Source organism: Podarcis pityusensis (genome assembly GCF_964106645.2).
Source record: "Podarcis pityusensis genome assembly, chromosome: 6".
NCBI lineage: Eukaryota > Metazoa > Chordata > Lepidosauria > Squamata > Lacertidae > Podarcis > Podarcis pityusensis.
The window spans coordinates 49,092,087-49,153,034 of record NC_138030.1 but is presented as its reverse complement, the minus strand read 5'-3'; the positions used below and the strand labels follow the sequence as shown (position 1 = coordinate 49,153,034).

At 43.2% G+C, this 60,948-nt stretch overlaps 2 protein-coding genes across 9 annotated transcripts in view; both read left to right on the top strand.

The window, feature by feature from the left end:
* The first annotated feature begins 471 nt into the window (after window positions 1-471).
* On the top strand, window positions 472-25,446 carry LOC308479593 (potassium voltage-gated channel subfamily A member 3-like). Of its 6 annotated transcripts, none has more exons than XM_081010320.1 (6): window positions 472-2,947; window positions 3,419-4,483; window positions 7,479-7,562; window positions 7,942-8,007; window positions 8,258-8,417; window positions 8,504-8,622. In XM_081010320.1, exon 1 carries the CDS (start codon window positions 958-960, stop codon window positions 2,797-2,799), a length of 1,842 nt encoding a protein of 613 aa, XP_080866446.1. In that variant the 5' UTR covers window positions 472-957; the 3' UTR covers window positions 2,800-2,947; window positions 3,419-4,483; window positions 7,479-7,562; window positions 7,942-8,007; window positions 8,258-8,417; window positions 8,504-8,622. The 6 variants fall into 6 exon arrangements, with proteins under 6 accessions (XP_080866446.1, XP_080866444.1, XP_080866445.1 ...); XM_081010318.1 differs by having other exon boundaries at window positions 7,937-8,007; XM_081010319.1 differs by lacking the exon at window positions 8,258-8,417.
* Window positions 25,447-51,574: 26,128 nt separating this feature from the next.
* Window positions 51,575-60,948, top strand: part of LOC308480720 (potassium voltage-gated channel subfamily A member 2) — a 10,156-nt gene continuing 782 nt past the window's right edge. Inside the window, exons 1-2 of one of the 3 annotated variants that reach the window (XM_081012437.1) lie at window positions 51,575-51,712; window positions 53,604-60,948. The exon at window positions 53,604-60,948 is cut by the window's right edge and continues 782 nt beyond it. In XM_081012437.1, the coding sequence (XP_080868563.1) occupies window positions 53,749-55,248 (1,500 nt within the window). In that variant the 5' untranslated portion in view covers window positions 51,575-51,712; window positions 53,604-53,748 and the 3' untranslated portion in view covers window positions 55,249-60,948. Of the gene's footprint in view, window positions 52,319-52,810; window positions 53,000-53,603 lie in introns of those variants that run through there. The other 2 variants (XM_081012436.1, XM_081012438.1) reach the window with 2 other exon arrangements.

Sequence of the window (60,948 nt, the reverse complement as noted above, 5' to 3'; positions counted from 1 at the left end):
TGCAAGGGGTGGAATGCCACCCCCAGATTCGTTTGGGGGAAGCCATGTACTTTAAATGCATGGTGTGGATGTGAGCCCAGCGTGCTTTGAGCAAGGGGTCCAGAGAGCGCGGCTCCTTGTGGCCCTGGAAGTGAGCCCGTCGCATCACTGCAGAAGACGCGCCCTACACCAGGAGGAGCCGCATCTCTCACCAAGCTTGCACAGTGGCCAGCGGGATCCTGAGCAGCGCAGGGTTGCTCGCTGCAACACCAACCCCGGGGCAGCAAACTGGCTGGCGTCAACAACACAGCCAAACGAACGCCCGAGCCCCTGCTCCTCACGTTACGAGAAAGCCATTATTCCCTATGTTCCAGCACTAAACCTTGACGTTATTTCAGAGCCCAGGCGTATGTGCGCGCGTTTTTTGGGGGAAATGCTCCTGAGGAGGCCGATGCGCGGGAACCTGCCTCTTGAAAGTAAGCCTCGTAGCGCTGACGGGGACTTACTCCAAGGTTAAGCGCGCGACGCAGCGGCTTTGCAGCCGCGGGGAGGGCGAGGCGCTCTTGCAAACTTCCCCCCGCGCGTAACGTGTTGCTCGCTGGCAGCGTCCAGCAGCCGAGTGCGCGCTGTCTCGCTCTCGCCGTTGTTGTTGCTGCAGCAGCAGCAGCTCTGGGCTCTCACAGGTGGGGGAAGCGGGGAGACCCCTCCCTCGTTCCAGAAGCGTCCGCTCCCCTCGCCCTCCTTCTCGGCGCTCTGGCGGGAGGGCGACGGCGTGGGCGGCGACGGCGCGGAGCGAGTGACTGAGGAGGGCGAGAGGCGGCGTCCGGGCTGGGGGCGGATTTTTTGAGCCGCGTCGGGCGGGTACCTCAGAGCGACGGCGGCGGCGGGTGCAGCCAGGAGGGTCACTCTGGCGCTCTGCCTGAGGTGTCGCTTGGTCGGCCGGGGAGGCAGCCTCCCCTCGGCTCTGCCGCCACCTCCATGGACGAGCACCTGAGCCTGCTGCGCTCGCCGGCCGCCCTGTCCTCCGGCAGGCACCCGAGGGGCGGCAACAGCGGCGGCGGCGGCGCTGGCGTCGTCGTCGCGGGCGTCGTCGCCGTGGGCAGCAGCCACCACAACTTGGGCTACAGTGAGCAGTTCTTCCCCGAAGGCGCGCTCTCGGGGCCCGGGGAAGGGCAGGAAGACGACGAGGAGGGCGTCGAGGAGGACGTGGGCGACGGGGAGCTGGAGGGGGGCATGACCGTGGTGGGGGGAGAGGACCCGCTGCTCGAGGAGACCCAGCACGCCCATGCCCTGCTGGGAGGGGAGCGCTACGACCACCCCTCGATGGCCCACACCCTGCCTCCCCCTGGCCATCACCAGGTGGGCAGTGGGGGGGACGCCGGGGAGCACGAGTGTTGTGAGCGGGTGGTGATCAACATCTCTGGTCTGCGCTTCGAGACCCAGCTCAAGACGCTCGCCCAGTTCCCCGAGACCCTGCTGGGGGACCCCCGCAAGAGGATGCGCTACTTTGACCCCCTCCGCAACGAGTATTTCTTTGACCGCAACCGACCCAGCTTCGATGCCATCCTATACTACTACCAGTCTGGAGGCCGCATCCGGCGCCCTGTCAACGTCCCCATTGACATCTTCTCGGAAGAAATCCGTTTCTACCAGTTGGGCGAGGAAGCCATGGAGAAATTCCGAGAAGATGAAGGTTTCATCCGTGAAGAGCAGAGACCTCTGCCCGAGAAGGAGTTCCAGCGCCAGGTGTGGCTCCTCTTTGAGTACCCGGAGAGCTCTGGACCAGCTCGGGGCATTGCGATTGTCTCAGTCTTAGTTATCCTCATCTCCATTGTCATTTTCTGCCTGGAAACCTTGCCTGAGTTCAGAGATGACCGTGACTATGACAGCACCACAGGGACATTTGGGACCAGTGGTGGACCTTTCGTGGCAGATATCTTCCCAAATTCCTCTTCTCCAGCAACCTCCATGGTGTCCTCTTTCACTGATCCTTTTTTTGTGGTGGAGACTCTGTGCATTATCTGGTTCTCCTTTGAGCTGCTTGTCCGTTTCTTTGCTTGTCCCAGCAAACCCACCTTCTCCAAGAACATTATGAACATAATTGACATTGTGGCTATTATTCCTTATTTCATCACCTTGGGCACTGAGCTGGCCGAGAGGCAGGGCAATGGTCAACAAGCGATGTCTCTGGCCATTCTCAGGGTCATCCGGTTAGTCAGAGTCTTCCGTATATTCAAGCTCTCTCGGCACTCCAAGGGGTTGCAGATCTTGGGGCAGACCCTCAAGGCCAGCATGAGGGAGCTGGGCTTGCTCATTTTCTTCCTCTTCATTGGAGTTATCCTCTTTTCCAGTGCTGTCTACTTTGCAGAAGCTGATGATCCCACGTCCAGCTTCAGCAGTATCCCTGATGCCTTTTGGTGGGCTGTAGTGACCATGACTACAGTGGGTTATGGTGACATGCACCCAGTCACTATTGGGGGCAAAATAGTAGGGTCTCTCTGTGCCATAGCTGGGGTGCTGACCATTGCCTTGCCTGTGCCCGTGATAGTCTCCAACTTTAACTACTTTTATCACCGAGAAACGGAAGGTGAAGAACAAGCCCAGTATATGCATGTAGGAAGCTGCCAGCATCTCTCCTCCACTGAGGAGCTGAGGAAAGCTCGGAGCAATTCCACTCTCAGCAAGTCAGAGTACATGGTGATAGAAGAGGGAGGCATCAGCAACAGTGCATTCAAACAGGCTGCCTTCAAAACAGGCAACTGTACAGCCACAAACAATCCAAACTGTGTGAATATTAAAAAGATCTTTACGGATGTTTAAAAGACACCTTTCAAGGATATATAAAAATATTACAGAAGGTCTCCGTAATCAGTATTGTGAGGAACATGCACCATCGTCATTCTTTGTGCTCTTGTTTAATACATGTACTTTTCTGATCCTTCTTTCTGAAGATGGGCATTTTTAGAAGGTAAAAAACCAAACAACTAAGCAGATGTTAAGAAAGCAGATAGATAAGAGGATACAAAGAAGTCTGGGCTGTTTCTTCTAAAAACAGGTTTTTGTTCTGTGCTGTTTGTTGCAGGGCTTTGGGGTTTTGCTGGGAAATTTAGCAAAGAGCAGCTCTTTTGTTGATTTTCCTTTCTTTGAATGTGTGCACTTGTTGGAATGAAAGTTATGAAGTGAAAGAAACGCGGATGCAAGTGTGTTGCAGTGAGTAGAAAATATAGGCACTGAAATTTCAGAAAGCATCTCTGCCATCACGCTGCAAAATGATGCGCACATCATCTAATGTGTGTCATACGAGGGTACAGTTTTGCTTTTGTTAATGCCAGGTTAAAGCCTGTGTGCAGTCTGAATCTGCCCTAGGCATATGTAAAATAGTTTTTGATATAGCGAGGGGAAAGTCTTCACTGTAAGTCTGGATTTCTTTGATCCACAGAACAACAGAATTGCTTCCTTGAATTCAAAATTCTACCTGCACAGTATAGTGGAAAATACTTCTTCCTACATCACAAGGTTGAACAATTGTCTAACTGGATCATATCCTGAGTGTTTGGCTTTCTGCATATCATGAAGTTTTAGGCTTCTGGTAAGTCACTGATGGGCTTTTCACAGTGACTGTAGCCTCAGTTGAAACCCACCCAAACCTTAGAAACAAAGGGGGCATTTCCATCTATTGCCAATGCATTTAAGATAAGCGGTTGCATCTATCACAAGAAGATTAAAGTGGCAAACACGCCTGGCAGCGGAAGTTACTAATTTGGACCTGAGTGATGCAGTTTCCATAGCAACTTTGGTTTCCTGGGAAACTCCCAAAGGTTGTCATGGCATCCATTCCCTCCCTCCCCCAGTCCTTTGCTGTTTCCATAGTAACCCTTCCAGATGGTTCGAACTTCTGTGGTTCCGCAGAAAAGCCGCTGCTCTGATCACACACACACACACCATTAATCCCAGAGAGATTTAGGTGTGGAAACTAGGCATTATTCTATATGCACCATTTTTAGATGTGCAGAATTCTAAAAGTTCTGGAACCTATAGAAGAAAGGAAAAAAGGATGATATGGAATAGTTTTTGTTGTTCTGCACAGCCTAAAAGAATCATAACATCTGCTCCATATAAAAGCAAGCTTCAAACCCTCCCTTACAATTTGGTGCCTGATAATTGAAAATGGAAATTAAGTCTATATATGCTACCTACAAAGCTGCATAGAAGATTTATAAAGATGACACCATCTCTGCTTCTTTGGATGAAATGATACATTAAATCATGGCGCATGACCTAGTTTTATGCAAAACACCCCTCCTGACACAAATGGCAGCTCCACTTTCAAAGCACGTATGGCACTGAAGAACAAGACCAAAAGCATTTATTACAGAAGGATGAAAATCTGGGGAAATAGATGCAGATGAACCCCAAAGTGTTGGGCTGAGAAATATTCAAATCCTCTGGGGAATGTTTACTCGTATACACACAACTGGGGCTGTGGAATATCAGACAGACACAGGTGAGCTGTTTGCTGCTGCAAGAAGTGTTATTCTTGCTTATGGTGTATAAAATATACCATCTTTGAATAATCAGACATTTCTAACCCCTTAGTTTTAAGATAAAGTCTCATTTTACTTCCTATTATTTTATTTTTAAAATCTTAAATTCTGAAAGAGTTTTGTTTCCTGCATTTTTAGAATTGCAGTAAAGCTACCTGCTCCAAAGCATTTCTATTGATTTCAATCCAAGTGACTTCCAGAGTAAATATCAGGATATATCTATATAGCTATTGAAATTCAGTATGTGTTGCAATATTAGCCACTAGTGCATTGCTTTTTGTAACTTGATTCCACTTCTCAAAATGAATCTATAGAGCTGCAAGTTAGTTAATCATGCCAGCTGTGAGGTCCTGATTCAGTGACTTTCAAGCCACCTTAAACCTTGGTAAAGCAAAATGTGTGGTAGATAATGCCTACAGACACCAGACATTCAGCCAATTAAATTTTTTAAAAATTGTTTTCAGCAAATATAGTAGCAATTGAATGGGGATACTTCTATTTGTGGTATGTGTGTACATTTCATGAGATTCAGAGCTCTACTAGCATACAATTTTATGCTTTTTGTATGGAGCTATGATCTGTGTGTGGCGATCTTACTTGATCCCATTCAACATTCCCGTCTACTATTATTTTCAGTCACTAAATTCAGCACACTATAATAAATTTATTGGCCAAGCCCACAGTTATTTGTGGCACTATATGGAGCTGCAATTGAGCCTTGTAATTTCCACCAGCTGAGAACTGGGCTAATTAGCGTCGGGTGTAGAGCTGTGCCAGCGAAATCGGTCATAATAGTGTTGTCTGTGTGAATTTCAGTTTGCAAGTTTGTCTGGAGAGAAAGGATAAGAGGGAAGGGGGAGCACTATAGGAATATTGCTTTCTTCTGTTGCTTATTGGTTGAAATGGTTAAATCCTAATTTTGATGTGTGTGGAATATTATCACAAAGCAAGAACTCTTTGGCCAGGATCCAGAGAGTCACTTTGGGTGCATCCTAGGGCTTAGGCATGCCTAATGGGACTGTGAGATTTTCTCTGAGCAGCAGTCTCTCTCTCTCTCCCCGCCCCATATCGTTCCCTCTATTTCAGATGTTTAGGTGTGAGTGCCGTTGCTTTATGTAGCCAAAATGGCACCATCCATGAAAACGCAGGAGCTATTATGGCACTTAGGGGAACCCAAAGGTTTACAAAGTACAGTGGGTGGTATCCAGTCAAATCATTCCATTAGTGCAATGATTTGTGCTTGTGCAACAGAGCTTCCCACCCCTCCCAGATCTCTGGGGCAGGGTTGAGGGAACCTCTAGAACACATCTGGGGATGGAGATGAGGGAATGTTTTGTTGCAGGAGCAGAAATCCTATGTTGGATACAACCCAAATTTTGTTTTTGAGAAAAAGCTGCAAAGGTGGTGGTGATGGTGGGGAGAATATCCAAAACCTTCCAAGGACTAAAAGTGTGCAGTGTCCATAGATTGTTGACTGTCAGTAGGCATAGGCAAACTCAGCCCTTCAGATGTTTTGGGACGACAACTCCCATTATCCCTAGCTAACAGGATCAGTGGTCAGGGATGATGGGAATTGTGGTCCCAAATCATGTGGAGAACCGAGTTTGCCTGTGCCTGGTCAGTAGGGATGAGGTGAGGGAGAAATGGAAAATCATGGAGGAAGGTAGGGCTGGAACAGCGAACAGGAGCTCTCCATGGTGCAACATTTCGTTGCAAGTCCCATGCGGCCCAAACTACTTTGGAAATTTCTCCTTGGTTCCAAAAGAGGCCACTCAGCATGGGGAGATATGATTGGGAGAACTAATTGCATTGTTCTTTGGATCTAGGCCATTAAGATGAATAGGAACTCCCAGCTCTAGGAATAAGTGATGTGCATTATTCTCATTTTATGTTCAGGATTTTTACTTCACCCACAAGGTGAGAATGAGGACTTTGAGAAGATGACATTGCTTCAGTTTTTTTTACTTGTACCCAGAACATATGAATCCATGTATTCCAAAGGAAAGATCTATTACACAGAAGCCATACATATTGTAAGCATAGAGAAGGCTCTTACTTCAAAAGGAGATCCTTTGCATGTTTGTGTTGTTTTTTTTTAAACTGTTCGTGATTATCAGGGTGAGAAATTCCAAGCTATTGTTTCTGGTGGACATCAAAAAGTCAGCCCAATGGTGACAGAGTATCACTGTCAATGATGGCCCTATTCCCAAATGAAAGGAGGGATCTTTTTAAAATAGTGCCACCTAAGTGGCTGTTTCTTCCTCTTTAGTAGCATACCTGCAAAGTACTGTATTACAAAGACCAATATTTTCAAGCCAGTTGGTCTGTTATTTTCCTGTTTGTTTAATGTTGATTTTACTATTAAATATATACCCTGCATTCTCAGCACAGAGGGTATCACAGTAGTGGCAAAGGCAAAAAGATACTGAAACTGGTGCCCCATTTTTATAGCCATAACCTCCTTTCCTAGGTTCCTGTTTCCCTGGGAAGAGGGCCAGGGGGCAATTTTGATTAGGAAAAGAGTATGGGGGAAATAGTTTAATATTCCATCCTTCCCTATGTTCCTGCAAAGAAATTTGCAGCTCCCCACTCTACATGGCTGCATTTCAGTAAGAACAAAAATCAGATCGAATCATGGTCCTCCCACATAATGCACAGTTTGGCCTTTTGCCCCAGCCACTGAACACAGATCTCATGTATCAAAACTATAGCATGGATCTCCATCACTGTCTAGCAAACTAGGGACCAACAGGTGGGGACATATCACTGTGTCTTAATAGTTTTTGTTGTAAGTCAATCCAGGGGTTCCTTTGGGGGCCAAAAAGCAGTAAATAAATGATCTAATGAATGAAATGAATGGCACGAAATGAGCACTGTTCACAAACAACGCACACCCCAAAGTCAAGGATAACAAAGAAGATATGAAGGACTGATGAGCAACACTTGTCTTCTCAGAATTCCTCTGCCTTGGGACTCCAGATGCAAACTTCAACTCTAAGCCTGCAACCAGAGCTGCAAGGAAAAAGCACCCCACAAGAGGTAGGCAAGGTCAGGTGGTTGTTGGGGGTCACCAGGGAGGGGGGCATTATGTCTCATCATATGATGCCTACACTTCTTCTCCAACCCTCCCAATAAAAGTGATGGCCACCCATGGCCTCAAGAGTGTCTCCCATCAATCCCTGGGAAACTTTTAACTTTACAAGCTTCCCTTCACAGCAGACAGCTGTGGGACACAGGATAAATATACACAGTGTAGAAAGGGGACTTCTGTTTATTCCAGATGTTGGTGAGCTTCCACAAAGCACCAATGAGTGCAGTGAATAACAGCCACCTTTGCTACTGAACGCTAGGCACTTATCTCTGTCTATTGCTACAGCTGGCAAACCACTCATGATGTATTTCCTCCACTCCAGTACAGCCAGAGCATACGGAACAAAAGAAGCTGCAAACTGCAGACAAATCTTCCAGTCCCTACAATGGACAGGTGAGTGTTCTTGCAATGACTGCATTGTCTTCCCCTCCAGGAGAAGCTTCCAAACATAGAGTGGGAGAGTGGCCTGCCAGTGGGAGAGTGGGAAGCTGAGGTGAGGCATGCAGGGTGAAATAGCACCTAGTGATAGCATCCTTTGTTGCTTCTGCTCACTCACCTACCCATAATGTCACTTAGTCACTGGATGTATCAGTTGCTGCTGATCCCCGTTATTCATTACCATCCCATACTTGTCTCCCTGTAGGCAACAAGGCAGCCATTCCATATTCTGAGAGGCAAGGATGATTCCCATCCCTGGTATCATGCAGACCACAAACGGCACCTGCAGCAAGCAGCAATAACCAGTTGAAGGCAGATATGCCTTTGTTGGGCTGCTGTCTTGGTGCCTACAGCTTTTCCATCAGGTGTGATAGCCCATAATGTAAACAGGGGTAGCCAGCATGAATAGTGATAAGGAAACCTGCATCTATTACTCTTCTTTCTCTTGCAGTTTTCAAGCATACAGAAATCCCGCAAGAATGCAAAGACAACAGCCTTGATTCTTCTGTGTTGCTGTCAGAACTTATACCTGCCACTGATATGGTTTAATAAAAGCTGGGATGTTGTGAAGCTGTGTTTCAGCTTTGTCTGTTTTCTCATGACGGTTGGCAGGTAGGAAACTATCACCCTCCAATTTTTGCTCTGCTCAGTTGTCTCCCAAGAGAGGCACACAAACTAGGCAAGGGAACAGTGAGTTCCTTGCTACAACAATACAGTAGGACTGTGGATCAGCATCTTGCCTATAGCTTTGAAATAGAAGTACTAGTAATGACGAATGGGTTGCCTCCTCTACCTGACTTTCTCTGTGATGAAAAACCTACCAACTGGGCTGCACGGAGAGAGGGAATGCAGGGTTGGCTGTGGGTCAAACTGATCACAAGGTCACATGGAACACTAACCGACACATGCAGCAGTTGTCAAAATGAGTATATTTCTGAATGGGATGAAGTAGGCCTGGCAAAATGAGAAGTGTTCTGGAGTATGAATGAAACTGAGAGAGAAATGATTGGTCTGTGCAAATGACATTAACTGGATATCTCATTGCTCTGTCTTGGTTTGTCTGTGGTTCTTCCCAACCATTTCTCCTGGGATTCTGTAGCTAGTAGTGACTCTGAAGGCTTTGGCATGCTGCATCTGTGCTTTTCCATTGGGTTATGGATGCACATAGTGCTCCTTTGGTCCACATGACTAGGAGCCTTCGTGTGCATTGGGGTGCTTGAGAGGAGTAAGTGGCATGTCATAGGAGACTACAAAGGGCCCTTCATAAGTTATTCTGTGCACACCTTTGGCTTGGTGGTCAAAGTGTAGCTTTGGGTTCTGGTCTTGTTGTTTCCCCCTGTCTGCTGGCTAGACACATAAAATGTAGGCTGTGCCTGGTAAAGATCATATTCACATCTCTCTGGATTTTGGTTTGAGATCTCATTTTGTTTCCCCCTCTGTTTTGCTCCTTCCCAATGACCTGCTAAGCAGCTCACAATACTTTCTGCCATGGGTCTACTGTTGTAGCATTCATTTTCCTATGTCCATGTGCCTCTCCCCACTTTCCCCTGAAAAATGCTGTCTCTCCTCACATTCACAGCAATGCAAACACACTTTGTCTTGAATGGAGGCATTGATCCTCTCCATTGAGACTGAAACCTTCCTCCTGAGATCTCCTCTGGCTTCTTCATGCAGGTCTCCTATGCAGAGTGCCATGACAGCTTACGCAGGAGGAGTCACTGTGGTCTGCTTTTTATGTCTGATATTGAGCAGTGCAAAAGCTGTGTGCATACTGGCTTAGGTGACATAATGAGGTCATTTGCTCATTTAGTCATTTATTGTAGATACATGCTGCCCTTCAGTTTACGAAACCTGGCCTAATTTCAGGAGGCACTTAAAGGACTCTGAAGATGATAATGACAGCTAGGCTTCTCTCTCTTTGTTCCCTCCAAATGTTGTACCTCCACAACCCTTGTGACCCCTGACCATTAGGCATGCTGGCTGGGACTGATGGAAGTTGTTAGGTATCAAGGATATGTGGAAGGTACCATGTTGGGGAAGGCTACACTGTTGTCCTTGCTGATGCTTTCTATCTATGCAAGGAACTATGCAACTTTCCATTAGCTCAGATTAAGGGTTCTGACAGAACTTTCAAAAGATGCTCATGTGTTATAGTCCCCAGATGGATGGAGTCTCTAGATTTGGTGTATGTGTCTGATGGAGTGCATATATGGTGCTACCAAGAGGCAATTGATATTGGAAACTGGTGAAGAAAAGGAATGGGTGGTGGTTCTTAGGGTGTGTTTGGTCCAGCCTGTTTAGAATTTTTTTATAGAAAACTTGCAATTTGAGTAGTACCTGAAAAACAATAGAAAGCCATTGTAGGTGCTGAGACATTGACACAACCCAATGTTGCATTTTAGTATATCCTGCTCTAGCTGAATTTTTCATAATCATAAGGGGCAGCCCATTATAGATAATGTTACAGAGCCTTTGTTTGAGGTTACAGAAGCATGGCTAATTGTTGATGAGTGCCAAGTCAACATCTCATAGAAAGGTTCACAACCTTCTTGCCAGGTGAAATTGCTGGAAAGCTTGATGCATTTGATTGATGCAATGCTGTCTTAACAACCTTGCAAACAAATCAGAATGATTGATCAGTAAATAGATGATGCCATTTAAACTTTGTGCAAACAAATCAGGATGAATGTTTAGGGTCATCTGGAAGCAACCCAAGTCTTCACATGATGGTGCCAAGTGGCTTTACATATGTGTATGAGCAGGAAGGGTCAAGATCAATCTTGTGTCGCCAGAGGGAAGTGATAAGGGAAATCCCCATAATCACCTGCTGGGACCTTGTTGAGAAGAACAAGTAGAACCAGTCAAGGATGGTCTCACTATATCAGGTGTGGGATGTCTGTGTCCCTCCACATATTGTTAGACTACCACAACCATCATTCCTGATATTGGCTATGCTGGCTGGTGCTGATGGGAGTTGGAGTCCAACAACATCAGGAGGGCCACAGATTCCCCACCCCTGCACCAGATATTGTAGTTGTCCAGTATCCTGTGTTGAATAATATGAATATATCAGGAAAATATCACAGGATGAATAGAGTTCTACTGTTACCTGTATCAAACAATAGATAAAGATTGCTTGCTAAGCAAGGCTGCAAATGCCCTAGTCCAAGCTAAACAATCGAGAAATCTGATAGTACAGTGGTACCTCAGGTTAAGTACTTAATTCATTCTGGAGGTTTGTACTTAACCTGAAACTGTTCTTAACCTGAAGCACCACTTTAGCTAAAGGGGTCTCCCGCTGCCGCCGCTCTGCCGGAGCACGATTTCTGTTCTCAACCTGAAGCAAAGTTCTTAACCTAAAGCACTGTTTCTGGGTTAGCGGAGTCTGTAACCTGAAGCGTATGTAACCTGAAGTGTATGTAACCCGAGGTACCACTGTATCCAGAAAAAGATGAAGTTGAAAACTAATTGTTCACTTGACATTATTCTACAAAAGGGGAAGGTTAAAAATGAGGCAGTAACTGGCTGGGGAAATTTGCATTTCGGTTTCGTTTATTGAGTAGGAGCCAGACAACTACAGGCCACCTGGCGTCCTTCCCTCCCTGAAAGATGTATTAATATCCCCAGGCAGTTTCTACTAGGCAGGATGGGCATAGACCCAGGTCACAGGTGGTAACCTACATACCGTACTTTTAGATTCCCTGCACATCTCTGGGTGAAGCCAACTGATACCAATCAAAATCCAATGGACTAGGGTGAGCTTTGGATACATAATATGTAAATTCCATTCAGAATTACCTACCCTGAATATGCCTACCTATACCATTAAGGCTATCAAGTTGGTCACTCCCCACCTTTGCCAGTGTTCAGACTCTGTAGTTAAATTTACATATATTCATAGTAAAGGCTTCATAGATTGGGAGCCAATGCACTCAGACGTGGCTAGGTTATTACATATGAAAAGAGATAACGAAGTGTAGCATAACTCGTTTCTCTCTGTCTCTAGTTGTAAGATTTCTGCTAATGACTCCTTTGGGGATCAGTATGAGGCCCTCTTTAGACATCTTCACATTCTTTCTCTTGCTCTTTTGACCTTTGGTATTTTTCTCTCTGCAGATATTTAATAAAAAATGGTAGATCTGCAAGGTCTGTATGACTAGATAATCAAATAAATTGTGACCTCCTTGTTTTCATTGAGATCATATGAGGACAATGTCAGTGCAGATTCATCCCTTGAGTCATCTTGCTCACCTTTCGCCATACATCCTGCTGGCAGCTTCACACATCTCCAGCTTGTTGCTAGTGCTGTTAAATTGAAAGTGCAAAAAAGAGGTTAAAACAGGTACCTTAAGCATGGCTCCTGTTTGGCAGGCTGCACACGGTGGTGAAAATACGTTTAGATTTCAGAATTGGATGAGAACTGAATGCAAATCAGTCCCTCTTCCAAAGCGTTGTGCTGCCAGCAACCCTAAAACATTTCCATTTGGTGCTCCACCTTTTCTTTCATGGTGCAATGAAGTGGCGGTCTTGAGAGATGAATATGCATCCTGATTTTGCCTCAGGCAAAAGTTAAAACATTTCCATTTCAAGTATAAACCCCCAGCTGGCTAATACTGTTGCTTTTCTCTGTCTGTAATCCTGTGCACATGTATTTGGGAGTTGGCCCCTGCGACTTCAGTGGGTCTTACTTCTGAGTAAATGTGCACAGACTTGGTCTGCACAAAGTGTTATACTGATAGCAAAAGGGGAAACTGTGCAATGGATTGTGGCTCTTTAAAAAACCACCCCTTATTTCTTATGTGACTATTTGGTTAGACTTCTGTGAGCTTAATGCTGCTTTGCCACTAATTTTACCAGTCCTACTGTGATGGATATTTATGCACAGTCCTTGGATTTTGGGTTCCAGTAAGCCCTGTAGTAACACACTGCCAAACATTCATGCATGAAAATACCCCTCTAGTCTTTGTCATTTCATCTTTGTTTTATGAATCGAGATACATTCTCAAGTAAATGTAAGTTGTCTTGTAACAGACTGAACTGTGGAAAGCTTTTGTGTTCAGCTTGCCAGTCGATATAACTATGCTTCTCACCCATAAGAGCAAAATGCATAAAGTCCTACAAGATCTGCCCCCTGCTTTGCTGACCTGTTTCTACCTGCCCTGGGTGGGATCCTGACTGAACCCTGCTGTAAAAGGAGGTCAAGAGATAGAGATAGGAGATCTGGATCCTTGTGGGACACTGAAGGGGCCAGAGACTAACTTAACCATGAGTCCCACAGGGCTCCAGATCTCCTATCTCTTGACCTCCTTTTTGAATTTGTATTTATTAAGGACCACATTGCTTACAGGGCAGTGGAGGATGCAGCAAAACACAATGTTACAACCAGTGTGAACTGACTTAGAGACCTAAATTTGCACTATACATTTGTTTATGCGAATTTCATACAGATACATACATTTACATGTCCTGACTCTTAACTATCTAGCAAAACTCATGTCTAAACTATCTTGAAATTAAAACACACTCAGTATTGACATATCTCTCTGAGGGTTCCTCCATATTACCTATTTATTGAGCATTCATCCTGATTTACTTTCACAAAGCTTGTGTGAAGGTTAGATTATCTGGTCATTCTGTTTGTTTGCATGGTAGTTATATGACAATGAGCATTCATCCTGATTTGTTTAAGGGGTGTTTATATGTCTTCCCGTTGACCATTCATTCCACATTTTTCAGTGTATTTCCAATCCTAACTCTGAAAAGTTTGTTTCTTTGTTAAAGTGGATTTTCTGTGCTAGGTGCATCTGTAAACTTGTGATTACTTGTGAGTGCATTCAGTAACATGTCGGTCCCATGTAGCTAGGGAGGACCATTTCCAGACTATCAATGTTTTTGGGTGGGATTCAGTCATATCCCAGCCTGCACTATTAAAGTAGATTTGGAGCTCTTGTGAAACAAACCTGCTTCCACAAAATATAGGATTTTTTTTTGCAGTAAGGAAAGTGATGGGAAAATGCACAGAAAGTGTAGAACAATGCTTGCTTGATGGAGCTTCATGTAATATCCCCACAAACAAATCAGAACAAATGCTCATTAGACAAGTTGTTTGGAAGTGACCTGATGCAATAATAGTGCATTAGTGGTGCATTTATACTGTAGTGTCTGGACATCATTCCACTTTAATAGTTGTTCTGTGATACTTCCCCAATGCTGTTGCATTATTGCTGTCTGGAGGGGCACTCTTGCAAGAAAAGTGGAACACCCGTCTATTTGTGGTATAAACAGTTACAGGATTTCAACAGGAAGTTATGAGACATGCACTGATTGGAAATGAAGCAATATGTCACACCCCAAAACTTCTGCAGGTGTCAATTGTATTGAAAGTGAAATCACACATAACTGCCCAAAAGTTATGTGGCTAGCCCAGGTTCCCTTAATGATCTTTATTTATGCTGTGTGGATTTGGACTTGGGCTATCCTGCTTCAGGGTGGGATAGGAAAAGTGTGTACCCTAAAATGTGTTGCTGTAAGTATCTTTTTCACCTTCTATTATATATTTATCGGGAAGCTGATGCTTGTGGTGGTTTCTTATTGTGAGGTCATTGCACATCACACTGACTTGCTTTACTGACATGACTAATCTCTGTAATAGAAAATGTATTTTCTGAAGATGCTATCAGGAAACAGTAGATTGGGGTGGAGAACCTGTGACTCTCCAGTTGTTGGATTACAGCTCCTTTCATTCATTGGCTATGCTGGCTGGGGCTGATGAGAGAGTTGGAGTCCAACATTTGTAGAGCCATAGTAGAGGATCAGGTACAGAGAACTGCATTGATTCCCCTCCCCCAAATGATCGCACATGGCTGATTTTGCAGTTAAATTGCGTTTCTCAAGATATAATAAGCATAATGCTGTGCTTTCTCATCATTATGCTGAGCCAATGTATAGTTGACATTGCAAAATCAGAAAGTACTTCCTACTTTCTGTTCAATTTCTGATTATCATGCTAATGATCTATTGAAGTGCAGAACTGAAGATTTTGGATTTTTATTTCTATTATTAGTGCTGCTTTCTGAACATGTCCCTGAAGGTAAGAACAGATGCAATGAAGGCAGTGAAGTAGGATCTCTTCGCTGTCTCCACAGTCATGTGGTAGGCCTGATTATGAGTCTGAACATGTGCTTGGTTGGCTCCGGAGTGAGATTAACGCCACTCACGCTCCAGCCTTCACCTGGTCTATCTCTATACATTGACCACAGCTACTCAGAAACTTCACCAGGAAGTGGCCTGACCATAACAATGGGATGATATCCATGTGATCTATTTCCAGACCGCCCTGCTCTCCACATGGCTCAAATACAAAATCAAGGGTATATCCTGCTCCGTGTGTTGCACTGATGTTCATCTGAGACAGGCCCATAGTTACCATGGAGGCCATGAACACCAAAACTGGACTTGAGGTTTCCTCAGCTTGGATGTTGAAGTCACCCAAAATCACCATTCTAGGTTCCACGCTCAAGACAAGTTCATTCTTGGTTCCACACTGCACCCAAGACAAGTTCAGTCAGGGAGGCTGCTGAGCAGCAGGATGGGTGGTACACCAACAGTATCCCAAACCTGCAGATCCTTCCGTCCCCCTCCCCTCAGGGGAAGTGAACTCCTGTGTACAGCAACACCTCCCTGCTGCTCCCAGTCTGGGCTGTTGTCAAACTGAGTACCTGGGTAGGTAGAGCTGCATCAGTTCTGACCCACCTCCCTCACAGTGGTCTCAGTGATATACCCCAGGGTGGCCCATTCATCCATGAATCAGCATGGTTTTATTAAAGACCAACTTGGCATTCAACACCAAAACTACCAGAATGTTGGGGACAGTGGCAGTGAGTTCTGTTACAGGTTGCTCTGTACTGTATTCCTGCTGTTACTTTGGATAGGATTTCTTGCCTGATCTGAGATTTGGTTTGTTGCTAGCCTGGTTGGATCTCATAATCTTTTTTGAGGAAGGATTTTGTTAAAGAGACTTCGTTGAATAAGCAAGTTTCACAATCTTAAAGTAGTGGTGGAATAGGTTCTCTTTCAGTCTGATTGATGAAATTAATAGGAATCGCAAAGCCAGCTTCTCCATCCAGCTTTCCTTTCCAAAAAACTAATGTAAGGTTCTGAGGAAGTTAAAAAATGGAGAGTCAAAAATAGTAGTGTTCCATTCCTGGGCTGAAAGCTCAAATTTGAATTTGCTCTACATGAATTAATAAAACCTGTTGATTTCACTGTTAATAGCAAATACTTGATTCAGATAACTGGAGAGCCAGAAGGTGCTTTCAGCTCTTTTTTATTTTTTAAAAATAATAATACATGGTTGACTGTTTTGGAATTGTGGACAGATGGGTAATTGATCTTTATTAGCCCTCTGCTGTCATCTCTAAATAAAAATGGAAACATCTGGCTTTACAATTAACCCCTCTAAAATATGCTTATGAATATGTAATGACACCATTTTTACATGCTACTTAGCTCAGAACCATAATCTCCCAGTGTATAGTATGATAATAGCTTTTGGGGGAGAACGTTTAGATATTTGAAGGGAAGCAGACTTCAGCTGTGGCACTTGTGGAACATGCTGTCATGTTGACTTTACAGCTTAGAACCTATGTACTCCTTCCTTCTTAAAATAAAATTGAAGAGCCTTGAGAGTTTATTAAGGCCAGCTGTATTTCACTTGGACAGGTCCTTGGCTCCTACAGACATCTGTAGTTCCAGGAACACTGGTGTGTAGTAGCGGAGAAATGGACAGCCACACATTTGAACGTTCCCCTGCTTTGCTGTGTCCTTTCCCCTCTTCTACTTAGATTCTACTTACAGCTCTTCCCTTGAGAGCTTCTCTACACCACATTTCAAAAAGAATCTCTCTGTGTTGTATCCAACTATTTATTTAAAGCATTTATAAACCACTTAATATTTTAAAATGACAGCTGGGTACGCACTGCTGTTTACTCTTCATTCCGTTTGCTCCCAGTGCTGGTTTGGGAAACAGTCTACGCATAACCTCAGCCACAATCCATATTTATCCTGTATCTGTCCTGTTGTCTCTTGTGAAATACTGTGTTTAGCTGTGCTTCCCTCCAAACCAGCTTCAATCCAAATTGTGGAAAAGAACAACCTAGCTGCGTTCTTAGCTGGTAATGTGTGCACAGCCTAAGTCACTGCATGAGTGGAAAAAACTTTCTCTTGTGCAATGGAACCTCCCCTCCCCTCCCTTTTCAGGCACTTTGCACCCCCACATCTGCTCTAGAGATTCTCCTTACCCTCCAGAGCAAGATCTTAGGGTGGAGCAGTGTGGTTTTGTGTGTGCAGGATGTGTGTGTGTTGGTGTTGGAGAGGGAGGGGAAATTCTGCTGTGCAAGTGGAAGTAATTCACTTTACGCAATGATTTGGTTGGCTACAAGTCTCTGCTCCCCCCCTCACTCTGATCAGTTCCACTTTCTGTCATCTTCTCTGTGCACCTGAAGTCTAACTTTGGAGTTCTCATCATATGTTAAAATCCCAGAATATCAGACTAGGGTTGAAGGAGACATCATCACATCTTCCTGACTTGTCTATCTTGTACTTACATGTGCATTTCCTCACCTCCTAGAACTGTCAGTCTGGCACTTCTTTAAAAAACTAAAAAAAAAGTTAAGGGTTTTTTGTTTTAAATAGCCTACATTGATAGATGAAGAGGAGCTGGCAAGTGCAGTGTTCTAGCGAAGAAAATAGTATTTAGTTTTTAGACATATGTGCCATAGAAGGCTGCTTTGTATCCAGTCAGACCAGTGTTCCATCTAGTTCAGTATTGTCTACATGTGCACATGGTGTTAGTCATACTTTTTTTAAAAAAAATGTAAATAATAATAATAATAATAATAATAATAATAATAATTTTATTATTCATATCCTGCCCATCTGGCTGGGTTTCCCTAGCCACTCTGGGTGGCTTCCAGCAATATATATATATATATATATATATATATATATATATATATACACACAAAATGTCAGACATTAAAAACTGAACAGGGCTGCCTTCAGATGCTTTCTAAAACTTGTGTAATTCTTTATCTCACTGACATCTGATGGGAGGGCGTTCCACAGGGAAGGGCACCACTGCCAAGAAGACCCTCTGCCTGGTTCCCTGTAACCTTACTTCTCGCAGTGACAGAACCGCCAGAAGGCCCTCGGAAGTGGACCTCAGTGTCCATACTGAATAATAGGGGTGGAGATGCTCCTTCGGGTATACTGGGCCGAGGTCATTTAGGGCTTTAAAGGTCAGAACCAACACTTTGAATTGTGCTCAGAAATGTACAGTGGTACCTTGGTTCTCAAACTTAATCCGTTCCGGAAGTCTGTTCCAAAACCAAAGCGTTCCAAAACCAAGGCACACTTTCCCATAGAAAGTAATGCAAAATAGATTAATTCGTTCCAGAGTTTTAAAAACAACTGCTAAAACAGCAATTTAACATGAATTTTACTATCTAACGAGAAAGCAATGAACAATTATACTGCAGTCACACAATAAATCAATCAGTAGCTGAACTTGGTTCCACACAGTCACAAAAACAAAACAAAACAAAAAGAGCCACAAAAACAAAAATGCAAAATAAATAGCAAAAACAGACAGACCTCAGCGTAACACTCAAAATGGAAGTATGGCACTCAAAACGGAAATGTGGCACTCAAAACGGAGCACGTTTGGCTTCCAAAAAAGTTCACAAACTGGAACACTTCCTTCCGGGTTTGCAGTTTTTGGGTTTCAAGTTGTTTGAGTACCAAGGCGTTTGAGAACCAAGGTACCACTGTACTGGGAAACAGTGAAGATCCTTTAGGACCAGTGTTATATGGTCTTGGTGGCCACTCCCAGTCATCAGTCTAGCTGCCACATTTTGTATTAGTTGTAGTTTCTGAGTCACCTTCAAAGATAGCCCCACGTAAAGCTCACTGCAGTAATCCAAGTGGGAGACAACCAGAGCATGTACCACTCTGGCGAGATGGTCTGTGGGCAGGTAGGGTCTCAGCCGGTGTAGCAGATGTGCTTAAAGTACTTAATCTGACCATGTTTATTTTGGAGAAAAAGCAGCTGCAGGGCCCCAGTCTGAAACATGCTCCTGATTCAGATCAGAAACATATTCTGGATCAGGGCCTGTTGTTGTTTATATTTGTTTATATTTATTGCATTCACTTCTATTTCACCTTTCCTCCAAGTAGCTCAAGGTGGTGTACATGGTTCTGTTCCTCCCCATTTTATCCTAACAACAAACTTGTGAGGTAGGTTAGGCAGAGAGATTGTGACTGGCCCAAGGTTACCTTGGGTTGAGCAGATATTTGAACCCTAGTCTATATGATTGTAGCCCAACAATCTAACCAAGTGCATTAAAAGAAGAAGAGGAGGAAGAAGGAACAAGAATAATAATGTGTCATTTGGCTAGTGAGTGGTGCTGACAGCAAGCCCAAAGGGATTGGCTGCAGGAGGGAATTGCTAATTGGGAACTTCCTCCTGCAGCCAATCCCTGTTTTTAGCATGGATCTTCCTTTGCAGTTTGGCTTGAACTCAAGCTGGGCAGCTGCAAAGGAAGAAAGGAAAGAACTAGAAGTGCATTTAGAGTTCCCTGCCACTACAACTTGTACATTTTTTTTAAAAAAGATAGTGGCTGGTGTGATGGTGCAGAGTGGTGGAACTGCTCTCCCCAACATCGCTGCAGCTGGGGCAGGGCAGGGGTGGTGGTCAGGTTGGAACTTTGCGGATGTTCTGGAGGAGCTAATCTGGCATTCCTGCCAGTTTGTCCACACAGCCCCAGCCTTGTTGCCGTCCTGTCCCAGCCACATCCATATAAACTGTAGCGATGCCAGTGGTGGCAGGACTGTTCTGTGGCTCTGCCCCACCCAACTGCATAACTTGTTCAAAAAGAACAGTTGCAACAGAAAGAGGGGGGTGTAGTGTTATATGAAAAGGTAAAGGTAAAGGGACCCCTGACCATTAGGTCCAGTCATGACTGACTCTGGGGTTGTGGCGCTCATCTCGCTTTATTGGCCAAGGGAGCCGGTGTACAGCTTCCGGGTCATGTGGCCAGCATGACTAAGCTGCTTCTGGCGAACCAGAGCAGCACACGGAAACGCCGTTTACCTTCTTGCCAGAAGGTACCTATTTATCTACTTGCACTTTGACATTCTTTCAAACTGCTAGGTTGGCAGGAGCAGGGACCAAGCAATGGGAGCTCACCCCGTCGTGGGGATTCGAACCGCCAACCTTCTGATTGGCAAGTCCTAGGCTCTGTGGCTTAACCCACAGTGCCAACCACGTCCCTAGGTTATATGAAAGAAGAGTGTATTAGTACCTGAAATGAATATTTGATCCTAAGTGGCTAAATCAGCCTTTCTCAACCTGTGGGTCCCCAGATGTTGTTCAACTACAACTCCCATCACCCCTAGCTAGCAAGGCCAGAGCTCAGGGACGATGGGAGTTGTAGTCCAACAACATCTGGGGACCCACAGGTTGAGAACTGCTGTGCTAAATGAATTGTTTTAGCAGTTCTGAAAGTGTGAGATGGGCCTCCCTAGAGTAGGATGGATAGTAGCCAGGAGAGGACCAAGCTTCCTTCTTACAGTGACTGTCCGAATGCAGTGAATGGCAACCACCCAAGTGTTGAAGGTCGTTTGAAAGAAGAATCACTACTTGTGTGTTCACTAACCTAGGGATGGGGTGAAAATCTGATTCAGTTTGCATTTCAAGATGAACATCCCTAATCCACAGTTTCCGAAACAAGACGCAAATGAAACACAGCTATCCATTGCTTTGCACTTTCCTGAATTTTGCAGTGCAGTTTTCCAGACAGGTAATGTGCATGAAAATGCATACAGTGCAGTAAAATGTGCATAAAATGAATGTATCAGTGAAAATAACATACAAACGTGTATTAGGGAAAGTTGCTTTAGGAAAAAAAATGTGTATACAGTATTAAGAAAATTTGCATAGAAATGTGTCTGGTGAAATTCTCACTGTGAAGCTTATGAATTTTCATGAAGACTTTAAAAAATGGCAAACTGATGTGGAAATATGGAGGATTGAACTTAAGATTGGAGAAAATGAGAAACTGAAATTGACTGAGTCTCCCATCTCATACTAATCTAAGTTCAGCCAGTTTTTGTACTATTCTAGAGTCTTGGAAAACCCGTCTCACCTGAGACAACAGTGAGGCAAAAGTAAATAATATGTACTCCATAGGCAACCCTGCTCTGTCATATAATACATTGTTTTATCTTACGAGTGACTAGGCAGCACCATCCCTTACTGAATATGAAAGCTGAAGTATCCATACAGCAACAATCAGTTTCCATCAGCAGTTGGGTTCCCAAGGGTCCCTCCCATGGGAACTATAAAGCATGCTGCTTTCTCATGCAGCTCTGTTTTGCTCCTCTCCTCTCCATCCTCTTTCCTCCTGGCCTAAAGACAGAGTGAGCATCACCAAATGACCGGCCTATCTTCCTTCAAGCGTTGTCTTGGGTGTCGTCCAGAAAACCCCCTCACCCAGGTGGTTTCATATTACAGCACTAGAAACTTGGAGAAGCGTACTGCAAAACTCGCATGCCTCCTCTCTGCGTGGGAGACCCTGCTCTTCACTGTTAGGGGTGGGGAAAGTGTTAGAGCAACACAGTTGGGCATGACGCATATAGCAAAAGGTGTGGGAGGAGGAGGCATGGGAAACACAGTTGTCCATTTCAGGGCGTGTGTCCCCCTTCCATAGCTTACCTGTGTGGAGTGCTTTCTTGTAATGGAGTTGGGTGTTCATGTCTGGGGTCCCAAGATGAGGTTCCTGTTGGGGTTCTAAACAGACAAGTACTTTCAGTATGTTCAAGTTCGACTTTGTGCATTCTGTTTTGTGCGAAGTGCACCTGTTTCTCTGAAAAGAGCCGGAAAAGCCAGTCAGAGGGAAATTCTTTGTTCCAGCTCTGGGGCTGGTATACAACTGTGCTGTTAGTGCGGGGCATAGCTGTGGATTGTCCTGCCTACAACCGTACCCCATTTTGGCTGTTGCACTGGCATATTTTCACCAGTGGACAGCTCAGCCAGCTGCTAGCGTTCTGCTTGAAAATCTGGCGTGTTCTGACAGTGTACATTTCAAGGTGGCAGTGTAGCTCAAGTTCTGCTGGCATAGGAGGTCTTTGGACAAATTCCTCTCCTTTTCCCCCAAATAACAAACCAAAGGTACACTCAGAATTTGCCGGGTGTCATGTGGAGTGCTGAATTTAGCTATCCTGCTTCTTACTTTTATTTTTAGGGCATGAAATTGCAAATTTTCTGAAATGCAAACACTGTACAAGAAGGATTTGATTCTGCCTTTAAAAATGTGACACCATTCCGTGCTTGAATGTACACTGATTGCTTTCATTTATTCTGCTCAACAGATAACAGAAGATGTCTCAATAAGTGCAACAGAATGCCACCAACCTCTTAAATACTTACTAAAAAGAACCACAGACACCAGGAAGAAGTCACTAATTATACTATAGCATCGTGCACCGAACTGAAGGATGGTCTGCCCTCTTGTGTCTCAGTATTTTAACTTGTAGTTGTATAACAAGTTCTATCTCTCTGTGTTTTCTGACAAGTGCATTATGTAGAAATGAACATCTTTCATGTTGTAAGATAAAACCAAACGCAATATTAAAAGAAAGATCAAAGCTGGGGGAAAGGGGCACAATTATGTGGATGTTATTTCTGCCTTTATAAAATCTCATGCAAGCTTCAGTGACTAAGAACAAACTTCAAATGAGCTGCTAATAAACATTCCAAATGTGTTGATTGTAAAATATTCATCTGTTTTGTACAGTTTTATTTTGGGCTGTGATGAGAAATGAATCATCATTCTGTGTTTTTTTTAAATGAGTCCCCGTCCCCCCCGTTCAGTGTTATTTATAAAGTGGTACCTTTGTTACAAAAAGCTTTCCTACTTATTTTAGCCTTTGTGTACGAGGAGAAGTGATGCTGATTTAAACGAATCCTCAAAGGATTTTCTGAACTGTTAAGTTTAAATTTTGTGCCTTGTTTTGAAGCATTTATTTAAATAAGGATACTGAAAGGCATATGTGTTTGTTAGCAAAGAAATACATATCTCCTCTTAAATTCTAAGTGCAATTCTTTGCATGTTTACTCAGAGGTTAGTCCCATTGAATTCAGTGGGATTTCCAGTAAATGTGTATTGGACTGCAGCCTGTATTTCATTAATATTAATGTATAAAGGTATAATAAAAGAGATATGGACAGACTGCTTAGCAACCACAGGCTTATCACCAAGTTGGGAAGGATTAAGAGCATCTGGTTAAAGCATAGCACAAGTCTCTAGAGCCACTTTGAGGGTCATACAGAGTCTTACTGGTTGTGGTCATGATAGTGAGCTCCATGGGCAATTACCAAGTGTTGTCAATGAGCACATATCATTATGGTCAGCTGAGCTCTGCTCTAGTGCAAGCTCGCTTGAAAACAAGTAGGGCGTAGTGCCATTACAGCTGAGGGGAGCAATAGAGAATTGTTTATATAGGGTTCCAGTCTTTTACAGCTAGTAGGGCTGGGTGAAAATATCGATAGATCGTCTAAAAATGGTTTGAAGTCCATATCATGATATTGGTTTCATAATTTTGACCTGGCAATATATCATGAATCACGATGTGTGTGCATGCGCTATGCAAAAATCACAACGTGGGAAGAAGCTTGAAGCCAGCCAATGCCTCTACATAACTCCATCCTTATTTCAGACATTATATCAGTATATCGGTATATGGCTATGTTTAGCTGGTGATGTATTGATGTAGAAAACCAGATATCGCCCAGCCCTAACAGCTAGTTGCTAATGTATAGCCAGCAATGTTAAATTATGAACTGAAGCAACAGGGAGTGCAACAGGCATGCATTTCACACCCAAGCTGCTCTGAAGGGACCAAAATGGGTACCTTAGTATGCAGCAGTAGTGAAACAAAGTGTATTTCTTTGTTCCAGTGATAACCTTCTATCGGTGGACCTTTCCAGAAGATGTTTTGTTTGCACAAGGATAATCTTGTAGCTGTTGCCCCACCTAGTTCCAGTTTGGGTTTGTTCTTGCCCTTTTGTACTGGGAGGGTTAGAGTTGCCTTGCTGCAGGAAAGGATAGCCAAAATCTGCACATATTAAGAGAGATGAGCACAGTAGTGCTTGGCAGTGGGAGGGAAAGTCTCTCCAATGGGACGTCAGAGGTGGCACCTGGCAGGTGCTCACAACATTAACACACAACACCTAAGCCCATATGTTTTTATATTAACATTTTATTATGTTTTGACAGGAGAGTGACACAAATCACTGAAGCATCATTAGTAGCAAATGACAGGTTCAACATTGCTTAGGCAAACAGACCCCCCACCCAGTGCCCCCTGACCTGAAGATGACAAATTTGAGGAAAGAGAAAGAAGAAAGGAGGAACTTTGTCAAAAATTGTTGACAACCAGTGCCTAGTTAGAGAAAATGAAATGATTCCCAAAGGAGTGAACAGTCTCAGAATTAGCCCTCCTGCCACAACAAAATTGTTATTTAGTAGACAGATCTCAAAGATCCTCAACCCCATGCTCTCTCTTTGAAGATTATGACTTCTAAAACTGCAGCACAGTTCATTTTGCCATTAGTGATATGCTAGAAATTTAAAGCACAGCAGGTTTTGGAAGTGCCAAAATTACCAAGATGAATATGGTGATTAAATAAGCACCAGAGCTAAAAAGACATTAGTTCTATCATTTTCCCAAATAAAGACTCAATAATGGGGCACTTTTGCATGTGTTTTTAGACCTGGCAAGGGTTTCCACTCCTCCAGCACATGGTTGTGCCTGCATTGCATTTTCTCAACAGCTCAATACTGCCATCTGAATGCAGGGAAAAGTTATTTTCTAGGAAAATGTGTTCACTGAAAATAATAATCTAGATTCCTCCAGTTGATGGGCAGCCCAATTGTGTATTCTTCGTGCAAAATATCTGGAAGGGTCCCCTAGGAACAAGAGGATGAAATGGTACACGGGCTCAGGTAAACAATGTTCCTTTTGGAATATGCTAAAGCTAGTTCCAAGGTTAGATATTCAGAATTAAAATGCGTAGCTTTGAATTTCTTTGCCAAAGTTCAATGCCAGCTGAAGGATTTGAAATTGGTATTTGACTTTTGAAATTGGTATTTGTTCTCCTAAACCACCAATATTTGAATTGCAGCATAAGAAGTGGTAGTTAAATGACAGACGACATCTTTGTAGTCAGTGCAAAACTTCCATTGAGCTTGATGGATTCTGTACTAAGCTTTTTAACCATGTGCTAAATATAAGAGAATCAACACTGTTAATAAACATCAATGCATCAAGAAATGTGAAATGTGTACTCTGTAGATTGTCTGATGTGTTTCACTGTGCAGATAAAAATCAGAAAATTGTTAATCGGATGAGTTCTTGCAAAAAACATTTCCAGTGCTTGTTGAAATACCAGCTACTATGAAATTCTACTTTTGGTCATGGGGGTGACTTGAGGGTGTTCATTTTCTATGCCTTTTCCTGTTTCTTGCATTGACCTGAACATTTGCTCTGCCCTTTTTATTAAAGGCCTTATGCAAAGTCAATATGCAAGAAAACTGCCGAGCTGTGTTTTCTCAAGTTTGTAGTTGGTTATTCCAGGTGCATAGTTGATCTGTGTGGATATTAAAGCCATTTAAAATAAAAATGAATAGAAGGAGGACAAGTTCACAGCTCATGGCTCTGCCATCTTCCCTATGCATGTTCAGCAAAATATCTCTGCACATTCAAATAGCATGAGTGATCAGGAGCAAATCCGTTGATCATGCTTACAGAGCCTAGATGTGTGTTCTCCTTCTCCTCCTCCTCCTTCTCCTCCTTCTTTCACTCATGGCCGAGCAAGATTGTCTTCCATGAACACGGTCTTAACAGTGAGTCCATAAGTGACTATGGAGGCCAATTCTGGATCCACACGTCCTTCCACAGCGGGGAAGTGTACTATGCACAGATTATTTATGCATTCCTTTTTATCATGTCCTTCCTCCAAGAACTACACGCTCCCCCTCCCTCACCTCCATTTGATCATCATAATAGCAGGTAGGAGGCACTAGTCCAACGTCATCCAGTGAGCTTCATAGCTGAGTAGGTATCTGACCCAGGTCTGCCTAGTCCTTGTTGAGTGCCCTAACCATGACACAACACTGGTTCTTATGCTGAGCAGATACATGAAGGGAGAGTCATCATATGGAATCTTATTTCCCCCACTTCATGCTTTACATGATCACAACATGTGTTAAGTCTTCTCTTACACCATGTTGCAATGGGGTAAACACTTCCCTAGGAGTAAGTCCCCATTGAACTCAGTGGGATCTTATTTTGAGTAAACATGCATAGGATCGTGCTGTATAATCCAACCTTTTTTGTGTTAACCAAGATACTATTGCACTCCCCAAGGTGCCCTTGAAATGCTGTTAGGAAGCATCTTGTCTTCTCTGGCATTGGATACAGATGGGATCTGATTCTGAGTCTCCTGAAGTTGCGCATTGCATTACTTTAAAAGCTTTACATCAGTTTTTTACTCCTGCCATATCAGCTGTTTTTGCAGAGGTTCAGTGTAGATTGCATTTGCCAACCACTTCTAGAAGCAAAAGTTATACCTGAGCAGTGTCTATAGCAGCACAGCAAGCAGAAAACTTTTCTTTTGTAGAGACAACACACTGTTTTTGTGGAGGGCAGGTTAGGGGCTATTCTGTTTTCAATAAAGAACTATTTTGTCCCTATTTTGACATATTGTACGTCAGGAGAACAGGAAATAATCAGCTTTTCTGCTTAGAGCTAAGGCTTCACAGACTGTACATCCATCTTTATCAGGTAATTTCAAAGCACAGCATAGCAGGCTACAAAGACCACAGTATATTTTAAGAAAAATAAGGGCAATATCTTAATGAGGCCAACCAAAATGTCACACGGCAGTGTGCAGGTTTTTAACTTCTGTAGAACTCTTCATCAACCTAGATGGTAAACAAAGCTGGGAATGGGGGCTGATGTTGAGAGTATCACGAAAGGCAATTCAGAAATTCAACTACAGGCTAATCCCATTGAGTTAATGGCAGTAAATCTGCTTAAATCAAAGTGTTCTGTCTTGGTGGATTTGCGAGCAGTGGCCTAAAGACACAGTCCATTGGGACGTTGTACTGTATTTTGCAGCCTCAATGAAAAGAACAGAAACTATGGAGGAACACTCAGCCATGCAGCTCAGTGGGTGACCTTGTGCCTGTTACTGTCTCTCAGCCTAAGCTGCCTCAAGATGCTGTGAGGATAAAATGGGGAGGGAGAGAGCCATATACACTGTCTTTAGTTCATTGGAAGAAAGGTGGGATGTAAATGTAATTAATGAACATGAAGGTGATAATAACATCTGGACTTCACCAACTTTGTGTCCTTCAGAAGATGTTGAACTGCAGCTACCATCACCCCTGACCATTAGCCATGCTAACTGGGACTGATGGGAGTTGTATTCCAATACCTTCTGGAGGACCACACCCCTGCTTTACATACATGATTTTTTTTTTTAATCTTCTGGGTTGTAATTGCAAGGGGTTGCTATTATTTAAGCATGTTGAAGCACCTTTGTGTCCTTCATACCACTGTCAAAAATCTTATAAAAACATTCAGATATATAACTGCGAGGTCCGATAACAATTGAACAACTTGCTTAACAGCCAGTCTTTTCAGACTTCTTAATGTATTCATCCAAATGGCATCTCAGGTCTCACTATCTCTGTTCCTCCTCCTCCCTGAATTGCTAAGTTTTCCCTGGCAAAATAAGTGTCCTGTTCTCTACAGACCAAATGCCACCTGTGTAGTTTGGAGAACGCTGGCATTTGGAGACAGGGACTGCCCAAGAGAACATAACCGACCGGGGGGCTTTTTAAAGAGAATGAGCCTAAAAGCTGAAAATAGGCAGGTCCTCGTGACAATGTCGGTGGGCGGACTTGTTTGGGTGGGACTGGCACGTTCAAGAAGCTGAGAAAATCTGTGGGTGTGAGCTGTGTGCTGGGTCAGAGGCCTGTTTCTGAAAGCTGAGAGGAAGTGGTGTGAAAGAGAAATACATGCTTGTATACAAGGCAGGAATACATTGCAACCAATATGTTGCAGTTTACATGTATGCCCGTAGAAAGAAGACACTGCAGCCAACTACTAAAGCAACAGCAACATAGGGCATGCCTAGTAGCCAAACCCCATGATTTTCTGGTATAACTGCAGGCTCCTTATTTTCAAGGCCACTTCTGAGCCCCCCCCCAGCTTTTGGGAACAGCTTTTCAGCAAGCTGCAGTAAGAAGGGGGTGCTGGGCTTGGAAGGTACACATATAGAAGTTTCCATGCTGCCCTTTGAACCAAGGAACATAGGAAGCTGCCTTAACCTACATCAGACCTTTGGTCCATCTAGCTCATGATGGTTTATGATGATCACTGCTTTCCAGTGGTCTTTTTCAACCCCACCTTGAAATGCTGGGGACTGAATATGAGATTATTGATCTGTTTATTTGTTTGGCTGCATAAAGTGAAGTGACTAGTGGGGTGCCACAGGGTTCTGTCTTGGGCCCGGTCTTATTCAACATTTTTATCAACGACTTGGATGATGGACTCAAGGGCATCCTGATCAAATTTGCAGATGACACCTGTCAGGGGTTCAGGAGCAGAGGCACAGGAAAGGGAGGAAATAGAGAGCGAGGGGGAGGAGTCCGAAGGTAATGTTAGCGATGACAGCGGTCCGAGGTCTCTGAGTCTTTCCAGCGAATCGGAAGATTCACAGAAAGGGGCTCCCATGGTCAGAGCAAGGGGAGTGCCGAGGGGGACACCCCAGGAAGAAGGGGCCAGAGGGGACTCAGAGAGAAGCAGTTGGAAATCAGGACCAGCGTCCACACCAGAGTGCAGTAGGGGGGAGGAGTCCCAGGCATCGGGATCAGGCGGCGCACTGCCAGTGGGAGGACATGAGTCAGGATTGGCCACGCCTCCATCGGGGAGCGAGGAAACGGTCGAGAGGAAGGTTGAAGGCTGGGCGCGCGCGCCAAGTTCAAATGTACAGGAGGGCGGTGCAGTTGGCAGCCCGGATAGGGAGCCAGGTCCCAAAGCCCGCCGAAAAGACGGGGAGGAGTCAGGGGGGTCAACGTCAGCGTCAGAAGAATCCAGGAAGGAAGGGACCCCGGGGGGTAGCAGGACCCAGAGGAGAAAGGAGAGACGGAAGAGGTGGAGTAAGGCTAGAATCTTAAACTGGTGTACAGGGGGCGGAGACTCAGATGGAGCTTCGCCGATCTAACCATGAGACGTAGAGTTGCACGCAGCAGCTTGAGAATGGAAACTGTAACTCAATAAAGACTTTTGTTTAATAATGTTTTGTTAAATTGGGAGGGGTGGCTAACACCCCAGAGGACAGGATCACACTTCAAAACGACCTTGACAGATTAGAGAACTGGGCCAAAACAAACAAGATGAATTTTAACAGGGAGAAATGTAAAGTATTGCACTTGGGCAAAAAAAATGAGAGGCACAAATACAAGATGGGGGACACCTGGCTTGAGAGCAGTACATGTGAAAAGGATCTAGGAGTCTTGGTTGACCACAAACTTGACATGAGCCAACAGTGTGACGCGGCAGCTAAAAAAGCCAATGCAATTCTGGGCTGCATCAATAGGAGTATAGCATCTAGATCAAGGGAAGTAATAGTGCCTCTGTATTCTGCTCTGGTCAGACCTCACCTGGAGTACTGTGTCCAGTTCTGGGCACCACAGTTCAAGAAGGACACTGACAAACTGGAATGTGTCCAGAGGAGGGCAACCAAAATGGTCAAAGGCCTGGAAACGATGCCTTATGAGGAACGGCTAAGGGAGCTGGGCATGTTTAGTCTGGAGAAGAGGAGGTTAAGGGGTGATATGATAGCCATGTTCAAATATATAAAAGGATGTCACATAGAGGAGGGAGAAAGGTTGTTTTCTGCTGCTCCAGAGAAGCGGACACGGAGCAATGGATCCAAACTACAAGAAAGAAGATTCCACCTAAACATTAGGAAGAACTTCCTGACAGTAAGAGCTGTTCGACAGTGGAATTTGCTGCCAAGGAGTGTGGTGGAGTCTCCTTCTTTGGAGGTCTTTAAGCAGAGGCTTGACAACCATATGTCAGGAGTGCTCTGATGGTGTTTCCTGCTTGGCAGGGGGTTGGACTCGATGGCCCTTGTGGTCTCTTCCAACTCTAGGATTCTAGGATTCTAGGATTCTAGAAAGTGTTATTAGCGAGGATGCCTCTTTGTGTTTCTTATAGTATTCCATCCTAAAATGATGCTGCTTCTGAAAAGGATGATGTCATATATTGTGGATAGGATTTGCAGGAGGGCAGGTGCCCAATTCCAGTGAAATTCAGTGAGAGATGGAGACCTTCATGGAAGATGCCAGCAATTTAAGGGTCTGTTCCCCCACAAGCAGCAGATGAAATGGCAAACCTTTGTCTAAACTGTATCAATATAAACTGTGTATGTGCTTGTTTGTGTGTCACACAACTGGAAACTCTTCCATCCAAAAATATTCCCTGAGCACAAGAAATTAGATGCCCAGCAAAAGTATTCTGATCTCGTCTTTCCCCAAGTTTTCTATCTGCGTTTTAAGGTACTAGAATCTGGAAGCAGATTTACCAATTCTTTTGCTGTTTATGATGACCAGGTCTAAAAATCTGTAAGCAATCTATTACTTTTCAGCTTTCTGCAGCATCATTTATCAGGCATCACTCTGCATCAAGGAATGGGGAGCCTGCGGCTCTCCAGATGTTGTTGGCCTTCAACTCCCATCAGACCCAGCCAACAGGGCTAACGTGTAAGGTAAGATGTCTCTTAGGTCACTGATTAATAATTGGCTTGCAAACCCCAGGATAGTTTTTGCAGTCATTATTAGAACTGTGGGCATTAGTTCCAGCTTGCAATGACCCTGACAAAGCCAGAATAAAAGTCATCTTTGACTCACCTGTCTCTACATTGGAAGATTTTGGATCCACTAAGCCAGATGCATTTAAAAGAGATGCATTTCCTTCTTACCAGACTCTGAGCCCCCACTTAGCAATGGGTCTATGGTGCTATAAAAGGGGCAAGACTTGATCCAAGCTCCCTTTAGGTCAAATATATAATGCTATAGCCATTTAGCCGAACTATCATAGACTGAGAGCATGAGGAAGGCTGGGTTTTTCCATTTTAGAGAGAACTGAGTCTGGAAATAGATGTTGCTGCCAGAGAAAACAGCAGCCCTGTGTCTCTTCCCCTCTCTGCTTTAGATTCATAGTATGGTACATTTGTGATGAGGGAAGAAATTCACTTGGTTTGTATTTTCATTAGAACCTGCTGAATTCAAAATTCCTGAATCAATATGCAAACCGGAATGCAAGGCATCTCTGAAATCCACACATCTCCAAATTTTGCAAGGCAGTGCTCCAGCCAACCAAAGCATATGCACACAAATCCATATGTTAATGAAAATAATGTACCAAAATGCATTTTTGGGTTTTCACTTTCCCCTAGTTTACTTTTCTCTTGGTATGCATATTTTGCAGGACTGCATACCAACATTCAGAGAAGTGCAAATTTCAAAGGACAGCTGTGTTTTGTTTTGAATAGTGTTTCAGGAACTGCAGATTAGGTAGGTTCATGCTAAACTTTGAAGTGAACCCAGCAGCAGCCATGCATAATGAATAGTTAGGCACTATGGGCATTCAGGGTTTAAATGCAGGTCTTCTAAATGCCAGCTAACTGACCATTTGTAATTTGGGTCATTTTACTTCCTCGTTATGTCACCTACATTAAAAAGGAATGCACCCTGGAAATGAGAAGTCCTGGAGCTTTTTCTAGAGCAAGTCATCACTGAGAACATAAACCAAATGGAAAATTACCAATTGCTTTCCACATTGTAAGGTATTTTATAATAGTTCTTCTACCTCTTGAGTTATATCTCATATGCAGAAGGTTTTACTGTGTTTCTTTATTATTATGGAAATGATTGTAAGATATTTTTAAACACTGCAAAGTGTCATTCGTCATCTAATATTAATGGCACATTTTTTTTTGGAAATGATCTACTCATGAACAATAGCCTTCTGAAGATGTGCAGCTAATGAAGAAGGCTCACAAAGCAGTCACTGATTGGATAATTGGTCATGGGAAAACACTAGCAGAATCTTCTTGAAACTTCAGAATTGTGAATCACAATGTAAAATCAAACCATTTCCTGGTGTGCATTATTGCATCAACCTTCATTTTTGGCACTGTGGATTAAATAGTATTTGACATTGCTGTAACATGAAAACAAACTGTGGTGTACTACTGTACAAATTGTACATACAGTTTTACAGTAGATCCCATAGTTATATGGTTCTTGTTTTCAGTTTCAGTCAATGTTGGAGTGTGTGATAGTTTTTTTAAACAAACAAACAAACAAACAAACAAAAACAAACAAACACAAACATTGAAATTCTTTTTTTCTGAATGTTTTGCAGTAGAATTTCAAATTGTCAAATAATTTCATACACAAAGCTCAATAAAAAACATTTCATATTTTGCACGTTATTGCCAAATTTTCTGTGTTAGGAACAGTGTAGAAAAAAAGCCACAATGGTGAAAAATCAGGCTTTGTGTGACAACCTTACCAGGTAGAATTGGCATGTACTGACAACAGAGATACTGGATGAATAATTGAATGTTCCAGATTCACAAGGCTATAGGGAACCAGGGAATATTCCCAGGACACTCAATGGGCCTGTATGGTCATGTTGTAAGCAACCTGTTGACCAGGGAAGCTGCTTAGGGTTGCTGCACTATCAAGGCTAATCACAGCACAAACACCTACATAGCTGAGCTGAACCGGGGCAAACAATGCATTGCCAATAGACTTGTAAGCACCTGTTGTGATGCTTGCAAACTCTGGCCTCTTTCCTCAGCAGATGCAGAACTCATCATTCAAGGTGTGCAATTTTGACCTTCCCAGGAGCTATTAGAAACAGGTGTGTTTGTAGTTAGGTGCTATAGCAAGGTGCAAAGACTGCTTGTGGATTCTGCATTGGGTCTGAAAAGCATGTTGGATGAAGCATGGAAAAATAGTGGAGTAAAGGTGATGCATTAAATGGATTGACCCAAGACAGGAGGGAGGGGCTGCTGTGATGAGAATGATGGTGCTGGTGTATAAATGTGTATGCTGAGTGAGGACCTCACAGTCAGGCACCCATTCCTTGTGTAAATACAGAAACTGATATGTATATATGCCTCAGTTGTTCTCTGTGATGTTCTAAGGCAGGTGTAGCCAATATGACCCCTACCAGATGATAATCAGCAAGAAAAGGCAAGGGTTTAGCAAAGCTGAGGAAGTTTGGCTTCTACAGGTATCCGCTGGTTCGGAGCAGGCTAAGGCAAGGGGTGTGTGGAGCAGTCCAGTGAGTGAGATACTTGAGGACTGAACAACATGGGGACTGAGGGCATACTTAGCTATAGGAAAGAGATGTGGGTGATGTTATTAAGGGAAGGGCTGGATGGAAGGGGCATTAAATGACAAAGAACACAGGCAGTAAACTACTGATAGGCATTACAATATGATTTCCCCACCAAAGAGTGGCAGAAAGGTCACAAAGGTCTCTGGTCAATCAGGTCTCAAAGTGAGGTATGGGAAAAAGGAGATACATTTCCCAGAAAATTCAAATTTAGACTTAATTCTTAATACGACTGTTGGTAGATGCTCGTTTGTTACTTTCCTTTAATCTTTTAATCAAGGATTATGGGAGGTGCATGACAGAATGAATCCACAATTTTGTAGTCATAATCAGCACAATCATCATTCCCTAAGCATGCTGATTGTGACTACCACACACATTCTCTTAGAAGGGCAATGGTGCCCATCTGGGATGTGCCGAAACTGAGTTCTGCCAAGTCCTGGCTGCAAAAAAACCCTGCCCACAGGGAAATGTCAACATTGTAACAATTCAACCACAAATAGAATTGAGATGATCCATATCACTGAGCTCAATGGGCTACCTGGTCAGTAAGCCCATTCTTCAATGTATGAAAAGCCAACAAACTGTCTAAATCGCTCTCCAGATCCATCAAACAAAAACTAAAGACCCATCAGGTCAACTGTTCCTGGTGAGAAGGACAGAATTTGGGAAGATTCATATGATCAACTACATAGGAAAGCCTGTGATGCTCTACTTTCTAATGGAAGTGGCTGGCTAAGAGTAAGAAAAGACAGTTTCCTTGCTAGTCAGGTCTTATTATCATTGCAGAGCAGGGTTAGGGGGAAACTACATGGCTATATATAGAGAGACCACAAAGAAATGTATGAAAACATCTGGGCGGGGGGAGAGAAGAGAGAGGTTACCATGACAACTGGAACATCTCCTACAGAAAGCAAAAAAAAGGGGGGGGGAGGGATGAGATGAAACTGTAAACAAACAAAACAAGAAAATGTAATGGGAAATGATACTGAAAGTACAGTTGACATTGTGTGCCTCAAAGGGCCTTCTAGAGAACACTTAGCAACCCCTAGAATAATGGATTCTAAGCCATCCACGGAATATAAGAAAATAACAGAAGCGCAGGCCAGGAGAGGATTTGAACATGCACACAGCCCAAACAGGACTCCTGATAAATTAGCTATGGCATCCATGTTAGAAAAAGCAGTAGAAAAGGTGAGCTTTGCCAGAGGTGACAGGAGGCAAGCAAGGATTTCCCTGAAGGTGGGGCAGAATGCTTAGGCCAGAGACCAGTTACGTGGTGCCATACCATAACAGAGAAGGAGAGTCTCATTCCCAGGAGCACTAGACTGGGAGAAAATCCTTTCAGGCCCCATCACCATTACGGATGAGCAAACCTGACAATGTTGGCTTCTCTCTGTTTCTCATTTGCCTGCTCTTCAGTCCACTTCTCTGCATTTCCACCCCGGTTTGTGAATTTATTTTTAAAGTTCTTGTTGAAAATTCACCAGCATTTTAGTGCAAAATTCTCCTAATACACACATTAATTCTGTATTTTTGCCTCTTCCACACACTTTCGCAAAGCAATTTTGCCCATTGTAACAGATTTTTGCGTGTTTCCCCCCACTAATAAATGCATTTTTATGGAACTTTTACCCCAGTATATGCTTTTTGTTTGTTTGTACATATGACTTGGCTGGAGAACAGCATTGCAAAATTCAGAGAAATTCAGATTTTGAAGGATGGCTGTGTTTCGCTTTTTCAGAAAGTGTGAATTAGCCTTTGAATCCAAACTGAATCTAATTTCTCCCCCACTTTTAATTACAATTAGTGATAGACTCTGAACATCAAAGAAAAGTTTACGTGCCAGACTTCCTGAAAAACTCTAGCAAACCCAGCTGTCTCAAAGGCATTACTTTTATGTTGTTTCCTCAAGATGTGAAAGGAAGGAATTGGGTGGACTGTTGGAGCAAGGGAATTCCAGGCTCAGTGGTCAAAAGCCAGCCTTAGGTAGTTGTGCAGACTACAGTCAGATGGACATGGAAGTCCAAAGCTGCAACCCCCCATCTCATGTTTTACAGACCAGCTCCATTGTTTTTGCCCCTAGGAAAGCAGCCACCTCACTGCTATGTCTGCCACAACTTTTAAAACATTGTTAATATAGTTAGTTACTTAATTATAAATTTATATACCAGTTAATGCCAAAATAGCCTTCTATGCAGTTTGCAAAGTACAGTGGTACCTCGGGTTACAGACGCTTCAGGTTACGTGTTTTCAGGTTGCGTACTGCGGGAAACCCGGAAGTACCGGAAAGGGTTACTTCCGGGTTTCGCCGCATGCGCAGAAGCGCCAAATTGCACCACGCGCATGCGCATGCACAGAGCTGCAGGTTACGAACGCTGCGGGTTGTGGACGTGCCTCCGTCACGGATTACGTTCGCAACCCGAGGTTCCACTGTATAAAACTAAGTTGCAGAAACCAATAAAAAAATAAATATCCCTAATTAAAAAACACACACACACACACACACACACACACACACACACACTCACTCCCTTTTTGCAAAAATGACATGGGTGCTAGCACAAAATGGCAGCACTCTGCACCAGTGAGTACAATGGCAATGCCTCCTCGCTGAAAAGGCACACTAAAACCGTGCCATTAAAACAATACTGCAATTGAAAACAGGAAACTCAGACAGAGAAATCGAAGGAATGCCTGGGTAAACAGGCACATCTGCAAAAGCTGGCAGAAAAGTGATCTGGATGGGGCCTCTCATATTTCAGCAGGGAATGCACTCCACACCATACCACCAGGGGCGTAGCAAGGGGAGGTGCAGTAGGTGCGGTCCACCCCGGGTGTCCCCACTGAGGGGGGTGACAAAATGGCAGATGGCACTCACCATGGGGCCTGCAGCGTGCCCGAGCCACACGCCTTAGGAGCCTGCAGGCTCCATGCTGTACGCCCGCTGCCTCCCCCCCAAGTGTAGGGAGGCCAAGGCCCCATGGTGCCCCTGGCCCTATGGGTACTGCGCACCCTGTCCCATCCCTATGGGTGCTGCTTGCCCTGCCCCTATGGTGCATGCCACCCCAGGTGCCCAAGAGGCTTCTTCCGCCGCTACATCCCACTGGGGCTACTTTTCAATCTGATGGAACCCTGCTGTTTCTTCACACTGGGCCCAATCCACAAAGTTCTCTGGTCTATCTCTCTCTCTCTGCATCCATAGATAGAGGCAAGCAGGGTGGCTGCTGCCTCATCACCAAAAAAACTCAAAAGAGGATAAGGTCTGCATTAATATATACAGTGATACCTCGGGTTACAGACGCTTCAGGTTACAGACGCTTCAGGTTACAGACACCGCTAACCCAGAAATAGTACCTCAGGTTAAGAACTTTGCTGCAGGATGAGAACAGAAATCGCATGGTGGCGGCGCAGTGGCAGCGGGAGGCCCAATTAGCTAAAGTGGTACCTCAAGTTAGGAGCAGTTTCAGGTTAAGAACGGAGCTCTGGAACAAATTAACCCGAGGTACCACTGTAGATGCAAATTTAAAAATAAATCACTCTAATTTACATAGAAATACAACACATCTCACCATCGTGGGATGGCCCTGCAGCTTTTGGGCCTGCTCAGTCTGCTGTCCAGGTGTTGACTGTTGATGGGTGACTTCAGCTGATGGACTTGCGTTGGAAGGAGAATTTGATTTAATTCTCGCTTAGGTTCATGGCTTAGTTCTGTTTGGTATTCATATTGATAACAGAAGACTTCGCTGTCTCTGACTAAAAATAGATGGGTTTTGCTATTCTTATCATTTGTTTATGTGGCTGATGGAAAGAAATTGGAAGAGACACTTTGCTGAAGACCATCTGCAGCATGCTCAAATAGACAGGAGCCGCACACATTTTATATATAAAAACTATAAGGGATGTGTGAAAAACAGAAGCATTTAGCAAGGCAGGCTCTCACATCTTAATCATCTGAATCCTGGAGTTATATTTTTAAAAAGAAACCCTCATACCACACCAGGGAGGAGTCATAGCTCAGTGGTGAAGCACATGCTATGAACACACAAGGTCCCAGATCGAATCCCTGGTTTCTCTAATTTAAAGGTCCAGGAAGCAGGTGTTATGGGAGACTTCTGCCTGTCCATCAGAGTCAGCAGCACTGGGCTGAATGGACAAACCATCTGATTTGACCATATATAAGGCAACACATATAAGGTGTATACCATTTTCCAGCTGTGCAAAAGTGGTTAGCTAAAATTGCTTCTGTTGAATTGCCATCTCCCCTGTGAATGAAAATATCACACTTTCTGCACTGTGGGAAGATGAACTCCTTTCCTCCCAGGAAATAGATTGTGGCAAGGAGAGGATCAGGCTGAGTCCATCCATCAGCCACAGAAGAAGAAGCTGCGTCTTCCTCTCTGCCAGAAAGAGCTCTGCTTTAGTGCTTGTTTTCCTCTTTCCTCTGCGTTTCTGAGCACAATTCAAAGTGTTGGTGCTGACCTTTAAAGCCCTAAATGGCCTTGGCCCAGTATACCTGAAGGAGCATCTCCACCCCCATCGTTCTGCCCAGACACTGAGGTCCAGCGTCAAGGGCCTTCTGGCGGTTCCCTCACTGTGAGAAGCCAAGTTACAGGGAACCAGGCAGAGGGCCTTTTGGGTAGTGGCCCCCGCCCTGTGGAATGCCCTCCCCTCAGATGTCAAAGAAATAAGCAACTATATGACATTTAGAAGACATCTGAAGGCAGCCCTGTTTAGGGAAGTGTTTAATGACTGATGTTTTAATGTATTTTAAATCTTTTGTTGGAAGCTGTGCGGAGTGGCTGGGGAAACCCAGCCAGATGGGTGGAGTAGAAATAATAAATTATTATTATTATTATTATTATTATTATTATTATTTCCCCCTTCTGTATCATGTCTATTTGATTGCAAGCATGTGCACAAGGACTGACTTTTCGCTTTAAGAAAATGTTTGAATAGCATCGAGAAAGTTTCAGGTGCATTATAAGTTGCTGTTGCTCTTGTTATTGTGGTAGAGCTATGAATCAGCAAGACCCCCAGTTCAGATCTTGCTTCTTCCCTAATATTAGATAATCCTCTCTCTCGCCTTCAAATCCATGATGAAATGGATAATAGTAATTCCCTACAGGGTTGTTGCAAGCATTGCAAGGAAAACATATGCAAAGTACTTTGAACACTTGAAAGTACTAAATAAGTGTCAAGTGGGACTATTCGGAGAAGACTGTATTGAGCCACATTGCCCATAGTTCATCAATGCACGGGATGAACAGGCCTACCCTGGTTTGTTACGAAAATAACAAAAGATCTATCCACTCTGGAGATTTCATTTTGGAGTCATTTGGATTTCAGTACAGTGGAGTCAAGTCTTCTCAATTCAGACAATTTGTGTATTTCCATATAAAGATACAGGAATAATAATAATAATAATAATAATAATAATAATAACAACAATAATAGTTCATATACTACCTTTCATCATAAGATCTCCAGAGGGATGATCGTTATATTTGCAAGTGTAAAATGTAATAGCACTTAACATTTATACAGAGCTTCCATGAGTTCAAAGTGCTTCACATTAGATTCTGCTGAGTATTCCTTCCATCTGTACTCACTCAGGGCTAGCCAAGAATATATTTTAGGATTGGCCATTTAAAACACTAAACCATCACAATCTAAACTCATGAAAAGATAATTTCTGACAAATAACCTTTTCACTTAAAACAATCATTGAGTGCTTATGCTTCATGGTAAATCATAAAGAAACAGAACAAACTGGGGTTTTTGTTTGTTTGTTTGGGGGCAAAGAATCAATATTTGTTGATTTCCCATGGAAAAAAAACTGGGAGAAAACCTGTGGCTCTGGTCTGGTGATGTCTGATGACCTGTATATTTCAGTTTTGCCCTTTAGCCTGCTGCTATGCAACATCATATGCCTCTAAGCATCTCTTAGTTTCATCTTCTGCTTTATCAGCAAGTAAGTCAAATCTCCAGGTAGGGTTACCATCTGGTCAGTTTAAAACAATATTTTTTAAAAATAAAAAATTCCAGTGCCAGAGAATAGGAAACAACACGTACACATACAATTCTGGAAGCTGAACCGCCATCCCCTCCCCTTGCCCCGATAGATGCTTTTCCTTTAATAAAAGCATGACAGGCAGAAATGAGACACCCTGGGCAGGTGTCTCCCTCATTATTAACATTCAGGAGGAATTTGAAAACAGCGGAAATGTTTTTTGATGTTCTTTGTGTTTTTAAATGTTTCTATTCATTTTATTTTTAATTGTATTGTTTTGCTTTGGGAGGACGAGCAGGATATAAATTTAAATAAAGAAATAAACAGCAAAGGCACGTGCGCAAAACAAAACACTGTTTACTTGCTAGTTTTGTTAATGGTCATTTACTGAAAAACTTAAATAAAATGTAAAACAACAACAGTAGAAGCCTGCCATAGAATAGTATAACTAAAAATCTGCAAACTATGTTGAGCCATGAATGGCTGTTTTAAAAAATGCAATTGTCTCAGTTGGTGGTGTTTTGGGTTTAAGATGTTGGACTAGGGCTTGGGACTGTCTTGACACAGGCCCTAGTGGAATGTTAACTTATGCAGATGCTCTCACTTATGATCTCCTCAGCCACAAAGGAGATTTAGTGGAATACTTTGTCTCCTCTAAGCACCTTGGGGTGTGAATACAAGACTGTATATATTGCTTTGTTCAGATATTTTGGTGCCAAGAGCTCATAAGTGCTTTTAGAATGCAGAATAAATGCTGAGGTGGCCAAACTTGTAGCCTCCTCATGATATCTTTATCGTATGGTCTCCTGCTTGCCTGACATCCTCAGAATTGTTTTATCCAGGCTTACTGCTCAAGACCTCTACTACACCGTTTGTTTCCATGCCTATGCATTTGGACTTATGAGGGCAAGCATGTGGAGTACATTGCATGAGAAATGGCCAGCCACTTGAAACAAGCCCATGAGCGGGGATCAGATTTAACAGCTGCCAACTATTTTCTGTGCAGGGGCTCTTGTGCATTTAAACCACTGCTGAAAAAATGGAAACATTAGCAGGCAAAGCTTTTCCCCAGCATACTGAAACAGTACCAATTGCGTTTCTGCTGGTCACACAGTAGTTAATGGAACAAAAGCCATGTCAGAAAAAAAGTTGACAATGTGGAATCCAGTAGGAAACATCTGTATTACGGATAGTTCCTATTTTGGTGGATGAACAACAATGTATATGTATCCATGAGAATCTCTCCCCCCCCCCCCCCCAAATCTGGCGGAGGTGAAGACCTTAATAACAGTTGCTTTTGGAATAGCTTTGAACTTCCATCCCAGAGATGAAGGTTTGGGACTCAAACCGTGCAAACGGTGTATTGAAAATTGCACAATGAGATTCACTGAAGGTGAGGAGCGATTTATATGAAGAGGCCATCAGATTCCAGAAGAGGGCAGCATTGCACACAAGCCAGTACCTTGCAAAGTCCTGTAAGCCAATTATGCATACAATGTCTCCAGGCTCATTCATGTAGCTGTTTGAGCCCATGGCAGCTTCATATTTTTTTTTTTAGGCTAGCCCCTTTCTCTGCTACCTTCAGGATCATAAATGACACTTCTCATGCCAGTAAGCCACTCATGTGAGCTGAGAAAAAGGAAAACAAACAAACAAAAAAAGTATAACTCCAATGTGGCTCATAAACAGACCTTTTAAACAGTTATTGGAGAAACAGGTATTGGAAGTGGCAAATGAATGTTAACAATGCAAAAGTGTGTATGTCAGATAACCAGTCCTGAGCACCTTCTGTTCCTCCTTACAATGCATTTGAGACCCAGGCCACACAAACAGCTGTTCAGTGGATGTTTTAAATGCAATCCTACATGGTAAAACGGCTCCTGAATGCATATGGAAAGAGTGTATCATTTATACAGTCATGTTTATTAAATAAAGCAGGATATATATGTAATTTTATCTTGCTAACTTTTTCACCGGTCCATTCCCCCCCCCCCCATTACTTTTTAATATTTTCTTGGGGTGAGGACCAGGCTGAGAAATATAGTGACTACGGCATGTTAATGTCATGTGTGATACTGACTTCATAGTAATTTCACCACTGCCGGCAGAGGTGTCCGTGAATTGGTGGCGATGGCGGTCACCATTCATGAAGCAAAAATGAGGGATACTACAAGTGTGTCATGCCCAGTTTGCTTTGGATTCAGCAGTACATTTCCTCCTTTATTTAGTTCACTCAGGCCTGCATGAAATTGCTTTCTAAATTGTTATTATATATTGACTCCCTTTGGAGAAGACCCTTGGGAGCTTCAAAAATTGCACATTAAGGTGGCTTCTCCACAATAAGATCGCCATGAGGAAGCTACTTGTTTTTTGTTTTGTTTTTTTAAAAGATATTTATTAAAGTTTCAGATAAAAAGAAACACATCAATAAAAACAAGAATTTAAAAGTAAAAAGAAAAATACACAATACACAATACACAATACAGAAAGAAAAGAAAAAAGAAAAAGCAGTTAAAAACAATTCCATCTTTTCATCACTACTTTTGAATTTACTTATTTTCTGGACCTCCTCATGCCTCCCTCTTTTGTATTCCAATTCAGTTTGTTTGTCCAGCAATTCCTTTCCCTCCTTTTTAATCCCAATCCTTAATCTCAATATAATATAACATTAAATTTTTACCTATTAATAGCCAATTTTCCATTCTTTTAACCTTTTTAATCCTGATCCTTAATCTTGATCTGTATATAACTTTAAAGCCTGTACAGCTAGAAACCACTTAATTTCAATCCATCATCACTCTAACTTTCTTTAATTTTGCAATATTTCTGTAGGTAATCTTTAAATTTCTTCCAATCTTCTTCTACCGACTCTTCTCCCTGGTCACGGATTCTGCCAGTCATTTCCGCCAATTCCATATAGTCCATCAGTTTCATCTGCCATTCCTCCAGTGTGGGTAGCTCTTGTGTCTTCCAATACTTTGCAATGAGTATTCTTGCTGCTGTTGTTGCATACATAAAGAAAGTTCTATCCTTTTTTAACACCGTTTGGCCGACTATGCCCAGGAGAAAGGCCTCTGGTTTCTTCAAGAAGGTATATTTAAATACCTTTTTTAATTCATTATGTATCATTTCCCAGAAAGCCTTAATCTTTGGGCACATCCACCAAAGGTGAAAAAATGTACCTTCAATTTCCTTACATTTCCAACATTTATTATCAGACAAATGGTAAATTTTTGCAAGCTTGACTGGGGTTATGTACCACCTGTATATCATTTTCATAATATTCTCTCTTAAGGCATTACATGCCGTAAATTTCATACCTGTGGTCCATAACTGTTCCCAGTCAGCAAACATAATGTTGTGTCCAACGTCTTGAGCCCATTTAATCATAGCAGATTTCACCGTTTCATCCTGAGTGTTCCACATGAGGAAGCTACTTGGAGCTGCTTCTGCAATGTGGGCATTCTCTGTTGCTTGTTGCTTTGTGCGCATCAGTATTCCCTATGGATTGCCCCCTCCCATACGAATCCTGGTGGTGGGGAGGAAGCCAACAGCTGAGTCCAACATGCACCGTGAGCTGGTATATATGAAACAGCCACCTTGCAAAGTTTCAGTAGAGTACAGGCAGTGATTGTGCCAAAATAAGCTGCCTGAAATCGAAATGGTCTCATTCAGGCAGTTTCTTGACACGTCTAATATCTGTACTTTGATCCAGAGCTCTTGTTCAACAACAGGTTGGGCACAAAAAGAATAAATAGCCACAAATCAGACTTTAGAAAGTGCAATAGTCAGAAACCAGTGGGAGAACATTGCAGCTTCCCAGGATGTCCTGTTACTGATGTTAGCGTGGCCTTTCTTGAGAAAACTTCCAAGGGAGACTCCAGCATGAAGCTGCTGAATTACAACTAAATCACAAGAAGTTCCATAGTTTAACCTGAGGCCTGAATTGAGATAATAGGTTATCCCTGGATGTTTGTGTTATTATCAACACTGCTTTGTGAAAGATCACTGTACATTTTTTAACATACATTTAAGCTTTACAGTAATTGTCATTGTCTGTGCTTTTGGCATTTCATCCCCCTTCAACCTTACTCCCTAGAATATTTCCCCCCCTTTTCCTCTACAGCCTTGTGTGTGCACAGATATATCTGACAAACTCGGGTTAATACTTCATTAGAGATGGACAAATCTGTCCCTTTTGGTTTCTCTCTCATTTTTCCCAACCTTAAATTCAGTTCTCCACATTTCCACATCAGTTTGTGATTTTTAAAATAAATCCTTATGAAAATTCACCAGCATCTTAATGTGGATCTTTTTGAATATTCACGAGTTTGTATGCAATTTTGCCTAATATGCACTTTTCTTCAAAGCAATTTCATTTAAAATAACAATGCATCTTGTCTGTTCTTTTCCCTAATAGATGCATTTTTATGGACACTAGCACAGTATATGCATTTTTGTGCACATTACTCAGCAAGAGAACTGCATTACAAAATTTGGAAAATGTGAATTTTCAGGGATGGCTCTGTTTAGGTCCTTGTATTGTTCAGGAAGTGTGAATTAGGTAGGTTCACATTTAAATGCAAACTGAATCCAATTCCCTCTCCCCCCCATTCCTACACCTCATGTATGTGATGAAGTGGACTCTAGCCCACTGCAAGATGTCACTAGAAGCTGCCACAGCTACTTCTCTGGAGGCTCTCTCTCTCTCTCTCTCTCTCTCTCTCTCTCTCTCTGTGTGTGTGTGTGTAGAGGACACCCACAAAGGCACCTCTTGAATTCCGCTGCCTGAGGCAGCTGCCTCAGTCTGCCTCGTGGATGAGATGGCCCTGTATCCAGGTGTGTTCCCATGACCTTGTAGCTGCTGAAAAGTGAAACCATACAGATACTAAGGTGGCAAACAGTTGGGGGGGGCAAAAATAGGCAGGCAGCGCTCTTACAAACAATGTTATAGTTGTGTAGAAGAGGGAATTTCAGCATGTGCAGCTTAACTGACTGACTGAATGAATACACCTTATGTAATGCATAGTTTGGTCCCCACAGAAACTGAGTTTGAGAAGCAAGTTATTTCTAAAGGGCTGAAACATGTGAAGAGGCTGAACCCAGAAATGGCAGCTTAGTCCTTTTGAATAAGAAATCTGAGTCAACTTGCCAGTCAACCACAACTCTCTCCTAAAGGTCCTTGTTTGAGAAGGCAAAATAAAGGGGGGGGGGCATAAATGTTGCTACAGCCTATGGTTCCAAGTTAAAGTGTTGCCTTTTTTGACTTTCTGTGGTTCAGGATTTTAAAAATAGTAAATTACAATGGAATAATTTTTGAGCGACGTAAGCTAAATTTCTTTTTCTAATAAAAAGTGTCAGTTCTTCCTTGCCACCCCCCTTTGAACAATCTCTCTGCTTGAAAATTTCTCCTTTCATTGGATTTGGTGAGGCAGCAGAAGTGCTAAATTGATGCCTGGACTTGGTAATTGATTGGACAAGAGCCAATAAACTGAAGTTTGTTGCACGCAAGAGGGATGTGCTTCTCAGTGGCTGGCTTGGCTATCTAGGAAGGAGGTGTCCAAGCTCTTCTACATGGGTCTCCACTCTCCTTGAGGGATCAGATTTGCAACTTGATGGTTCTCATTTATCCCTTTGCCACTGAATGCAAACATTGTCTCCTTGGCACACAGTTTTGTTTTCACCCAGTGGTACTACTTGGGCTGGGTGATGGGCCACAGGTCTGGGCCCCTGCATAGGGTGCAGGGGTGGAAATGGCTGGCCTTTGTTAGTAGCAGTCATCCGTAATGTCTTTCCTTTAAAAATAACCAGAGTGAGTGGGGAACAGAGTGAAACTCCAGTCACTCAGACCTCCATCTTTGTTTCCCAGAGCACTATACCTCTGAGCCTGCTTGGGACTCTGGGAAATGAAGGTGGTGAGTGTGTGGTTGGTAGGCCTAGGGGAAAAATTTAATTCTGTTTGCATTTAAAGTCAAACTGACAAAATTTGCCCTTTCTGAAACAATTTGTGAACTGAAATACAGTCCCATCCTTCAAAGTTCATGCTTCTCCAAACTTTGCAACATAGGTCCCTAGTGAAGCAATGTGTACAGAAATAAGGTAAAGGGACCTCCGACCATTAGGTCCAGTCATGGCCGACTCTAGGGTTGCGGCGCTCATTTCACTATATTGGCCGAGGGAGCCGGCGTACAGCTTCCGGGTCATGTGGTCAGCATGACTAAGCCGCTTCTGGCAAACCAGAGCAGTGCACAGAAACGCTATTTACCTTCCCGCCAGAGCGGTACCTATTTATCTACTTGCAGAAATACATATGCATTTATTAAATGAATATATTAGTGAAAATTTCAGACAAAACACATTACACGAGGGAAAGATGCTTTACAAAAATGTAATTTTAGCCAAAACTTGGTGCAAAAAGGTATCTATTATAATAAATTCTCACTAAAATGTGGATAAATTTTCATGAGGACTGAAAAAATTGCAAATGGATGTTGAAATGTTGAGAACTGGGAAACCCAGCCAGATGGGTGGGATATAAATTTATTATTATTTATTTTTATCATTATTATTATGCTTGGGAAACAAGAAACGGAGAGAAGGTACAATTGGTTCACCCCTCGCGCCTGCTGCAGTAGTGGCCCCCTCTGCCTCTGCCACACATTTGAATCAGGGGAGAAAGGGGGAGACTGACATGGAAGTGGGCAAGTAGTAAGACAGGAAGGCCTAGGGGAGAAATTTAATTCTGTTTGCATTTAAAGTCAAACTGACAAAATTTGCCCTTTCTGAAACAATTTGTGAACTGAAATACAGTCCCATCCTTCAAAGTTCATGCTTCTCCAAACTTTGCAACATAGGTCCCTAGTGAAGTCCCTAGTAAGACAGGAATTGGTTCCTGTTGATTTCACCAAAGCTTTTTTCCACAGAGACTTTTGGGTGCCCTCCTTCCTTCCCATGTACTAGCCATGAACCTGGGGTGGGGATGAGTCTCCTCTTACTTGCTTTCTTAGAATAAAGTAAAAAGGGCCTGCTAATCCCCCTGCTGCATTACCTGCTGCCTACCAGATGCTAGGTAGGGAATGAAATTCTCTCTCCCACCCAGTTACCAGGCAACAAGTAGGAAGGAGCCAAGGAGAAGAGTGAAAGATGAAAACGAGTGACCTGGAGGAGAGGGAGGGAGGGAGACCTTGGAAGGTATTTCCCCCAGGATCCCTTCAAGACTGGCATTGCTTCTCTTTCTACCAGCTGAAGCTGGCATGCCAACTGCAACCCCTTCTGAACAAAGAGAGACTGGCTAGACTGCTGTAATATCTTAAACTTGGGACTATCTTTGAAGACTGTCCAGAAACTTCAGTGGAATGAAAATATAGTTGTTAGGCTGTTAATTGGGATCAGGGATTAGGAGGGACACATCACAGCAGCTGCACTGGCTCCTAGTTTGCTTCCAGGCACAATTCATTCAGAGCGTTCATATGTCATAATGTACAAACAGTCAATCAATCAATCAATCAATCAATCAAATAAAAACAGAAATTTGGCAGTGGTCAGGTCTTGCTTGGATTGACAACAACTTTGGTCAGCCTGACCTATGCTGGGTGGAGTACTGGAGGAGTCCCACAATCTACTTGGACCAAATAGTATTTTCAAGACCATCAACTGTGACACTTTTTCTACTGAGGCTGTCTGTGAAGTGGGAATCACGGCACTCTGTTTTAGTTGTTCCATTCCTATCTGGATGGCTGTTTCAGGAGGTATTTATATATTTATTGCATTTATATTCCACCTTTTTATCCAAGGAGCTTCTCAAAACAGATAACAAAATCTATAGAAGATAACTCTGGAGTAAAATATAGATCGCAACAGATACAGAAGAAAAAGAACTTGCTTTAGGAAATAAAGTCCCCACATTGGTAGCCTTTTAATGTTTGATGTTTTATCATGCTTTTAGATTTGCTGGAAGCCACCCAGAGTGGCTGGGGCAACCCAGTCAGATGGGCGAGGTACAAATAATAAAATAATAATAATTATTATAGTTAAAGTGATGGATGTGGAAAGAGGCAGTGTTTTCATCCCAATCATACCCTGGCTCCATTTCCAGGCAACCAATTCAGCTGACCTGGCTTGGCTCCAGATGTTCTTGGGACAGACCTGAATCTTCAAGAGTGCATAAACAACAACAGATCTAAAATATGAAAACAATCCTTCATTGAAAGCTAAGAACACACAGACACACAGTTACAATTAAGCAACAGAGTGTAATATATATCATATAATCATGGAATTGTAGAGTGGGAAGGTACCCCCAAAGGCCATCTAGTCCAACCCCCTGCAATGCAGGAATCTCAGCATACCTTACTATCCAACCTCTCCTTAAAAACCTCCAAGGTAGGAGAATCCACCACTTCCCGAGGGAGACTGTTCCACTGCCAAGCAGGTCTTACAGAAGTCTTATCAGAAGACCGAATGCCAGATGATAGTCTGTTTCAACTAATTAGTCGTTTTCAATCTCATCCATTTAATCTAGTGTTCTTGGGAAGAGTGATAACACCACACTCCCGAGAAAATGTATCCCTTTCTGTACTTTACTTGCCAACAGAATTCCTTTGCCTGTGCTGCTGCTTTTTTGTTGATAGATCATTAGCAGTAAGTACAATTTGTGCACACACACACAATAATTAGACACAATAAATGCAGTTACCCAGGTTTATGGAATATTCCACTCAAATATCATTCTCACAGTGCAAAACATAACAAATTGTGGAAATAATACAGATTGGCAAAGTTGGGGAAAGTTAAAGAAAAAAGAGCAGATGCTAAAAGATATATACATGCTACATTTCTCCCAAATCTGTAAATCTATTCTGTAAATCATTGAGGATCCCTAGGGGATTGAGGATTTTAAAAAAAAATCCAGGTTTATTTAACCAGGACATGGATTTATTTTTTAAAATGGGCATCTATTTTGAACAAATGCTCTATGGACTTAATATTACTACTATCTGAACGTTCTAACATGGAAATACAGAAGGTAAATAAAAGCTGTTCAGGATTGTGAAACAGGGCTAATAACATATCACAAGATAAAGCACGATGGCGAGAAGGTACGCAGAAGGAATTGAATGTATACTTAAAGGACTTAAAAGCTGTCAAGATTAAGAAGTTTTAAATGCGATGAATGGGATTATAAAAATAGAGAAAGCATATCCCTGGTTGAATCAAAAGGATCCTACCGAAAAGGTAGTTACATTCCAAGAATCTCATAGTTTTTCTTCAGACCCCAGGAGCAGCAACAAATATGGAGATTCTTTGGCTATCTCAGAGAGAGGGAGAGGAATGCAATAAAGACAGGAGCAACACTTTTTTGGAGCATTGCCCAATGTTAAGATGGTCAGGATGATGCAGAGGCTGATGCAACTCCCTCGTATTCAAGGAGAAGATGGATTTGATAGTAAATTTATCATCTCATGAACTAAATGCAAATGAGAAATCCATCTTAAGCAGCAGGAATTGGGAAAATGTCCATAGCTGTATTTATAGGCAAGCAGAAGCTCAGCAACTCAGCAGATGACTTCCTACAAAGGGAAGACTAGGACTCCATTTGGTTCCCACTGAGCTATGGAGGGAAGCACACCCAGATAATGGAGCAGAGCTTCAACTGCAGTTCAGAGATGTCTCTTAAAGAGACCACAATTGCCATATGTACAAAGATAAAATTGACTTTTGTTGCTGTGCTCATATTTGCTTCTCGCCCCATGTGACCCCCAGAAGGGAATGTGGTCCTCTGGCTGAAAAGAGTCCCTTGATGTAGGGAGACACTTGAAACATGAAACTGAGAGGTGTAGACATCTCATATAGCTAAATATAAATGACCACAGGTGTTGCAAACCTCCCAGCAGTCAATGGAGGCAATTTAAGCATCCTTGTTCAACCTCATAAGAGGGTTGAGATCAAGGTCACACCCACACATGGCTTCCCCCAAAGAATCATGGGATCTGTAGTTCACCCCTCAAATAGCTACAATTCCCAGCACCCTTAGCAAATTACAGTTCCTAGGATTCATGCCCTTTAAATGGTCCAAGTGTGGAAATAAGTCCAGACTGCTTCCTTTTTTTTCAAACGGTGTATTGTTTCTGCCACTGAAACATGTATTTGGACTATTTCAGAATTTTTTTCATTTGCTGTGTACTGCTAAAATTAATAAAAGATAAGGAGAGCCTTGCAGGGTCAGGCCAAAGGCCTCTCTAGTCCAACACTGTTGACCAACCAGATGCCTCTTGAGAAGGCCTCAAACAAGACGTGAGTCCCACAGCCCTCCTGATATCAAGTTGTTAGTCTTGATATAAAACCCAGAGCGTTGGCTTTCTGTCAGGCAAACAGATGTATTTTCAGGATGTGTGCCATTGTCAGGAATAAACTGGTACCTATTGCACAAGAAAATAGGTGCCTATGCCTAATAAATAGGTAGAGTTGGGAATTCTGGAGTTGGGCCTAAGGACTCATTCATGCATTCATGTTAATCACTCAATGACTGCCAGATGAAGTGATGACTTCTAATTGTATAACCATCATGCATCATTCACTACAACCAGAGCTTTCATCATATTACCTCTCAGCCACCATCTCAGATGCCATCTTTTCCAACAGGGGCAATCCACACCTTCAAAGGCAAGGCTCGGAGCGACCTCAGCCAGTCACATGTGTGAGTCGTTGATCGTACTATGGACCCATTAGGGAGGTTATACAGACCTGCTGCAAAGAAACTGCAGACCAGGGGAAATTCCTGACTGAGAAACAATTATTTTTGCACTTTTACCAAGCTCATTGGTCACTAAAACTATTACATGTCTTGTAGTGGCAGCAAATGTCCATAGTTTTTTTTTTTTTAATGGTAATTAGTCACTGCTTCAGAAAAGAAAAGAAAAGTCACCGAAGCTTTTCTTTTTTACTAATATGAATTGTTATCAGGGATGGTAAAGCTCACTCTCTCCATTTCTCTCTTTGTCTCCTAAGCTCTGTCTCCTTTAAATTAGCTTCCTCTGTTTGCAGGTAAGGAGGGGCGCCACAGCACAGAAAGCTTGTTATGTATTCGCTGCATGCCTAACTGCAGAACCAATTGTAAGCCGCTGCTCACCTCCCCCCACACCCCAGTTAAATAGAGGTTTACCACAAACTGTGAAAATGGATGCTTCATATTTTGAATGAAAAGGGTAAATCAAATACAGCCTTTCCCTTGGTGCATGCACCTCACTGCCTCTGGAGATTATGCTGAACATTGCTGTAGTGTGTGGCCTGCCTCATGCCTGTCCAGTGATTGATTTCATCCATTCGCCGCACCCCTGCAGGCATTTACCTGATGTGGTTCACGCACTGCAAAGACCCCAATACATCTTCGTTAGCCAAATCTATATGCATGAGAATACACATGCACACAGAAACAAACATATATATGTCCTTCTACGAATTGCGGATCAAAGATGCATGAAATATTGAATAGCACCTAGACTGGAGGAGGAATTTAAAATATGATAAGCACAGACGACACTATAACATTTGTATAATGAACATTTCCATCACTATTAAGATGCCAAAATAAAAATTAACCTGCTGGAAGATTTTCTCTCTCTCTCTCTCATTTGCTGATGATTCACCTTGACTTTGTGTGATATTAGGGAGGGAGGGAGGGAGGGAGAGACAATATAAAAACCAAGGTTAGATTTTGTTTTTGTTCCATTTTGTGCACATCAGGTTGATTGTAAACGATGCCTCCCATTTGGCATTCAGAAATATTGCCTTAAAAACCCTCCGTTCCCAAGGGGGGTGGATTCTCTTAGCAATTCAAAGGAGAAGGAGGAGGCAGAGGGAGGGAGGGAGGGGGGAAGAGAATGGAGCATATGATAACCGTCTATGATTTTGCCTTGGTAAACAAGGGGTTAAGTATAGCAGTTGAAGGCTGCAAGCTTTGTCAGGGTTGTACTATTTTTCTAATGCACAAGGAGAAGGGAGGCTAGGAGACAGGAGACAGGGGGAAAATCCAGGGAATGGAGAATCTGAAGCACACCCTGAAGGGATGATGATGGTGATGGGCATCAAGAAAGATAACAGGTCAGGTGCATGCAAAAATCTCTGTCTTAAGGACTAAGACTAAAAGGTGGTATTTCATTTGCCTCCCCTCCCTTAGTTCTTGAATCCTGACTCTGAGTGGTTAAGGAAGGCGGCTGTCTACTGCTGAGGATGGGATGCCAGGGAGTCTCTCTTGGGGAGCAAAAATCCTTTGGTTGGGCTTAGCAACAAGAAGGCAAAAAACCCACAAAAAAATTGCAGTATCCCGAGAAGAGAACTGAATAGTCTCCTGTGGCTCTCAGTGAGGTGGGCATCCACTTAGACCAAGCCAGAGGCTGGACAGCTGGGAATGCTGCATTGTGCTAAGGACATGGAAATCTCAGCGGGGGCTTCTGGCTGAGACCTCGAGCCCACATGGGGTCCTCTTCAGGTGCTTAGGAGGGCCAAGCCTTTCCAGGACATGTCCTGCATGTGGAATGAAGTCCAGAGCTTCTTTGATGTGGACCCGGCCGCAGCTGGATGAGCTCTGCGTGGCAGAGAGCGTGTTGCACTGTTTCTCTTGCTGAGAGGAGGAAGATCAAGAGGGAGACCACACTGCAGAGGACCCTGCGCCAGCCAGGCTGCATAGACCGACACAAGTGCCGAATGGTGTGTAGACTACCACTTCTACCCTCAGCAATATACAGCGCTCTCTCTCTCTCTCTCTCTCTCTCTCTCTCTCTCTCTCTCTCTGTGTGTGTGTGTGTGTGAAAGAGTGTGTGTTTGTGTCTCTGTGTGAGAGAAATATAGCTCTGTTTTTATGCCACCACAGTTGATCTCCTTGTTTCATCCAAGATAGCTAGAGCTTGCAATACAGCTCTGTGAGGGAAGGGCTACATTTGGACAAAAACAAACAACCCCCCTCCTGGTCTTCTTTGCAGATGCTGTTTTAAAGCCCATCCAGCACTGTCTTACTGCTGGTTTTCCAGGCAACGTCACACCTCTTGAGGACACTGAGGACATCAGGGTTTGTTTGTTTTTTGCTGAGTATAGCATCTTTCCACTATCATACAGAAGGATTTCAATTCAGACAGGCACTGCCCTGAGCAAAGGGCTACAAGAACTACCAAAAATTCTTTCCAGTCACCACCTCATTGCAAACCTCCACCCTCCTCTTTCTTTCTTTCTTTCTTTCTTTCTTTCTTTCTTTCTTTCTTTCTTTCTTTCTTTCTTTCTTTCTTTCTGACTCACCATATTGCCTGAGGAACTTATGGGAATCTTGGAAACCTCTGTGTTTCTCTCTAAGGTCATGGAGTCAGTGTGAGAGACACTGAGCTCTCCTCCATCAAGGTAAACGTGTGCCTTGTTTTTTGCTTGCTCTTATTCCTTAGGCAATTGTTAAGAGAAGAGCCTCAGTACAGAAATGCAGCAGGGGAAAGCACTTGCACACTAGAAAACAGCGGAGAAGGAGGGGTGGGAGGAAGGAAGGAAAGAAAGAAAGGGAGGGAGACTGGACTGCAAAAGTCAAAAGAGATTAAGGTAGGGATGCAGCATGTTAAATGTGCACGATGCTGTTTGATGAAACAGAGTGCTTAATGTTTACCTCTGAGTCACCAGGGTATTCCTTGAGTTGAATGCTCAAGTCCCAGGTGCCGCATGGGCAAATCTTAACACTTCAAGGCAGTAGCAAACTCTAGGCAGCCTTTGAAGTTCTTTGAATAAACTGTTGGTGAGAAAGAACCCCCACCTATGTTGTGTGATATGTTTGCCAGGGAGAAAGCACCCTTCATTTATTCTTGTTTCTTTTAGCCCTTCCTTAAATGGCATAGCATGGGGTGATGGGAGTATTTTAGACTACACTTGATGCAAATTAAAAGCAACCCATTTATGTTTGTATACATTGTGAAGAAAGAGGGGGCTAATGCTCATGGTGCTATTTGTTTCTCTCTTTCAGCTGGACAGGCTTCCTTTACATCCTCTCTACGTTTTCATGAGCCACTTCCAAGCCCACGCGCAGACCCTTCTGGCAGGTGTTAGAGTCCCCCTGAACCTCATCCCACCACCAGACATTCAGAAAAGTTTAGCTTAAAGGCCTAAATATGACAGTTGCCACTGGAGATCCCACAGATGAAGCAGCAGCTTTGCCTGGTCATCCTCAGGACACCTACAACCCAGAAACTGACCATGAATGTTGCGAGAGGGTGGTCATCAACATCTCGGGACTGCGCTTTGAAACACAGCTCAAGACACTTGCTCAGTTTCCAGAGACCTTGTTAGGAGACCCTAAAAAGAGAATGAGATATTTTGATCCCCTTCGGAATGAGTATTTCTTTGATCGAAACAGACCCAGCTTTGATGCTATTTTGTACTACTACCAGTCTGGTGGCAGATTGAGGAGGCCTGTTAATGTCCCCTTAGACATCTTCTCAGAAGAGATAAGGTTTTATGAACTTGGGGAGGAAGCTATGGAGATGTTTCGGGAGGATGAAGGTTACATCAAGGAAGAAGAGCGGCCTTTACCAGAGAATGAGTTTCAGAGACAAGTGTGGCTGCTGTTTGAGTATCCAGAAAGCTCTGGGCCAGCCAGGATTATAGCAATTGTCTCTGTCATGGTCATTTTGATCTCAATTGTAAGCTTCTGCCTGGAAACTTTGCCTGTGTTCCGGGATGAGAATGATGAGATGCATGGCAGCAGTAGCAACCCAAGCTCTTACTCCAATAGCACTATGGGGTCTCAGCAGCAAACATCTTTCACAGACCCTTTCTTTATAGTGGAGACGCTCTGCATCATTTGGTTCTCCTTTGAGTTCTTGGTGAGATTCTTCGCCTGCCCCAGCAAAGCTGGCTTTTTTACCAACATCATGAACATCATTGACATTGTAGCCATCATCCCCTACTTCATCACACTTGGAACGGAACTGGCTGAGAAACCAGAAGATGGCCAACAAGGTCAGCAGGCAATGTCTCTTGCCATCCTCCGAGTGATCCGCCTGGTGAGGGTCTTCAGGATCTTCAAGCTCTCCAGGCACTCCAAGGGATTGCAGATCCTCGGACAGACCCTGAAGGCCAGCATGAGGGAGCTGGGCCTCTTGATATTTTTCCTCTTCATTGGTGTCATTCTCTTCTCCAGTGCTGTCTACTTTGCAGAGGCCGACGAGAGCGATTCTCAGTTTCCCAGCATCCCTGATGCTTTTTGGTGGGCCGTGGTTTCCATGACAACAGTTGGCTATGGAGACATGGTCCCCACGACCATAGGTGGGAAAATAGTTGGTTCCTTGTGTGCCATTGCAGGTGTATTAACAATTGCCTTACCAGTGCCGGTTATAGTGTCCAATTTCAACTACTTCTATCACCGTGAGACAGAAGGAGAGGAGCAAGCTCAATACTTGCAAGTCACCAGCTGCCCAAAGATCCCTTCTTCCCCTGACCTAAAGAAAAGCAGAAGTGCCTCCACTATTAGTAAGTCTGATTATATGGAGATACAAGAAGGTGTGAATAATAGCAATGAGGACTTTAGAGAGGAGAACTTGAAAACAGCCAACTGCACCCTAGCTAACACAAACTATGTTAATATAACCAAAATGCTAACTGATGTCTAGCTAATAATAATAATAATAATAAAACAACCCTAATAACTTATTTAAAACTTGAGTGGAACAATTGCAGATGTTGCATAATACCTTGCATTGTAGTTAATACAAAATGTTCTACAACGTGTATTGGTTCTGCATGGGAAGCAATAGTCGTGTAAGTGACTCTTTTTAACATTTGATGCTCAATAAGCTTTCATGCAACCCCTCCTCCCCATCACAGACTTCTGGTTTTCCAATTGTATGGCACAATTAAAGCAGAATTATGTCACAATATCAAATGAAAGGCATTGGAGAAAAACAAAACAAACCACCTCCCCATGTAAACAACAGTAACAAACAAATGCCAACTAGCATAAATATAATTTAATATAGAACTCAGCCCATGCAAAAATATATCCCAAGGAAATAGTATGCAACTATACATCTAGCTTTCAAGCTTCAGGAATTATACAAAAGGTCATGCATAGTTTAATTAATGGAACATCCATCCAAATTACTTTAAGGTTCAGATTTCCAGATCAGAAATGCCAAAGGGAGAATATACCATGCAGGGTCATGCTTCTGAACCAAAAATGCTGCATTGGATTCATCCACTGCAGCACGCCAGTGTGAGGCTCGCGGGAGGCACTGTTTAGTAGGACATTTTCTGTTGCTTTGGTAGAGATACATCAAGAGCCTGGAGACATTTCTTTTTTTAAAGAACACATGTATTATTATTTTTTGCTGGTTTGGGGGTCACCAACATATTCAGGACTGAAAAGCATCTTGTTTCAAATGCTGGAGCAACTAAGCTGTGGCCTAGAATATATTTATACTGCAGTGAAATTTAACCCAGTATTACAGTAAAGCTGCATGGATATTTGTTGCATGGATCTTAATATTTAATACACGAAAATATATCTATTTTCTTAAGTAGACTATAGAGTATACCTGTTTATAGTGTTTCTAGATTCTCCAGTGGCTTGAAGGAGATTTGTGGACATAAAAGGGGGAGAAAGGGAATGTGTTGGGGACGGATGTGGGCCGACCACAAATTTGATAACCAAGGCAAATGCCCTAGGTGTTTGCTTGCATGAGGGTGCAACCCAGGAAAGGTGATATGAAGAGTACACACCTGTCTTCCACATGTAGGGAGGAACTGGTAATTTATTCATAGTGGTATCATATGCAGAGATGTACATCTGACCAGAGATGGCCAGGCTTATTTGTGACTAAAACATTGCTGGGTGACACTGTTAGGCAAATGTAAGCTCAGACCCACAACAAATATTGCTCACAGTGCTTGGAGGCGTAGATAGTTTGAGATCCACAGCTAAGATGCAACAGTATAGAATGCCAATGACTTTGTCTGAACTTTGTTGACTTGCGTCTTCTGGTGGTGACGGGGCTTATACGATAATGCCAGCCCAAGGTCATTTGTTCAGGTGTGGGCAATGTTGCCCCATGGAAATGAGTCTTGACGGAGTTGCCCCAGCTGAGGAGATGGCTGTGGATGGATACATGCAATGCATGGCTTGGAAGTTAAGGCTTCCTTTGGGATGTTGCTGTCATGTGGTGGAGTCAATATTCTCAGCTTTAGAGTAAATACAATCCAAGTCTACTCCCAGTGGGCTAATCTGTTGGGGAAATGCCCATGGGCAATATGGTAGCAGAATTTGGCCAACCTCACACATCAGAATCAGATCCATTCTTTTGAGTCAAGGAGGCAATAAGACTCCTGGTTGGACTGCTCTTCATAGACTGGCATTTTAGCTTGGTAGTGTCCCGTTGATGCGGCTGCTTCAGCTCTCAAGGGAAAGAATAGCCCTTCAGTAAAGGCTCATTCTGCTATCAACATCCTAGGAAAGTAGCTTTTGGAACCAGTGTGTAAAAGAGTGAGGCCAATATCCCCTTCTTCTCATCAGTAATAAAAAAGATGATAACCCTTCTAAGCCAACAGGATTTGGTTCTGAGGCCACCATGGGTACTCCTTACAGTGTCCTATTTCCTGAGCTGCTAAACACGGTATGATTATTTGGAATAGCACACTCAGATACACACACAGTGTGTGTGTGTGTGTTCTTATATCATATTTAGAAGCTTAGGATTTGGAGAATATGTGAGAAGTCCCCTATATATATACCCACCCATGCCATAGGGAGCAAATGGAGCAAAACTGAAATCCCCAACCAGATCAATCATGTGGATCCTGCAAGTATTACTCAGGCAGCTTGCTGATGGGTCCTGATCTTGCATTGATATGGATGATGGATGCCTTGTGAGGACCAAAAATTCACCAGACCAAAAGAACATGTTGAGCATGTGATCTGATTGGATCTGTACAGAATTTGGCAACAAGGTAAAGCAGATCCACCTTTGCTTATTTACTTATTGCACCCCACTCAACTCACTTTCAACAGCTTAGCATTGAAAATGATATAGGTTGAATGGGATACATGCTGAAGCAATCACCTAATTTATTGATCGTGTGCCAAACTCTATACAATCCACTTAACCTGCATTCTTAATGAACCACCTGGGCTGTGTGTATTGGCCCTAACCCATATGCTTGTGCCAAGAGGGGCAATATATCTCAACAACACCTGCCCTCCCTTTAAACAGAGTATAAGCCACATGCAGGCCTTGTTTTGATTCTACACCTGTTGCAGGACAGCTGACTCTCACTTTTTGAATATGAACCCCCCCCCAAACATTAGATTCACATGATAAAATGTGGGTCAATTTCTTGATCTTCCCTCAACCCTGCACTGCCCCTGCCAAAGAAAGGCAATTTCTCTAACCTTCTTGGCAGTCACTGCTGAAAAGATGTATAAAAAAGAAAGCTGTCAGGGTTTTCTAACGGCTTATGATTTGAGGGGCTTACTAATTATTTCACACATCAGCAGTGCTGGAGTTTGCATTGCAGGATTAGGGCCACCTATGTCACAGTGCCTTGGACCATTCTTGTAGAATGCTGACAAAGGAAGAGCTTGGCATCACATCTCTAATTGCTTGCTCTCCAACTATGCTATGAATTTAAAAGGCTAATTTTGGAATATCTTCCATTGCAGTGAGCAGGGATGGAATAATCCTTCCTATTGCCTTAAGCCACTGCTAAAAATATTCTGTCCTCTCCACCACTCTGTCTGTAAAGGAATCATAAATATTCTTGGTTAAAGATCCATGCAGGATACTCCTGTACATTAGGGGGAAATCATTGCAGTCTATGCAAAAAAAATCATGAGGAAGGGGGTTACTTCAGGGACTTCCATGGGGTACTGTCCTCATGTAATTATGGGGTAGGATCCATGAGGCATCAGAGAGTAAGGGAGGCAAAGTTAAGCCTACTGATTTCAATAGTAGTTGAGGTTATTCATGCTAGGAGTATGTTCAAGATAGAATTGCGAGGATGAAGCCTAGTACTTCTGAGGAGGGGACTCACTGCTGCTATTTCCCAGCATCTTAGGTTGGATCCCGACCGGTACTATTTCAGTGAATTTTCAATTGCTGCTCTTGTACTTGGGTTTGCACATTATCTAACTCCACACTTGTTTTCATGCATTTCCCATTCCGCCTCTCGGAATTGCAGACTTTGACTTTTTAATGCCCTCACCCTAATATAAAGTTGATTGTATTTGCAGTCCCAACTGTGTGCTCACCTATTGACCACCCCCTGCCCCAAAAGGTGCAGCGTATCAAAAAGGAGTGGTCCCTGTATGGGAAGTAACCTTGAAGGGGCATCCTAAATTGCCTGATCTCTGCATCAAAAGAAATTGGCACCAGAAGTGAAACTCAATGCATATGTTAAGATACAGGTAGAGGAGCAACCTGAGACTTCATCTGAGGCCAGTTGCATAAAAGCTTACACCTCTTATGAAGTACAGTACTTTAAAAAAAAAAAAAAGTTTGTTTATGAGAAAGAGGTCGGAGGGGAAACCCAGGAATGAAACTCTAAACAGGACTAAAAGGTCATGAAACATTATCTTGAAATGTACCTCCTTATTGCACAAAACTCCATAGCAGAGCAGGTATGAAATGTTGGATGCATCTTTATAGCTTATCATCTTGCTGCCTGATCCATCCCATCTGCAGTGGCAATAACCTGAAGCTTTAGATCCTTATCTAGCACCATCCTGGACTATGACCCTGGGCATTTTTTCTGGTGGCTCAGTTTAAGAGTGCCAATGTAGGAACTTTACAAAAGTCACTATGGTTTGTCAAGCTTCTACGGGGAATAGCTGCACACTTGGGAGTCTATCTATCTATCTATCTATCTATCTATCTATCTATCTATGACACTGGATCTGGACCCAGACAGTTAGTGTGAGTCCTTTGCTGTAGCTTTTCAAACCCATTATCAGGAGACCCCAAGGCTGATGTAAATCAAAACAACCTACCTTCTGGGCCTTAACTGTGACTGACCACTATCAATGAATGTTGAAAAAAAAGCAGAAGTTAGGAAATCTAAGCAGTTGGTTTTTCATTTAAGTTATTGCTTAATGGTGAGATGCTGGAATATTGATTCCATAGACCGAGGAAGTGATGGCCTCAATGTGCTGCAGTTGTCTCTGAAGTATGTTCAGTGGGGCTTACTCATTAGTAAGTGTGTTTGGGATTGCAGCCTTAGATGTGCTGCGGAGGTAGGGAGAGAGGAAGCCAAGAATAACCAGGAGAAACGCTAAGGGCTGCAGTGCTCTGTTGCATCCAAGGTCAGGTTTAAATGGAATGTATGATTGTTTTGACTGTCGTATCTGCTGCCTGGACACTGTGTAGGCAACTTGAACTGCGGCAGGATGCCAACCCTCTAATCTACGAATTGGCTTGACCCAACCACTGTGCTAGAGCTATCTCACGCCCCGTACCTTTGCAGAGTGTTATGGCGCAGAGCTGAAACTGCAGACCACAGCAGGTGGGAAGGAGCAGATGGTAAAACGGGAGTGTCATGATGAATGCTGGAATAAGGATGGCAGGATCTGCAGGTTTAAGGCAGGGCTTCTGTCGTGAGGTTTGCCTATGCGGTGTCCAGACTGCAGTCCAATTAAACTTCAGCAGGTACTTCTTTACATAACTTTGGGTGAGGTTATTCAGGGTCAAGGACACACTTCTACCTAGATAAGCATGAAGCAGTACCCCAGGGGCATAGCTTCTTGCCTCAACTAGGGCAGATCCACACCACACACATTTAACAAAGCACATTTAACATACATTTAAAGCACATGGCTTTCCCCAATGAATCCTGGGAATGGTAGCTCTGGGGAAACTAGGACTCCCAGGGTTGTTTGGAAGAAATCATGCACTTTAAATATACGGTGTGAATCTGCCACTAATTTGGATTAGTTAGTAAAGCACAGGAAAGCAGTCTGGGCTATTGGGGTGGCAACTGAGTGTCCTTCAAAGGCTAGTAAGTAGGGTTGATCTTATACAAAATAGAGGAGGACATCAGCCCAGAAAGTCTTGGGCAGGTTACAAAGGTGATATAAACTGTGAATGTGAAAAGTGGATTTGTTAAACCAGCATTCCTAACTTCCATTAGTGCCCAATGGGTTGATTGTCTCTTTAATTTGGAAAATGTAGTCTTCTGTATATTACTCAGGTTCCTAAATGACAGCTGAGGCAGGAATAGATGGATGAGATGTGAAGAGAGTGGGTTTAAATGCAGGAGTAAAAGAGGAGTTGGTTGTTGAATGAAGCATAGTTTAGTCATTGTTATTCCACAGTCCAGGAAGT

What these genes read in the sequence shown, in the direction of transcription:
- LOC308479593 (XM_081010322.1), top strand. Translation starts at nt 958, where the DNA reads ATGGACGAGCACCTGAGCCTGCTGCGCTCGCCGGCCGCCCTGTCCTCC.